The sequence below is a fragment of the Corylus avellana genome, chromosome 3 (genome assembly GCF_965113065.1).
Source record: "Corylus avellana chromosome 3, dhCorAvel1.hap1.2, whole genome shotgun sequence".
NCBI classification, from domain to species: Eukaryota; Viridiplantae; Streptophyta; class Magnoliopsida; order Fagales; family Betulaceae; genus Corylus; species Corylus avellana.
In genome coordinates this window covers 14,975,346-15,047,434 of record NC_142492.1, presented here as the reverse complement: position 1 = coordinate 15,047,434, position 72,089 = coordinate 14,975,346, and positions in this window count along the sequence as shown.

Sequence of the window (72,089 nt, the reverse complement as noted above, 5' to 3'; positions counted from 1 at the left end):
CTTAGGAAGACCCTTTATGTTAACTGCTGATACTAAAATATGTGTGAAAAAAGGAATTATGAGTATGAAGGTGAATGGTGAGAAGATAGAATTCAAAATATTTGTTGCATTGAAATTACCCCAAGATGATTTAGAATGCTTTAATGTTTGTATGATCCAAGGTGTTGTTGAGAAAGTTTTTCAGGTCCAACATAGTGATCCATTGGAGGCCACCCTCACTCATAGTTTCATAAAGCAGGACATTAAGCCAGATTTTGAAGATGTTACTGATGACATCATTGAAGCTGTGCACCTCCTTGAGGCCTTTCCACCACGTTCAAGTAAGTACATTCCTCCCTTTGAGACTCTTGTCCCTTCTATTGTTCAGGCGCCAAAATTGGAATTGAAGCAGTTGCTAGAGCATCTGACATATGCCTACTTAGGAGAGAACAAGACACTATCTATAATAGTTGGTGCAAATCTAAGTTTTGGGGAAGAAGAGAAGCTATTGAGAGTTCTTAGAGAGCATAAAACTGCTTTGGGATGGACTATTGCTGACATCAAGGGAATAAGTCCAGCCAAGTGCATGAATCAAATCTTCCTTGAGGACGAAGCAAAGCCAACTAGGGATGCACAAAGAAGACTCAACCCACACATGAAGGAGGTAGTCAATGCGGAGGTATTAAAACTATTGGATGTTGGCATTATCTATCCCATCTCAGACAGTAAGTGGGTAAGTCCAGTTCAAGTAGTTCCAAAGAAGCGTGGTATCACAGTGGTGAAGAATGAAGATGATGAGTTGATACCTACAAGAATAACCACTGGTTGGAGGGTATGCATTGACTACAGAAGGCTGAACAAGGTGACAAGGTGACAAGAAAAGATCACTTCCCTCTACCCTTCATTGATTAGATGCTAGAGAGGTTAGCTGGCCATAGATACTATTGCTTCTTGGATGGGTACAGTGGCTACGACCATATTGCAATAGCACCAGAGGACCATAGAAGACCACCTTCACATGTCCTTTTGGCACATTTGCTTACATAAAGATGCCATTTAGATTATGCAATGCACTAGCCACCTTTCAAAGATACATGATGAGCATTTTTTTAGACATGGTGGAGAAATTCATTGAGGTATTTATGGATGATTTTAGTGTTTTTGGATCTAATTTTGATGAATGCCTTGATCATCTGAAGAGTGTCCTCAAGAGATGTGAAGGATGCAATTTAGTGGTCAATTGGGAAAAATGCCACTTCATGGTTTAACAAGGAATTGTGTTGGGTCATTCAATTTTCAGCAAAGGCATTGAGGTAGATAAGGCCAAGATTGACATCATCTCCAAACTCCCTCCTCCTATGATAGCTCAGGGTGTAAGAAGTTTTCTTGGACATGCTGGATTCTATAGAAGGTTCATCAAGGATTTCTCCAAGATCTCTAGACCCCTCTGTGCATTGCTAGCCAAAGATGCCAAGTTTGAATGGTCTGAAGAATGCATGAATGCTTTCAACACATTGAAAAAGCTGCTCATATCTACACCAATAATGATGGCACCTGATTGGAACCTTCCATTTGAGCTCATGTGTGATGCTAGTGACTTTGCCTTGGGAGCTGTCTTAGGCCAAAGAATCAATAAGGTATCTTATGCTATTTATTATGCTTCTAGAACATTGAATGATGCTCAGCTAAATTATTCTATTACTGAGAAAGAGTTATTAGCTGTCATATTTGCTTTGGAGAAGTTTAGATCATACCTGATTGGTTTTAAGGTTATAGTATTCACTGACCATGCTGCTTTGAGATATTTGTTTGCAAAGAAAGATGCAAAGCCTAGATTAATCAGATGGGTACTATTACTACAAGAGTTTGACCTTGAGATTAAAGATAAGCAGGGTAGTGAGAATGTGGTGGCAGATCACCTATCCAGGCTACTTCATGAAGAAGAAGGAGATGAGCTTCCTTTGAATGAAAATTTCCCAAATGAGCAGTTATTTATGGTAGATACCAAACTTCCATGGTATGCAGATATTGTTAATTGTATAACTGCCAAGGTTTTTCCTCCAGATATGTCTAGTCAAGAAAGGAAGAGGTTGATGTCTATATCTAGACATTGCCATTGGGATGACCCCTATCTGTTCAAATTTTGCCCTGATCAAATCATCAAAAGTTGTGTCCCAGAGGAGAAGTACATGAGCATATTGCAGCATTGCAATTAGTTTGCTTGTGGAGGACACTTTGGGGCCAAGAGAATAGCTCTTAAGGTATTACAATCTGGGGTTTTTTGGCCTAATGTGTTTAAAGATGCCTTTTTGTTTTGTAGCTCTTGTGATAGATGCCAGAGGACAGGTAACATCTCATCGAGAAATCAGATGCCATTGCAAAACATTCAAGTGGTAGAGCTCTTTGATGTATGAGGAATTGACTTCATGGGTCCATTTCTTAACTCATATGGTTATTTATATATTCTTGTGGGTGTGGATTATATGTCTAAGTGGGTCGAGGCTGTCCCCTCAAAGACTAATGATCATAAAGTAGTTGTGAAGTTTTTGCAGGAAAACATCTTTGCTAGGTTTGGGACGCCCAAGGCGATAATCAGTGATGGAGGTAGCCATTTGAACAATCATGCCTTTGCTTCTTTGATAAAGAAGTATGGGATCACACATAAGGTTGGCACTCCATACCATCCTCAAACTAGTGGTCAAGTGGAGATAAGCAACAAAGACATCAAAAGCATCCTAGAAAGGACAGTGAATCCCAGCAGGAAGGATTGGCCTATGCGCTTGAATGATGCACTATGGGCTTATAGGACTGCATACAAAACACTTATTGGTATGTCCCCATATCGGTTGGTCTTTGGGAAAGCATGTCATCTACCAGTGGAGTTGGAGCACAGAGCGTATTGGGCCATCAATAAGTTCAACTTTGACATGAAATAAGCCGGTGACAAGAGGAAGCTGCAACTAAATGAACTTGAGGAATTGAGGCATGATGCATATGAGAACGCCAAGCTCGGAAAGAACCAAAGCATATCATGATAAGCAACTGATCAGGAAGGAGTTTCATGTGGGACAAAAGGTGTTGATCTACAATTCAAGATTAAGACTCTTCCTTGGTAAGCTTAAGTCTAGATGGTTTGGTCCTTGTATTCTCACCAAAGTGTTTCCTCATGGAGCTTTGAAGGTTCATAGTCCAGAAAAAAATCAGACATTCAAGGTGAATTGACACAGAGTAAAGCCATATCTTGAATTGATATTGGTACCAAGAGATGAAGATTTGGCATTCCAGTCTATCCAAGATGCAGAACAATAGTACTGAAGCAGAACCACAGTCTAGCTGAAGACGTTAAACTTAGCGCTCATGGGAGGCACCCCACATCATATCCTTTTTATTTTAATGTTTGTTTTTCATTTTATTTTTGTAGTTTTACTTAAGTGTTGTTTTCCATTATGATGTTAGTAGTTTGTTTTTTAGGAAAAATTGTGCTTGCATTCAAGTTTGGGGGTGTGCTAGGAGCCATACCAATTCAGACAGTTCTTCCTTTCCTAGGTCAGATCTTTCCATGTTATACGCTCATTGGGGACAATGTGTAATTTAAGTTTGGGGGTATGGGGGACATGTACACACATTGCACACATTTTATCCTTATATATATATATGTTCATGTTGTCTTAAAATCTGAATTGTTATTTGATTCCATTGGTGAGCTTAAAATTTTAAACACGTGATCTGATGATAGAGTTTTTCTGTTTGGTTACTTGCTTTAGGCAGTTGAGAATTTACATGTTTGATCTAATCTTACACAAGCACATTAGCACATAATTTGTGGGGTATGACATGAAAGTTTGATTTGTATATTTCTATGTCTTGGGTGAAACTGGATGATTTATTAAATGGATACTTTGGCATAGATTTGATAAAAGAAAAAAAAGATCATTGATAAGCTTTTCACTAAGTAATTGGACCTCTTGCCTCAAAGCATTGAGTGTTCACGTCAAAAGGTGAAGAATTTTGATTTGGTTAATGTCATGATTAGTTGGTTTCGTAGCCTTTTTGACTCGAGTTAGTAAGTCCTTAGGGGTGTTTTACACCAAATGCCCTAAAACCACTTGGTTTGGGAGTCATTGACTTAACACTCGTTACATGGGTCAATTAGAAAGCTTAAGGGAACAAAACATGCACAGCCTGACTATAAAAAAAAAAAAAATAAATAAAAAAAAGAAAAGAAAAAGAAAAAGAAAAGTTATGCCGTAGTTATTCATTCTAATGTGAATTTCAGTAAACTTTGAAATATTAAGACATTGCACGTTGAAAATAATTGGAAGCTTCATATTTGTGTGCTAGTTCACTTTACACTGTTTGGAACTTGTAATGCCTTAGCCTATTCTTTGTAAGTGATTAGACTTTAAAATTCCAATTCATTGTGAAGATGAAGTTTATCTTTTTAAGTTTGCTAATGAATGAAAATTATGGTTTTGAGTGACACTTCAATTTTGGATAACATAAATTCTTGTGCATAATGCTTGTGGGTAACATTCATGGAAAACCCTCATGAGACTTCACTCGTTCTCTAGGGAATTCCTAGGGGTTAAAAAGGCTTTTGCATATGCTAAAAGTTGTGCACGGAATTAAAATTCAGGATGCCAAAGAAGTAGAAAAGAGCAGAATAGAAAAATAGATCAATCACACATGACATCAAGATTTAGGTGGTTTGGCTTAACAAGCCTATATCCACTGACAGAGACGATCCGAAGAAAATTTTCTAACAAAAGATCGAGTACAAAGATAACGGGGAGAAAATCACTCAAAACCCAAAGCCCCAATACACCTAAATCTCACTCACACAAAAGAGAGAAAAAATTGACAAAGAAAACTCTCTTATTCTCTAAGTGCCATAAGGCACAACAAAGTGAGAAAACCCTGATGAGATGTGGCTTCTAAATTTTTCTCCCCAATTTGCTATGTGGCCGCCTGCTCCTTATATAAGGTGTATAGCCGGCCAAACAACTTCTCCTTGATGGAGAAGTAAAAGGACAAAACAAAACCTATTGGAACAAGAGAAGTAAGTCGGCTACTTCTCCTACTAGAATAAGTAGTCCAACGGATGGGCCCCTCTCTGCATGACTTGAGTAATTCAAGGCACCAAACAACAATATGTAAGTTCGAGGGTGTGATAAGTGCCAAAATATTCATATTTTAGCCCTTAACTTATATTTGTTAATTCCTTAGTTTTGTTAGTTTGTGCTATTTTATTTCCTTTTCGTATTTTCTTTTGTTTTATAGGTTTTTGGAAGAAAATGAAGCACTTCTGGAAGTATCGGGCTTAAAGAGCAAATTTGGGAAAAGCTAAAAGTTCTGATAGTGCGATCGATCGCAAGGGACTTGCACTCGAGCGCACTACCAGAGGATGTCAAGAAATGAGCGCAGCCTTGTGCTCGTGCGCACAAGAAGCGGCATCGATCGGATGTGCGATCGAGTACCCAACACAGAAGATCGATCGGAGACCTGCAATCAAGCACACACGGCCGCGATCGAGCGCACCCGTGCGTGAAGAGCATGGCAACAGCGCCCTATTCAGGAAAGTGCTCTTTTTCACCCCAACTAGGATTTTCAAAACCCTAGGCGAACTAGAATGCAAAAGTTACAATTTTTAGTTTTTCTAGAGTGTTCCTAAGGCCTCTAAATAGACCCTTAAGCTTATAGAATAGACAGACAATTTCAAAGAGAAGAATTGGAGGCTCTTCAAGCTCAAGTTTCGGGTTTATTTTTTTCCTTCTATTTTATTTTATGAAGATGTTTAACATCAAACTCATGTGTAACTAAACTCTTTAGTAGGGCTAGATTGAAGCCCTAATTATGTTTATTTAATATTTCAATATTGGCGCCTTTGTGATAATCATATTGCGATGCTTAACTTGATTAATTCCTGTTTTATTGAATTCCTCATGTGTGTGCCTGATCAACATATGCATGTGGTATGGATTAGTTAATTAAGTCAATTTGGATGATTGAGTCTTGGGCTTAATAGCGTAACAAAAGAATTCCTCACAGGTTCTTGGGTTAATCAAAATGAAAAACAAGGAGTATATACCCATGCCCTAGGTTTTGTGTGTTTGTCGATTTTCATAGATTTATGCTTTCTTAAAGAACTTAGTATACACCCATGCTAAATCCTTTAAGAAAGAAAAGAGTTAGAGTATACACCCATGCCTAATTCGTTGCTTAGGAAAATCTATAGCTTAAGCAGTATACACCCATGCCCTTAGGTTGGCAAACAGTAGGTATTCATAATATGATTAAAGCATTGACATATATTGTTATATTATTTGAGCATGATTAGTGGTGGATATCAAAGCCCTACCTTTATCTTTATTAACTCAAAAATCACTCTTTGTTTTGTTTTAATTACGAAATTTATTTTAAGCATAATTTACGGCAATTCTCTTGGAAATGATCTCGTACTTGCGCCCTATATTACTATATTGATCTTGTGCATGTACATTTATTTGCCTATTAATTTATGTGGATATTTGCACAACACTAGCATTTAAGTATGTTGAGAAAGAATGACATCTACTTATTATTGTTATTTTTTTATAAAGCAAGAAAAATATATCCACCTTACTAGCCTCCAAACCCTAGAAGGGTAGTGGGGAGAATAAGACAAAAAACCCTAATAAATAGGAGCAAGACAAAACCCTAGCCCACTTTTCACACTAGTTGTACCCTACTACCCAAGCCTCACATCTCTTTCTCTCTACCTCTCTCTCCAACGCCACATACTACACAAAGCTCTCTGTTGAGTGCCAAATATTGTATATTTGGGCCCCTTAATTTATGTTTGCTAAGCCTTTAGCTTTATTATTTTTTGATTTTTTTGTTAGTTTTGGTGTCTTAGCGTTTTGCAGGTCGTTAAGAGAAAAATGTGGCTTTAAGGTGAAAATTGCAAAGAAGCGAGAAAAAATGGAATTTTGGAAATGCGATCGAAAGCATGGCACCCACGATCGAGCACATCTACGCTCGAGAACATCACGGGCATGCTCGAGCGCACTTCCGCATACACCCAAGCAGCCAACGCACGAGCGTTGTGCCGCGAGAAGACTTGATATTTGCATGAGTGCGATTGAGCGCACATAGAGTGCAATCGAGCGTACTCGTTTGACCTGGTAGCACTGAAACCCTAGTTTTTTTTTATTATAAATATCAAATTTTTGCTTTGTAAACATGCGGAGGCACGCTTGGGGTGCCTATCTTTGTCCTTTTCGTGTTTTCTATTCATTTTGTCACTTTGAACTCGAATTCTTTTGTAAGTATTTGATTTTAATGAAGTTAATTAGTTTCTTTGTGATTCCTTTTGTCATGAGAGGCTAATTCTTCAACTAAGGTTGAAGATGAAGCCTCACCATTGATTTGTTTTATATTTCTCATATGGTTCGTACAATTCTGACCTTTAATGTAGTGTATGTTCATTTCAATTCAATTATGTGAGAAAATTGTGATTAATTGTTGTTTATAAATTGTGAAAACATTGATATTCGTTGTGTTTCATCCAACGGATACATCGAATCTTTTGATTGAAATTGGATATCCATTGTCCTTCGTTATTCAAATGGATACATTGGATGTTTTGGTCTCAATTGGATATTCATTGTGATTTGTAATAAGGATGGATTCATCGAATGTTTCAATAGGTTAATTTTATAAAACCATAGAATATGCATAGGGTTTAATTGCTTGTTAGATGTATGAACAAAACTTGAGAATGTGTGCTTTGATTTGGTGAGGTAAATTCTGAAACTTTAGTCTTTTATCATTTGATTACGTTTCAGTTTTTAGTTTAGTTTATATTTTTTGCACGACACAATTCAAAATTTGGAACTAGGTTAAAATAGAATTAGTTTAGATAAAAATTGACTGTTGCAACGCAATTCCCTGTGGATCGACCTCGCATTTGCACACGCTATATTGCACATGACTCGCGCGCTTGCGAGTATTTTAAATTTGCACATCACTCTCAAAACCTTGTGTCATCTCCCCCAACGTTCATTTTCACTTCAGCCCTTGTTGATTTCTTTTTATATTTTCAATTAAATATGCAAGTATAATTGTTGTTCATACTTGTGCTATGTCATGTAGATGAAAAACTTAGACCATACCTAATATTGAGAATACTATATGGGATATGTCTCTACGTTAGTACAACAAATTGCAACTTGTGCTTTCTTTTATATACCGTTGAGAAATCAATATTTCATATAAATATATATACCAATATATTTTATTGTCTTTGACTTGTCAACCACCATGTTTGTGACCTTTCTCATGTCACGTTTTAAAGAACCCATGTTTATAAATATATACTCCTTTTTATTGCCTCGGAATTTATCAACCAATGTTCACTTGTCTTTTAAGAAGCCAAGAATATTTACTTAAGAATCAAAGTGTTTTTCAAAGAATTATGTTTGTAATCCACACTTATAATCCTCCTATACGAGCAAAGGTCTAGGAATCAATGGTTTCATTCAGAATCATTTCATAGGTAGAAGTGGAAGTCTAGAGGTTATAGGATTAGCTTTTATTAATCCAAGGCTAACATAGTTAAGTTGTATTAATTCAAGTGTGTAACAGTGCTGGTCAGTCTCTCTAGCAACCTTATCGAGGTAAGGAGAAATCCTTAACCCCTTCCAAATCTTATTTCATTGCATGATTTTATTGTAAAAGCTCTTTATTACTTTATGGAAAATGTTATGTTATTACGATGCTTATTTAATAATTATGCTCACATGAAATGATTTTATAAGAGAATTTTGAATTCCCAAGTTTTTTATGTCACTCAAATTAAGATGGGTATAATGTTTGATATTCATGAGATTTTTAAGTGAAAGATGTCCCATTTTAATGGGAGTCTATTTTTGGAAAGTTTCCAAGACTTCTATTTGAAGGTAAGACCTTTCATTTATGGAAATTTCTAAAGCAAGAAATTTATAGTGAAGTAAAACCCTCCCACACGTAGTCCTAAGGGATTCATGAGAAGTAAAGGAATGAGAATAAAATGTTTATGACAAGGACACGTGTGTGAAGGAGGTAGTTTTGGCCCGAGAGATACTTACAGAGATATGAGCTCGGTACTGTTGCTCGAGATGGAAGCGCAACCACTAAAGGACAATGAGAAGGCGGCAATCCATTGATATGTCACGCTTAGTGCACCTTGGTTAATTAACGGATGGGTAGGGCTGCGGCCACAGTCGCTACCATGGTCATAAGGACTGCACAGCCCTAGTTCACGGGGTTAATGATGTACATGGGGCCCTATTATGATAAGTTATTTTATAAGCAATTGTACATTTGTTTTAGGTGTTCGAATAATGACAAATGTTGTTTATATGTTTTAAGCTTATTCAAACTGAACAATGTATTTCAAGAGAATTTTTAAGAGAAAGAAAAAGAATTTCTTTTGATATTGGGTTAAAGAAAATGAATTTTAACTCAACCGTTTTATGGTTAAGGATCTTTTACTGAGCAGTTTTTTTTGCTCACCCATACTCGTTTTGTTTTAGGTTTTGAGCAAGCAATCTAGGAGGCCAGGATGGGGACATAGGAAAGGACTAGGGTCATCCCATGACATTTCATTTCAATAAGTGCAATAGCACATAGTTGGCATTTTCTTCGAACTTTATTTAAGTCATTGAATTATTTATGTTGCTAAGACCAAACATTTCGGCCTTCAATAAATTTTTATCATGCATTTATTTCCATATTTAGTTAAATGTGATAAGTGCCAAATATTTCATACTTGGATCCCTTTATTTACATTAGTTAATCCTTTAGCAGTGCCGTTATTTAATGTTTTGTGTTTTTAGTGTTTTGTAGGTTGCTGAAGAAAAACTGCAGTTTTAAAGTAAAAAAAATACAAAGTTTGGATGAAATTATACTTTGAGAAGACCTAGATGATGTGGTTAAGTTTAACACAATCAATAAGAGGATTAAATCGAAATTTCTCTAATCAGAGTCAAAATTGGATTAGATTCAAAATCAGATTTTGTATAAGTCTCTGTATTTTGACCATAACGTTTTGGTCAAATACCGGATTGAGATGATTCTAGTGGCATTGAAAAGCTAGTGCAAAATACTACAATTCATTGTGAAATAGGATTTTCCTAAATCAGACGTTTACTATGCCAAAATCCTTCCGCAATAAAAGGACACAAATTTGGACTAATCCTATTCCGATTTCAGACTTCTATTTTGACTGGGAGATAGACTTCCGAATTACCTAGGTCTACTAGGGCTTCTAGGACTTTCCTAGGCCTATAAATAGACCTCTTTGCATTCAAGAAAATATATACAATTTCATAGAGCAAAATTCTACAGCTTTTCTCTTTAGTTTAGTTTTTCTTTAGGTTTTAGGGTTTAGGCTTAGGTTTAGATTTTATTTTTAAGTGGAGCTAAATTCCCAACTAAGTTTGGGGATGAAGCCTCATGATAAGTGCCAAATATTGCATATTTGGACTCCTTTATTTACATTAGTTAATCATTTAGCTGTGTCGTTATTTAATATTTTGTGTTAGTTTTGTGTTTTTAATGTTTTTTAGGTCATTGAAGAAAAACTACAACTTTAAAGAGAAAAATGCAATGGAAGAAAGTATACTTTGAGAAGACCTAGATGATGTGGTTAAGTTTAACCAAATCCAAGAAAAAGGTTAAATCCGAGTAAAGATCACATTGGATTAAAGTTAAGATTGGATAAAATTTTGGATTGGATTCATATTCAGATTTTGCACACGTCTTAGTATTTTGACCATAACTTTCCGCTCAAAATCAACTTTTTGCTCAAATATCAAATTGAAGTGATTCAAGTGGCATTGGAAAGCTAACTCAAAATACTACAATTCGTTGTGAAATAGGATTTTCCTAATTCGAACGGTTACTATGCCAAAATCGCCCCGTAATAAAAAGACACAAATCTGGATGAATCCAATTCCGATTTCAGACTTCTATTTTGATTGGGAGACAGACCTCCAAATTATCTAGGTTGCTTGTAGGACTTCCCTAAGCCTATAAATAGACTTCTTTGCGTTCAAGAAAATATAGAATTCTAGAAACTAGTTTTGAGATACAATTTTGGAGACAGAATGTAATCTACAACTTTTCTTTTTGTTTAGTTTTTCTTTAGGTTTAGGTTTTAGTTTCATAGTCATGTTGAGATAAATTCTCTACAAAGGTTGGGGATGAAGCCTCACCGATAAAGAACAACATCGCTTTATTGTAAGATTTTATTATTCCGATTTTATTGGTTTATTAATTAAATTATTTTACTTCTTTTCAATATGTGGCATAATTCTTGAATATCTTGTTGTGATTCAAGGATACACTTGATGATTTAGGATAATTTCACATAATTGATTGCTTGGTTTTTAACTCATAAAAATTGGATATCCCTTGTGATTTGTTATACGGATACATCTGGTGTTTCAATTAAATTTGGATTCCTCTTGTGATTTGGTCAATGAATTGATACATGGGATGGTTTCAATTAATTCTTTGAAGTATAGTAAAACATACATAAGATTTAAATTGTGAGAACTTTGGATTAATATTGATGAATATAAAATATGTTGTTATGATTTGGTGAGTGTAGATTCCGCATCCTTAGTGCCTTTATCTATTGATTTACTGAGTTTATTTAGTTTATGTTTAGTCTTTTAATTTTCAAAATCAAAATCAAAACCCTTTTGGAACTAGATTAAGATTTAATTAGTTTAGCTATAAATTGTTCTTTCAAAACCACAATTCACTGTGGGTTCGACCTCGCACCTGCAAAACATTATATTGCAAACGATTCATGCACTTGCGAGTATATTAAAATTTGCACAACAAGTTTTTTGCGCCGTTGGCAGGGATCGAACCCGGGTCACCTGCGTGACAGGCAAGAATACTTACCACAATACTACAACGGAATAATAAAAACTTATATAAAAGTAACGTTGTTCTTCATCGATGAAGCTTCATCTCCAACTTTAGTTGAGAATTTAGCTCCACATGACTATGAAACTAAAACCTAAAGCTAAAGAAGAACTAAACTAAAAGAAAAGCTGTGGATGACAAATAAAAATAAACAAATAAGAACAAAAATAAATAGACAAAGTGTTTTTCCATACCCCCAAACTTAAATTACATATTGCCCTCAATGTATAGTATAGAAATACATTACCGGAAGTAAGGAAATCTGATAAGGCAAGGGCGTTCCCTAAACTTAAACACCAAAACACCTGTCAACAAAAACTAATAGCAATATTTTTTTCACAGAAACAAAACATCAAAAGATTAATTGCCGTTAGAAACAAAAACAAATAAAATGAAATGCAATATAATGAAAAAGGAAAGAAAGAATTTGTGGAGTGAAGTGCAGAAAATAAACTGGAGGAGAAAACTTTACAGTGCTTCCCCCTATCATGCAGATGTCCAACTAATCTCTTCTACCCCTTCTTCTTCAAAACTTCAAACCCCTTTGGTAGGATACTTCGCCATCTTATGTAGAATTGCTTGCTTCGAAGGATCTTCTTAGGAAAGTGGTTCCTAGATTTGTGTGCTTGTGTGCACAAGTCCTTGAGTATCTTGACATAAGATGGCTCTTTGAGACATTCAGGCGATGAAGCTTTGGGCTCTTGATATGTCTCAAGAGGGACAGTGATGCAGGCATGAGCTTCAATACTCACTTCCATGTCACTGGGCAGATCATGATTTGTTTGGGGCTCACTAATCTCATGGTGTTCAACTTCCTCAGGGTGCTCAACTTCTTCTTCTTTTTCTTCCTCCTCAATGTCGTCAACAATTTTCTCACTCTCAAGTGTGGTGGTGACTTGAGCATGCTCAACTTGCTCTGCATGCTCCTCTTTGTTATCCACAATTTCCTTCTCATCACCTCACCGATGAAGAACGATATCACTTTTATGTAAGTCTTTATTTATCTAATTTTATTGAGTTTTATATTTCAATAGTTTTACTTTATTCCAATTGGATTGAATGATTCTTGGATATCTTTTGTGATTCAAGGATACACTTGATGACTTGCGATAATTCAGTACAATTGATTGCTTGATTTTACTAGCTTAAAAATTGGATATCCCTTGTGATTTGTTCTACAAATACATTAGGTGTTTCAATTAAAATTGGATATCTTTTGTAATTTACAGATACATCTGATGATTTAATTGATTTTGAATTCCTTTTGTGAGTTGTGTAATGAATGGATACACGGGATGATTTTGATTAATTGTTTGAAGCGTAGTAAAACATATCTAAGATTTTAATTGTGAGAACTTCGGATAAATATTGATGAACATGGAATATGTTGTTATGATTCGGTGAGTGTGGATTCCCAAACCTTAGTCTTTATCTTTTGTTTTATTTTATTTAGTTTAGGTTTATCCTTTAATTTTCAAAACTCAAAAATTCAAACTTTTCGGAATTAGGTTAGGATTTAATTAGTTTAGATAAAAATTTATTTTTCAAAAACACAATTCTTTGTGGGATCGACTTCGGACTTGAAAACCATTATACTACAAACGATTTGTGTACTTGCGAGTTAAATAAATTGACACAACAAAATGCTTTGATAACTTTATAATACTTTGCGCATCTGAGAGAATTTGTTGATAGGCCTAATCCTAATGGGTTGGGGCGTTACAGTTGGTATCAGAGCAAAGGTTATAAGGTTCTGTAGACTCTTAGGAGCCAGATCTAAAGCATAAATGTATAGGGGAAATGGGAATTACATTCTGGCCTAGTAGAGTTAGTCTTTTTATATCCAATGTGTGGTACAGGGAAATATTCCCTAACTTGGGTATGATTTTTTGTAATGTCGATTGTAGAAATGGCACCCCTGACTTGCAGCCGTACTAACAACACTGAGAATGGTCACATAGAGGGCAACGATGCTGGAATCGGAGAAAATACCATTGCCAACCAACACCCGGAGGCCTCGACTGCGTTGGCAGCACAACTAGTGAACTTACTAGCAATGGGAACCAATGCCGGGCGCGAGGGAGGAACAACTAAGGAAGGGCAACAAGGTTGTACATTCGAAAACTTTTATCGGCAACACCCTCCAATTGCAGAAAACTGGGTCTTGCAAATGGAGAAGCTGATGGAGGTGATGAACTGCACTGAAGAATAGAGGGTCAAGTATGCTATCTTCTACCTCACTGCGGGAGCCAAACGATGGTGGATGGTCCAGAAGGAGCACCTACAGCAACAACTAGGTGTAGGGGTAGCCATCCCTTGGTAGGACTTCAAGGATGCTTTATTGGAGCAATTCTTCCGTCAAACAATCAGATAGGCCAAGGCCTAGAGATTTATAGATTTGGTTCAAGGATCAATGACGGTGGAGAATTATGTTGCCGAGTTCATTGAACTTTCTTGGTTTGCACCTTATTTAGTGCCCATAGAAGAGCTCAAAGCAACAAAGTTCGAGCGAGGTTTACATCTACTCATCATGAACCAAGTCGTGGGAATCGAAATTGGCAACCCGACAGAATTGATTAACAAGGCTACGATAATTGAGCGGACATAGAAAATCAAGGAGATTTAACCAACTAGTGGGAAGAAACACTGCACCTCAACCACCTCATCAACAGGGAGGGAACGAACAGCGCCCCACATGCCAAAATTACGGGAAGATGCATTTTGGAAATTGCCGTGTCGGACAGCTGGTTTGTTTTAGGTGTAAAAAACTCGAAAATATTGTTAAGGACTGCAGAGCTCCCACCAACCATCCAACTGGCCAAAATCACCAAGAGGGATAGTGGAACACGGCCCCAAAACTGGTGTACACATTGACCCAGCAGATACAAAGGCATTGAACAAAATTGTGATAGGTACTCTTTTGATTGCTTCTTGTAATGCTATTGTACTTTTTGATTCTAGGGTGATGCATTCGTTTGTGTCGTGCTCCTTTACTAGGAATTGTGGCTTGGTGTTTGATTGTTTGGATGTGGACCTAGCAGTAGCAACTCCAGTAGGTAAAACTGTAATATGTACCTCTGCAGTTAGGAATTGCCCTGTTTTTGTGCAGGGTCATGTCATACCAGCAAATCTTGTCATTTTTGAGATGAGTGGGTTTGATGTGATTCTTGGTATGGATTGGTTATCTATATACCATGGTGGTGTTCCAACCACTAGGGGTAACGAAATTCAAAGTCTTTGGCAACCGAAGTGCTAACCCACCTATGGTGATATCTGCAATGCGGGCGACTCGATTATTGAAGCACAGATGTTCAGGGTTTCTAGCTTGCGTGACTGCAGAGACCTTAGAAACAAAAATTGATGAGATACCTTTCATGAGGTACATTGTTGATGTATTTTTGGACGAATTACCAGGATTGCCTCCTAATAAAGAGATCAAATTCACCATCGACCTACTACCGGGCACATGTCCCATATCTAAGGCCCCCTACCGAGTGGCACCGCATTAACTTCGAGAGCTAAAGGAGCAGCTGCAAGAACTCCTAGATAGAGGGTTTATCTGTCCAAGTGTATCCCCTCTGGGAGCGCTAGTTCTATTCGTGAAGAAGAAAGATGGGTCGATGAGATTATGCATTTGATTACAGGGAGCTTAATAGGGCAACTATCTAGAATAAGTACCCACTACCGAGAATTGATGACCTTTTTGATCAACTCCAAGGGTCCCATGTATTTTCTAAGATTGATCTTTGATCTGGCTACCACCAACTCAAAACTAAGAAGGTGGACATTCAAAAGACGGCATTTAGAACACGGTATGGGCAATATGAATTCATGGTAATGCCTTTTGGACTAACCAATGCCCTTGCTGCATTTACGGACATGATGAATTATGTTTTTTGAGAATTGGTTAATCGGTATGTGGTAGTATTTATTGACGACATATTGACTTACTCAAAGAGTCGGGAGGAACACGAGGAGCATTTAGTAACAATGTTAAGCATCTTGAGGAAACATAAGCTTTTTGCCAAAATTCAAGAAGTGCGAGTTCTGCTTCAAAAAAGTGGCATTCTTGGGACACGTTATATCAAAGGAAGGAATTTCAGTGGACTTTGGGAAGGTGGAAGCAGTGGTAAATTGGTCAAGACCGATGAACGTACACGAGGTTAGAAGATTCTTGGGTCTTGCAGGGTATTATAGAAGATTCGTTGAAGGGTTTTCCTAGCTAGCTGCACCCTTAACTAAATTGACTAAGAAGAATGACGAATTTCGTTGGTTTGAAGATTGTGAGCAAAGTTTTCAAAAATTAAAGCACTGTTTGGTCACAACGCCCATCCTCACACTTCCATCAGGTACAGGTGGTTTTGTGATTTACAGCGACGCCTCCCACAAGGGTTTAGGTTGTGTGTTGATGCAATAGGGAAAGGTGATAGCCTAGGCCTCGAGAGAATTGAAAACGCATGAACGCAATTACCAGACCCACGACCTTGAACTTGTTGCTGTGGTCTTCGCTTTGAAAATATGGTGACATTATCTTTATGGTGAGCATTGTGGAATTTACACAGACCATAAGAGTTTGAAGTATTTCATTCCTCAAAAGGAGCTTAATTTGCGCTAGAAATGGTGGTTCGATCTTCTCAGTGATTATGATTGCACAATCAACGATCACCCTGGGAAAGCAAATGTGGTGGCTGATGCCCTTAGTAGAAAGATGATGGCGGGAGGATTCATGGCGATGTTCACCACTCAGAAGGAGTTACTCCTTGATATGGACCGAGCGGGCATTGGGATGGTGATAGAAGAGGTCCAATCATATCTTGGTACTTTAACCTTAGAGCCAACCTTTTTTTGAACAAATTAGAACGACTCAATTAGCAAACCCTGAATTAGTTGTGATTTGGGAAGAAGTGGACAAAGGTGGAAGACTAGATTTTAGTGTTTCAGAGGATGGAATGTTGAAGTACTAAGGCCAATTATGTGTACCTAATGAGAGTAACTTAAGGAAAGTAATATTGACCGAAGCCCACCAATCGTTGTATATAGTGCACCTGGGCACCACCAAGATGTACAGAGACTTACGAGAGTGCTACTGGTGGAATGGTATGAAGAAAGAGGTAGCACAATTTGTGGAACGTGATGTGGTATTTTTGTGACCAAAAATATCAATTATTAAAATAACCACTCGCAATAGGACGAATCTTTGTAGGATACGGCTATAGAGAGGGTGTCGAACCTCAAGGACTGCAGGGGTTTTATTATCAAAATTTAAAAAATTAAAATTAACTTAATTAAGAAGAGATTTGTTTTGATTTTCTTTAAAACTAAAGTGCATGAAAATAAAAGAGATTTAAAATAAGAGAGAGAGTGTAGGGTATTGACTTCACCTCTATCCGCACAACAATGGCTAATTATAATTATTCCCAGAAATTCATTCTATACATGTTATAAATAAACAAGAAACTACCTTATTAAAGAATAAGCATAATCTATCTTCGGTTGGCACGGATCGTCCACCTAACCACTAAGATGCGGTACGACCCGTCTTCCCTAGGTATAAATTATCAAATTCTTTAAAAGGATACATACAATCAATGAATAAGTGTAACCCATCTTCGGTTGGCACGGATTGTCTACCTAAATTACACTAAACTAGGGTGTAGTACAATCCGTCTTCCCTAGGCATGGCCTATCAAATCCTATTGATCATATGTCAATTAAACCCATTGTATAACCATCATCCTCATAATCACAGAAAACAAGAATGATTTGATTTCAATAAAAGTAAAATACTTTCTAAGACAAGAGAAGAATTTCACAAGTATTGATATTGAAATTTAAGAACAATTGCATTTAATATGAAGAACATAAATCAATTGTAGCAATCCTCATAGTTATACAATCAACATGCATAAATTAAAAATCTAGAAATTAAATACAATCAAACCATTGTGCTTGGATAGGGTTACATCAACACCCCACGAAGGGGTTTAGCCGCTCATGATCTCCTAAGCTCCAAAGACAATTTACTGAATTTTGCTCTAAGAGGCGGTGTGTTTTTTATCAATGCTTAGAGGCCTATTTATAAGGCTTAGGAGAGTCCTAGAAGCCCTAGGAATCCTATAAATTTCGGAGATTTAAGTCCAAGTCCAATTATGATAAAGAAAACCTAAGTCCAAATCGGAATAGGATTCGCCCAGAATTACGTTCCTATCTTGCGGGGCAATTTTGGCAATGCGCCGCTCCGAATTAGGAAAATGCTATTTCACAATGATTTGTAAAAATTTGATTTAGCTTTCCAGTGCCGCTTGAATCACCTCAATCGGATATTTGAGCTGAAAGTTATGGCCAAAATACCGAGACATATGCAGAATCCAAAATTGAATCCAATCCGATTTTGACTCCAATTTGAGAAATTCCGAATTAATCATTTTCTTTATTTGATTTAAACTTAACCATGATTGGTTAAGTTTAACCATATCTTCTAGGTCTTCTCAAAATGTGCTTTTAAGCCCAAAATCAATGGAATTAATTGCATCTTGATTTATAACCTGAAAACACAAAAACAAAACAAAATCAAACAAATAACAATGCTAAGGAATTAACATATGTAAATTAAGGGGCTTGAATGTGCAACATTCGACGCTTATCACACCCCCAAACTTACATATTGCTAGTCCCTTAGCAATACAAAACAGAAAATAAACTGAAAAACAAAAAGATAAGTCCATCTTTCGTGGGATGTACGATTGCATTTAGCATATGCAACAAGCCTTTTAAACCCCTAGGCATTCCCTAGGAGACGAGTGAAGTCTCGTGAGGGTTTTCCAGGAATGATACCCACAAACATTGTCATCATTATGTCATTCAAAAGGATAAAGCATCACAAAAATAATGGTTCTTATTCATTAACAAGCTTAAAATTATAAACTTCATCTTCAAAATTCCAAGGAATTTACAAGTCAAATCACTTACAAATGGCAGATTGAGATACATAAATTTCAATTAGTGCAAAGTGAACTAACACATAATCATGAGGCTTCAAAATAATTCCAGTATGAATGAATCAACATCTCAGAATTTATTGGACTTCATATCAAATGAAACAACCAAGGCATACATTTTTTTTTTTTTTTGTCTTTTTTCTTGTTGTAGGCTTTGCAATGCTTAGCTCCCTTAAGCTTTCTAGTTGACCCATGTATCGAGTGTTAGGCCAATGTCTCCCAAACCAAATGGCTTTAGGGCACTAGGTGTAAAGACACCCCTAAGGACTTACTAACTCGAGTCAAAAAGGCTACGAAGCTAAGCTAGCCATTTTATTAATCAACCCAAAAAAATTTCACTTTTTGACGCGAACACTCACTGCTTAATGAGGCAAGAGGTCCGGTTACTCAGTGAAAAATTCAAACTTGAATTTTTATTTTTATTTTTTATTTTTTTCTTTTATTTTATACATATATATCATGCCAAAGTTATTCATCCAATATGTCACCCAACAGAATTCAAGACATTGAAAACAAACATAATTGGTCTCAAAATTCATACCTCACAGACATGTGCTAGTGTGCTCAAGATAGATTTAAATTGAAACAAGAAGCATCTCATGTTGCCAAAAGTAAGTAACAAGACTTAAAATCCCTAAGTCATATGATCATGTGTTCATAACTTTAAGCCTATCAATGAAATTTAAACCAAAATCAAAGCTCAACCATATGCTTAAGAATGACATAACAACAAAAATGGACCGTGTTTTGTTTTTCCATATCCCCAAACTTGAATCATACATTGTCCCCAATGTATGTATAGAACTAAAGAATAAGATCAAGAGTACAGAAATACCTGAATGAGCAGATGTGGGCATATCATACCCCCAAACTTGTATGCAAAAACACATGTCCTGAAAAACAAAGTGATACTCCAACCAAATACCAATCAAGTGCACACATTGTTGTAAAAAGATAAACAAAGAATGAAGCAACAATGGATAAAATAAACCTGGATGGAGATCATATGCCCTGGTGGAATGAGGAGTCGAGCGCACAGGGCCTGCACTCGATCTTATGAAACTGACTCATCTAGTCAAAATATATGGAATCCGCCAAGTCAACGGAATCCACATCCTTGATTCGCACAGTATTCTCGGACCCTTAAGTTTAAATTTGAAGCACCAATCTTTTCTTCTCTTGGACCAAAGAGAATAAATTTTACCCACAAATGGGTAATTCCAAACGTCAGCATATCAAGGTAGATCCTTCTGAGTATTTCCAAACAATTTCTCATCCAAAAAGGAATCATGAATTGGAATAAAATGGGGAGAATACTTGGGAAGTTTTTCTACCTCGATGGTCTCTTTTTCCTCGTCTAACTGCCCTAACAGACTACCCACCTGGCCTCTTGGTAAGTCATAAGAAATAATGACCGGGATAGTGTCATCTGTCCCTAAAAATGAAGATTTCAGATTACCTTGAATAGGGGCTCGAGGCTCATATGGCATCTCAGGAATAGGAGGTGATGGTGAAGAAGCCTCAGTGCTTGCTTCCTTGCTTTTTTCCCGATGTAGATCCTGTGGGACCTCAATTTGCTCCTCTTTTGGCTCCTCCTTCCTTTCTTCCACGTGGTTTCCGACCACCTCTCCACTCCTCAATGTGGTGATAGCTTGCTCATGACACAAAGTACTCTCTTCCTCCATGTAGTTTTCATCAGGAATGGCCACCGGGTGACTTTGAAGCTCTTCTTCTTCCATCCTATTGAGGTGGTTGATGATTTGTTCAACATGAGCTTCCATCTTGGCGTCTATCTCGGCGAAGAATTGAGGAGTATAAAGTTCCTGTTGAGATTTCACCGTCTGCTTTATCTCACCCGTTAGCTCACTTATCATTTTTAGTATTCGAGCCTCAAAATTAGAATCTGAGGGAGGTGGTGCGGCCTGGTATTGTTGTTGTGAAGGCCAGTAGATGGGAGATGGCTCTTCTTGATATTCTTGAAAGTCAGAACCCATCGGAGGAGGTGGTTCGGTTTGGTATATCTGTTGTGGAGTTGCTTGATATGGAGGAGAATAGGATTGACCATTGAATTGAGGATATGCCTGATGGTACAGTTCATGATGTTGTGGAGCATAATTCCCAGGAGCTTGAGTTTGCCACGAAAGATTAGACTGGTTGCTCCACGCCGGGCTATAGGAATCAGAATAATGGCCATTCCCCGGTCTAGAGAACGGTCTGTTCATATGCTCATAAGAATAATTAGAAAATTGTCCCGCTGTAGGACAATCTCTAATATGATGATAAGGACTATAGCAATATGAACATGGTCCATGGGGTGTTGGAATGCCTCCCCACATGAACTAAACTAATATAATTAACATACAATAACAACAGAAAAATAAAAATAAAAACTCACAAACGGCCTTTAGGTGCCCTGGAAATTTGGAAGCCGACTACTGCTAATGCGCTCGATCGCATGGCAGAGTACGCTTGAGCCTACTGCCGCAGATAGGTGTGAGCACAGGAGTGGAGGGATCGAGCGCAAAAGGTGGAGTTCGTACGTGCGCTCGATCGCACGCGACTTGCGCTCGATCGCAGTCACAGTGAAGGCAGCTACGGACCTGTTTGCAAATTCTAAAATAAAACAAAAACAAAACACAAACAGAATTAAAATTAGCAGAAAAATGAATTATTAAGCTAAAATCAATCCTTAAATTGTGACAATAAAACCGTTAAGCAGTCCCCGGCAACGGCGCCAAAAATTGATGTGGTATTTTTGTGACCAAAAATATCAATTATAAAAATAACCACTCGCAATAGGACGAATCTTTGTAGGATACGGCTATAGAGAGGGTGTCGAACCTCAAGGACTGCAGGGGTTTTATTATCAAAATTTAAAAAATTAAAATTAACTTAATTAAGAAGAGATTTGTTTTGATTTTCTTTAAAACTAAAGTGCATGAAAATAAAAGAGATTTAAAATAAGAGAGAGAGTGTAGGGTATTGACTTCACCTCTATCCGCACAACAATGGCTAATTATAATTATTCCCAGAAATTCATTCTATACATGTTATAAATAAACAAGAAACTACCTTATTAAAGAATAAGCATAATCTATCTTCGGTTGGCACGGATCGTCCACCTAACCACTAAGATGCGGTACGACCCGTCTTCCCTAGGTATAAATTATCAAATTCTTTAAAAGGATACATACAATCAATGAATAAGTGTAACCCATCTTCGGTTGGCACGGATTGTCTACCTAAATTACACTAAACTAGGGTGTAGTACAATCCGTCTTCCCTAGGCATGGCCTATCAAATCCTATTGATCATATGTCAATTAAACCCATTGTATAACCATCATCCTCATAATCACAGAAAACAAGAATGATTTGATTTCAATAAAAGTAAAATACTTTCTAAGACAAGAGAAGAATTTCACAAGTATTGATATTGAAATTTAAGAACAATTGCATTTAATATGAAAAACATAAATCAATTGTAGCAATCCTCATAGTTATACAATCAACATGCATAAATTAAAAATCTAGAAATTAAATACAATCAAACCATTGTGCTTGGATAGGGTTACATCAACACCCCACGAAGGGGTTTAGCCGCTCATGATCTCCTAAGCTCCAAAGACAATTTACTGAATTTTGCTCTAAGAGGCGGTGTGTTTTTTATCAATGCTTAGAGGCCTATTTATAAGGCTTAGGAGAGTCCTAGAAGCCCTAGGAATCCTATAAATTTCGGAGATTTAAGTCCAAGTCCAATTATGATAAAGAAAACCTAAGTCCAAATCGGAATAGGATTCGCCCAGAATTGCGTTCCTATCTTGCGGGGCAATTTTGGCAATGCGGTGCTCCGAATTAGGAAAATGCTATTTCACAACGATTTGTAAAAATTTGATTTAGCTTTCCAGTGCCGCTTGAATCACCTCAATCGGATATTTGAGCTGAAAGTTATGGCCAAAATACCGAGACGTATGCAGAATCCAAAATTGAATCCAATCCGATTTTGACTCCAATTTGAGAAATTCCGAATTAATCATTTTCTTTATTTGATTTAAACTTAACCATGATTGGTTAAGTTTAACCATATCTTCTAGGTCTTCTCAAAATGTGCTTTTAAGCCCAAAATCAATGGAATTAATTGCATCTTGATTTATAACCTGAAAACACAAAAACAAAACAAAATCAAACAAATAACAATGCGAAGGAATTAACATATGTAAATTAAGGGGCTTGAATGTGCAACATTCGACGCTTATCAGAACGCTGCCTTAGCTAGTATTTGATCCCATTGTTCGTCTCCCAGCCCTATCCCTCACGGGACAAGACTCAGGGATTTCAACCTCTCATAGATGAAAGACCTCAGCGGAGGACTTTCTAAGCTATAGGAATAAAGAGTATTGCATACACAACCACACATTCATACACTAGAGTAAAAAAAATACCTCATAATATAAAAATAATCATCAAATGTACCGGTCATCAGACCGTCATCAAATAAAGTTACAACCCATAATATAATTGTCTTAACCAAAGATCAACAGATCAAATCCTAAGTTTAAGCTAAGCTAAGGAGATAACAATCTCGATCATGTCTGCTCGGGTGGTTCCACCATTAGTCCACATAGTGTCTAACCAAACTGGGTCCAAATCCTTAAAAATTACTTGGATAAAATCCTGTGCGATCACCCATGTCTGCTACAAAGGCGTCTTTCTCTATGCTAGCTAAACCGCGCGATTACAGTAATGGAGGGGAGAAACATAAAATAAAGGGGTAAGTCTAAAGACTCAGTGAATGTTAATGTAGATAATGCCTATGCCAGTTTTTGTAATGAAGTCTGGCTTTTATAAAGTACGCAACAGTTTTATCATGACAGTTTATCATAAATGTGATATAGATATATGATATATCCATATATCATATGAGTTAAAATTCACCTGGGTCGATTAAATCCTCCGAGTACTCCTTCAACAAGTTTGGGTCCTCCAAATCTATGGAAAACCTTCTATTAGTCGTAGGTTTGACTAAATTAACCCTAGATCATGAAAACAGGAACTATCAGACGGCCGACCAAAATTGAGTTCCCTGTAACGCTTCTAATCTTAAGTCCATGCCCGACGCCGTACGTCCGCCTAGAACATTTCAGGTAGAACCTTATTTTGTCCATTCGTCCTCCTTTCCTCCCAAATCGATTTCTAAGGCTACCAAAAGGCTTTTTATGATTACCTATCTTAAAACATTGTCTTCATGCAATAGAAAACATAATGGATTGCTAAACCCAACTCTAAAAAAACATCAAAGGTATGTCTAAATCTCAAACCAACGTCTAAGCTACTCTAGAAAGCATTAAAAGAGCATAACGACTTAGAAAGAAAAGGTTAGGTGCAGAGGGTTACCTTCAAGAAGCAACCTTCAAGGAAACACCTCTCATTCTCCGTAAAACACACAATCTCACAAGAACGCACTCACAAAAGGGTTTTTGAGAGCCTGGGGGCGAGTTTGAACGAGAAAAGGGCAAGGGTTGGGCTAGTTTTTATAGAGGAAAAAAATGGAGACGTTCACCAACTCTTCTGAAAAGTAGCGGACGTCCGGTACTATTGGGGTGTTTCTCCAATACTGTTTATACAGCAGTCCAAAGGCTGTAGCATACGTCCAGGTATTATCCAGAGGTTTTCCAACAAGTAGCGTACGTCCGGTGGTCCCTTATCGTACGTTCTTGTACTATTGGCAGAGTATGTGTACTTCTGACAGCGTACATACTCTGGTCCTCATGCATACGTCCTCTACTAAAAATAGGAGCGTACATCCGGTAACCCTAGCGAATGTCCAGTCAGAAAATCCAAAATACCTAAAGTACCCTTCCAACTGTTCCGAGTGACCCAAAACCCAAATTAACCCTCTAACTAAGCTACCTAAGCTCAGTTAATTATTTGGGTCACTACACCTACTAGCGAATTAAAGCCGAGCACCAGAGACCAGCAGGGATGCTTAAGCCACTAACTATTCTGGAATGGATGTGGGAACACATAACCATGGATTTCTTCACGAGTTTACCGAAGACAATGACCGAACTAGATGCTGTTTGGGTGGTAGTAGATCGTCTTACAACGTCGGCACATTTTCTTCCCATTAAAACTAATTATGACATGAGTCATTTGGTCAAGGAGTACATGGACGAAATTGTACGGTTACATGGGGTACCAGTGTCAATCATCTCAGATCGTGACCCACGCTTTACCTCCAGATTTTGGCAGAAGCTACAAGATGCGATGCGAACAAAGCTAAACTTTAGTACAACCTTCCACCCTGAAACAGATGGACAGTCGAAAAGGACAATCTAGACATTAGAAGATATGTTGAGAGCGTGTGTCTTGGACTTTAAAGGCAGCTGGATTCAATATATTCCTTTGATAGAATTTGTTTACAGCAATAGTTACCAAGCAAGCATCGGGATGGCACCGTATAAGGCTTTTTATGGAAGAAAGTGCTGATCACCACGCTATTGGGATGAAGTCGGAGAGTGACAACTGGCGCGACCGGAATTAATCCAAGATACCACGGAAAAGATCACCCTAATTCGACAAAGGCTCAGAATAGACAGAAGAGCTACGTAGATGATAGACACAAGCAATTGGAGTTCACAATGGGAGATAAGGTATTTTTAAAGGTTGCACCGATGAAAGGAGACACCCATTTTGGGAAGAGGCCAAGGTAAATTAAACCCCTGATACATTGGCCCTTATGAGATCTTGGAGTGAGTCAGTTCATTAGCATATCGCCTATCGTTACCACCACACCTAGCCGGAATCCACAATGTCTTCCATGTAAGCATTGTGAAAATATGTCACAGACACGTCCCATGTGTTGGAAGTTGAATCTATTTCACTATTGGAGAATTTATCATACGAAGAAGTACCAGGGAGAATCGTGGATAGGAAGGAGAATGAATTACGTCGGAGACGAATCCCAATGGTCAACGTAATGTGGAGCAATCATCAGACACCAACTGAAGCTTCGTGGGAATTAGAGGAAGACATGCGAGCGAAGCACCCACATCTTTATATAGGCTAAGAACCTCCTAAATTAACAAGAAAAGGAAAAGCAAATCTAGTTGGAAAAGGAAAAAAAATTCTAATAGAAAAAGGAAACAAATCCTAATGGGAAAGAAAAAACCCAATCTTTATTAAAAAAAGAAAATATAGTCCTAATGGAAAAGGAAAAACTTAGTCCTTATTAAAAAGAAAAATTAAAACACATATGCATAATTAAAATAATAATTTTGTCAATTTTCTCCTGCATTAGAACCCAAGATTAATTGAATAGAAATATATACATATTAATTGATAGTGAACTCCACTTAAGGATTGGAGAGAAACCATAAGACAAGTTTCTTATACAATTCTCAATAATCCTACCTTCCCTAGACCCCTTGTCTTATATACTAGTCTTAGTAAAGAAAAATAACTAAACATAACTAAAAATAACTACCCATTATAATAACTTGCACCAAAAAAAAAAAATAAGAAGAAAAAAAAAAAAAGAAAGAAAAAGGATAAAGAAAAAAAAAGAGGATAAAGACAATAACTACCACCCATGCCCTTCAACCATGCATTAACTTCACGTACGGCCATAGAATCTGCTACCTCTCCTATCCTGGATTAGATCCTATCATGGCTTTAATCACCCATTCAACAGACTATCTAGTGAATGAAGGTCTTGCTTCATGCCAGTATTCCTGCTCACTATCTAGTGCCATCATCCAGTTGATCCACATCCACCGAAATAGAACAAGATCATTTTCAATTCAAATGGATTGGATAATATCTAGTTAGTGATAGTGGATGTGACAAAAATACATTTTCACTATAACTAACTGAATATTTTTCAATTCAAATGAAATAGAAAAGATCCTAATTCCACTAGAATTGGGCAAGGCATGCTGCAACATTAAATGCAATTCAAATCCATTGAATTGGGCGCTACTTAGAACTCAAAATATCTATAGAAAAACCAGCAACTGAAAGAAAGGAACTTCACATATCTAAGATCAATTGTTAGTCGAAAAATGTTTTGTTTTATCTCATTGTCAAATTTAGTATACTTTTATCAGAAAAATGACAATCATTAGCCTCCCAAGTTCTTTGGAGAAGTCAGAATACAAAAAATAATATAACATCACAATCAATGGTTGTCCTTTCATTTATAATGTTTTTTTATAACTTTCTAAAGGAGGGAAAAGGCTTGTAATCAACTGTGTCTTGAAGGGTAATTTAGTATTTTTAGAGGTTTCCATTAATTTTAAATTACAAATTTTTTAAAAAAATTGAAAGATAATTTGGTATTTTTAGTGGTTTTTGTTAGGGTTTAACAACAAAATTTGACGGAGGTGGGTCAATTGTATTAAATTGCAAGTTTTGGGGTGAAATTGAGAGTTTTTAAAATTTTGGGGTCTTCTCAAAACGCATATTAGTTCAAGAGTCCTAAATAAAGTTATCCTTAAACATTTTCCTTTCCAACAATTTACTTTTTTCTAGACGCATTCCAATCATTTCTCAGCCTTCATGTATAGGAAGCAATTTGGATAACCATTTACATTAATTATATGTCCTAATTGCTAGTAATTTAGACAGATAACGTGAAAGACCTTATATAGAAGTTATATAGCCAAATAAATTTTGAACTGCTTGGCTACCTATCCAAACAGGTAGATCTCATATGAAATCTTTTTTTTTTTTTTTTTTTTTTTGACACATCCAGCACAAGGGGAGAGAAATTAGAGATGAAGATACGAACTAGTGACCTCCGTTTTATGAGGCCTGATTCTCAACCAATTAAGCTATACATTGGAGATGGATTCCATATGAGATCTCTCACATTATTTGTCCAAATTACTAGCAATTTGAACACGTGACAAGTCTACCAAGATCTCTTCTTTAATTGAAGCGACAATTAATTGCTATAAATCTCAATTTCCAATAGATACTACGGATAGAAGGAAGAATTTTTTGTCCCAAGATTAGTTTTGGGCCTTATTAGTTTAAGATTGATCTATCTCATTCTAATAACATAGAGATGGGCTTAATGCATATAATTTTGGGCCTTGTTGAGGATAGTTTTGGATCATCTTTAAGAGTCACATGGCCGACAGGAAATCAAATTCATTTCATAACATGCCCGTGTCTGCTTTCCTAGCTCTTAGGGCCAGCCTGCACTCCTACTCTCCTACTACTAAGACACAAGACCTATTAGGTCTAATTCAATGCAATCACGTGCCCATTAATCCTATTTATTGCCTGCCTATTGTGTAGCGAGATGCCCAAAAAGTCTCGGTTTGATGTTAGTGTTTTTATTTTTCGATTGTCTCTTTGCCTTATTTGGCAAAGGTACTTGCCTTTTTTATTGTACTAAAAATTTAATTGATGTGAAAAAAAAGTTAACAAACATAAAAGTGAAAAAGTTTTATCTTGTAGTTAATTTTTTTATTTAAATGATATTAAAAATGATTGATATTTTATAAAAACTAAGAATATTTAAACGTTCAATTTTTAAAAGAATAGTACAGGGCCATTAATGGCCTTTGCCAAACAGCCCCTTATTTTTTGGTTGGAGCAATGATATATATACGAATAATTTTAAAAGATCTACTTGTGTTTTACTAAGAATGATGTGACTATTAAAATCACTTTTTGATCCAAATTCAAGAATGATCAATCACAAGTCCAATGATGATTTTAATAGTCGCATCATTCTTAGTAGGATACAAGTAGAACACAAGTAGGTCTTTTAGCATTACTTTATATGTACAACACAAACCTCCAACAAATATCTCACAATACTAGGGTCTTGTAACTCTTAAATTTGCCCTTATTAAAAAAAAAAAAAAAAAAAAAAAACAAAACAAAACAAAACAAAGGTTACTAGATTTTACTACATCAACTTTCTGAAAAATTTATGAAATGCTCAGGTGGTATGTAACATCACTCGGTTGGTTTTGATGTGACATAAAGATATTAATAGTTTGAAAGATATACATATATATCCTTCAAACTACACAAAATTGTCAATGTTCCCACCTTCTCCCAAACTACGAACTATATTAGTGTCCCTTTTAAACTACCAAAAAATATCAATTTTCTCCCCCAAGAACACAATATCTTATATAATTTTTTTTTAAAAAAAAAATCTAAAAAAAAAAAATACAAAGAAAAAACAAAAAACCAAGGGGGTGGCAGATTGTTTTTTTTTTTTTGTTTTAATTTTTAATTTTTAATTTTTTGTTTTTGTTTTTGTTTTTGTTTTTTTTTTTTTTTTTAAGTTTTAGTTTTTTTTTTCTTGAATTTATAAATATATTTTTGTCTTATTAAAAATTTTAAGATCATTTTTGTCTTTTTGTTAGCCTTATAAGAGACATTGACATTTTTTAGTAGTTTGAAATGAACATCGACACAAATTAGTAGTTTGAATAGTTTGAATGGGTCATTTACAATGGAATGGTAGTTTGAGACAGATACTTTTACTTTTTCCAAACAGTTTTAGCTAGTTTGTGAGTAGTTAGTATTGAATTGTTTGACAATTTTCTTTATTTTCATTTTTAACTGAGAAATAAAATAAATTATCACAAAAAAAAAAAAAAGTACCGACGTCTCCCACATGCACTCCCAGTTGTCAACTTACCCTCATTTCAGGGTCTAAGAGGAGCACTTATTGGAACAAAAAAACGTCTTTAACACAGAAATTGATTTCACAATCAAAGCCCACTATGCTATTAACGTGGTTATCTCTCATTATCATAATGGGCAGGCTGATTATTGATCATCCTAAAGTCTATTATTTAGTCTTAAAATATGATGCTCCCTTTTTTCAATATTATATGATAGTGCAGTTGATCGTACGGTCAATTTGGGCGATAGATAATTGGGAAAAAGAAATATGTATGATTTGAAGATTTGCTGGCGGCCGGGTGTTGGCATGGAAGGTCTCCAATGATTATTAAGTTAGCATTGCGAAACGGAATTTTTTTTTTTTGTTTTTATTTTTAAAAATGAGAATACCAACTTGGAAGATTTTGTGTCTATCGAAATAAGTGTTTTTTCTTTATTTCTGCGGGAGGTGTTTCACAAGTGGAATATGTCTCTGTCTGGGGATGAAATTATGATTTTTTGCTCAGTGGGTTAGAACCTACGTAAATAAATAAAACATACATATATATACATACAATATAAGCATGAAAAAGTCATAATTGAAGGGGGTCATAATACAGAAAATATGATAAATCTATAAGTCAAAAAGCTTTTTTATTATTATTATTATTTTTTTAATTATTATTTTTAACTGCGTGAGTCTATTGCGAATCTGAAATGGGTCATTCAGATAATTTTTCGGCTAAATTTGCTTCGTTTGTTAGTGTCACGTCAACATTTTTGCCCCTTCATATTAAAATAATAATTCTTTAATTCAATATATATATATATATATATATATATATATATATTTCAAAAACAAACTTTAGAAAAGTAAAAAAGAAACTCCATTGAGGGGCACCCCGGGGGGGCTTCGGGTGGCCTACGAGCCACCCTAGACCCATGGAGGGTGGCAAGTGGTGGAGCTGGCCCCCTAAGGGTCCACATTTATTTTTCTTTTTTTCTTTTTAATTTCTAAGATTTTATTTTATTTTTAATAAAATAAAAAAAAAAATTTATTTAAAAATGATGTGGAAAAAATGCTGATATGACACTAACTGGCGATGCAAATTTGGCCTAAAAACTCACTCAATACCCATTTCAAATTCGTGATGAACTTATACAATAAATACTTAATATATATAAATATATACTGAGATAGTTTTTTAAAAAAGGGCTTTTACTCAAGGATTTGTCATGGATTAACATATTTTTATAAATTATAAGGATTTTTAAAAAAATTTAGATTGCTAGCAAAATAAACTAAACGTGATCTATAGGGTCAAAGAAAAAGGTACCTTTGATCGTTGACTCTTTTTCCTAACAATTTACTGAAACTCCAAATAACAACAATGTTAAGACACGAACCGAATAATGGTGTAATCATAAATTATTAAACCATTTAACTTATGATGTCATAAACAAATATTATAAAATTAATGACAGCAAAATAACCACTTAAAAAACTGATTGTTGGTTAGAAGCCATTCAAAGAAGTCAAACCATTTAACTTTTTATTTCACATATTCAATCAAAGTCTCAAACTAAATTAAGTTTCTACTTAGAAGCGAACTGGAATATGGAGGGAAACTAAATGAAAGAGGTATTTTAGCTTCTTTTTTTTTTTTTTTTTTTTTTTTTTTTATATTGAAAGAGGGGGCTAAAAAAAAAAAAAAAGTAATTGAAAGGGGACACAAATATTTTGTTTGGAGGACAAAAATATCATTTTGGAATGAGAAATTTATAAAGTTAGTGTACCTTAAAGAAATTTGTAAACAATATTTTGGGTAGGGACATTCGTCCCCCCACCCCAAGCTGTGGGTCCGTCAGTCCCTACCTGCGTTTGCCCCATCGTTGCACCAAATTATAGCCATGACGAGAGGTAGCGCTAAATTATGGCTTACTGGCATGCCTTAGCTGTGACATGATTATATGCCGAACTTCTCACGCGTTGGTAGTTAGGAGAAGATTAGGAATATATAGCTATGTAACGCTAAAAAAATAAATCTCATAAAAGATATTAAAATAGTTATTAACTATATAAAATACTCACTTAAAATACTTAAATATGTAGTACGGGAATGCCCAAGAGAGATAGGATGAAACAAGATGAAAAAATAGAGTTTTTCTTTTTAATAAAATGAGAGAAATGTTATAAAGGATGATCTTTCCCAATCTTAATCCTATGGGAATGCTAACAAACACAAGGTAGATAGTGGTCTATTTTCCTAAAGCGTGTGCACAATAGTTGGCACATTTAGAAACTTTCGAACCATGCCAGCTTTAAAATGAAAAGAGGACTAATCTAATGTCTAAAACAAAGAAGAAAAATGCCAAGAAGAGAAAATAAGGGGCAGCAAGGGTAACCAAAAGGGCATCTCCTTCCCGGAGAAATAAAAGAAAAATTAAGTTTTGTGAATAGTGACACACATCGATGAACAATGACAAGTGTTAATGAATAGTAACACATGTCCAAACACTATTAATGCATAAAAAAAAATCTATTAATAGCTACATTTTTAGCTTTTTTTCTCACCAAAATTCATTCTTTCTCTTTCTGATTTCTTGGTAACGTGTGGCCAAGTATGTGGAGGGAAGAAATGTGGAGTAGTAAAGCCTTGTAGAAGTGGATTGTCGGTCTAGAAGTTTGAAGTTTTCGGTTTAAACGGAGTTTTTGAGATATACTTTTGAACTCTAGCTTTTATTTAAAGTTTAAGTTATTAGTTATTTAGATTAGTCGTTGTAATGCCCATAAGAAGTATATGTAGCTTATCAACATGTTAATTGCGCAGTTATAATGCACGAATAATAATATGCGCAGTAGTTAAATATCATTAAAATGTTGTAGTAATGTCCGTATAATTTTATATGTAGCCCAATACTACAATTTCTAAATGTCGTTATAATGCTCGGATAACATTATAAAATAAACTAAGTATATTTATATAATAGATTTGCTACTCTTTGATAGCCAGATAAGTGATTATAGTAAAATAGTACTTAAGTTTTAGTCAAAGAAAGTTTTAAAATTATTTTCGTAAAATCACGTAAAAAGAGATTTTGCATGCGATATGTTTACAAGCATAAACATGTCGTTATGCTACCTAAGTTTTGTTAAGAAAAAAAAAAAAAAAAAAAAAATTTGGATCAAATGAAAATTATCTTAAGACATAAAATTGAAAGTTTTTATGTTGTTTTGAGAATCCTAGGATTTGACTAAGGTCGCTATTATCATAAAGATTTGCACCTAACCATTAGATTTGGTATAAAATGTAAAGGAAGTACAGAGTTGATGAGTGCCATATACTGCATATTTGAGCCCCTTAATTTATATATGTTAATCATCGTATCGTTCAATTCTCAAAGAAGGAAATCAATGTGTTTGATGAGGATGGAAAATGGATTATAGGAGGAGTGAGGACTTCTGATAATTGCAATGGGATTGGCCCTACGACCTCTTTTAGTTGCAAGCATGCCAAGCTGGACATTGCTAAACTATGGCATCAACGTCTGGGTCATTTGAACTTCAAGGACCTTTACAAGGCCTCTAAGGATGAGCTAATGAGTGACTTGCCCAAGTTAGATAAACTTGAAAGAATGGGGTGTGGGCCCTATCAGTTGGGAAAACAAATCAAATCTCAATACAGAGCAACCAAACCCATTCACACCTCATTCTCTTTGGAATTGCTTCATATGGATCTTGTGGGTGCCACAAGAAGTGAGAGTATGGGAGAAAAGAAATACATCATGGTGGTGGTGGATGACTACTTATGATTCACTTGGGTGATGCTGCTGAAAGATGAGTCAGAAGCTTGTGATCAAGCTAAAATTTTGTTAAAAAGGATTCAGAATGAGAGAGGATTTGCTATCCAACGCATAAGGAGTGATCATGGAAGAGAATTTGATAACTCGAGTTTTGAGAAACTTTGTGAAGAGGAAGGCATAAAACAGGAATTCTCTTCTCCCATCACACCTCAGCAAAATGGAGTTGTTGAGTGGAAGAATAGAGTCATCCAAGATATGGCTAGGGCTATGCTTAATGGGAAGAGTCTCGCTACATATTTCTGGGGCGAAGCCGTTAACACTACCAGTCACATCATCAATAGATTTTATCGAAGACCTAGTACTGAGATGACTTATTATGAGATATGGAAAGGTAAGAAACCCACAGTGAAGTATTTCCATGTCTTTGGAAGTAAGTGTTTCATCTTCCGTGACAGGAAAAATCTGGGTAAGTTTGACACTAAGAGTGATGAAGGAATTTTTTTTAAGTATTGCCCTTCTAGTAGAGCATATCGTGTTTACAACAAACGAACAGATGCTGTCATGGAATCTATAAATGTTGTTGTTCATGATGAATCCTATGATGTCAGTAATCGTCCACTTGAAAGTGAAAAGAAGCTTGTGGAAGTAAAATAACCAGTTGTGGAGGAATCATAAGAAACAGTTGATCTTGATTCTCCAGAATCAACTGATGATCACTCTAGCCTAAAGCTCTGTCCAAGGACACTCCTTCATGTTTAATCTTGAATCATCCTAAGGAAATTATTCCGGGAAGAATTGGAGAAGGAAAAAGGCTTTGGAATAGGTTTTTAAATCGAGTTTCTTACATGTGCTATTGTTGTGACAAATACCCACCTAAATTAATATGCAAATATTTGTTACCTTTTACTCCCAAGTGCACAAGATCAAATGATAGTATAGTTAGGCAAATACGAGATAATTCCCACGAGGATTGTTGATTTTGCTTAAAATTGATTTTCCAAATTAAAATAACAAATTGTCACGAATTGAAATATTGAAAAGATAAAAATAATGAAAGGGTTAGGTTTTTGACATCCATCACTAATCAGACTAATTAAGATAACAATATGGCAATGTTCCAATCATAGATGTATATTTAATGCATGTCAACCTAAGTGCATGGTATCTATTCCTTAAGCTATAGATCTCCCTAAGCAACAAATTAGGCATGGTATCTACTCTAATTCTTTTCTTTCCCAAAGGATTTAGCATGGTATCTACTAAGTTGTTCTTTAGGAAAGCATGGATCTATAGAAATCGACAAACACATGAAGCCGAGGGCATGGTATCTACTCCTAGTTCCCCATGTTGATTACCCCAAGAACCTGTGATGAGATTCTTTTGTCACTTTATCAAGCCTAGGACTCGGTCATCCAAATTGACTTAATTAACAGATCCAAACACATGCATATGATGATTAGGCACATTCACATGAGGAATTCAGTAAACCAGAAAATTAATTAATTTAAATAAACCAAAATATGATTGTAACACTGGTGTCATATTGTGAAATCCTAAAAAGACATAATTAGGGCTTCAATCTTGCCCCCTAATGAAATATTTAGCTACACATAATAAAAATAAAAGTAAAAGAAAAGAAAAGAAGAAACCGGAAACGACTCCTGGAAGTAGCTCCAAATTCTCATCTTTGGAATTGTGTTTTAATTGTATGGTCTAGAAGTCTATGCATAGGCTTAGGAAAAACCCAGAAGCCTTAGAAAACCTAATAAAATCGGAGGTCTAACTTCTAGGCCTATTAGGACTTTGAAAACCTAATTCTAAGTGAAATAGGAGTTCTGGCCGTACTGGGGGCTCGAGTGCGCTCGATCCCAAAGTGTTGCGCTTGAGCATAAGCCTGCGCTTGATCCTATCTCTATTGTGCTCAAGTGCTGATGCACTCGAGCTTGCTTCTTGTGCACGCACTCACTGCTGGCGTTCGATCCTTAGCTCTAGCGTTCAATCGCTGATGCACTGAAGCCTCGGTGTGTTGCGCTCGAGAGCTGATGCACTCGAGCCTGAGTTGGCCTACGATCGATCCTACAGATCCAGCTTTGTCCAAATTGCCTTTTAAGCTTGTAACTTTCCACATTTGCTTTATTTTCTTCAAAAATCTAGAAAAACACAAAAAACACAAAATGGAAACAAAGCATCCCAAAATAACACGACTAAGAGATTAACATACGTAAATTAAGGTGCTAAAATATGTATATTTTAGCACTTTTCACACCCCCAAACTTGCATATTGCTAGTCCCTTAGCAATACAAAAGTAAAAATAAATAAAAACTAAAACAAAAACTACTCTACCTCAATTGTCATAGGAAACACGATTATATTTAGCATATGCAACAAGCCTTTTAAACCCTAGCCATCCTTAGTAGGACGAGTGAAGTCTCGTGAGGGTTTAACAAAAATGTTACCCACAAACATTATGCAAAATTCATGTTATCAAAAAGATTAAGGTATCACTCAAAATCATGATTTTTCATTCATTAGAAAGCTTTAAAAGATAAACTCCATCTTCACAATGAATTAGAATTTCAAAATCTAACCACTTACAAAAAACAGACAGAGGCATCACAAGCTCAATTAAGTGTAATGTGAACCAACACATAATTATGAAGCTTTCAATTATTTTCAATGTGCAATGTCTCAATATCTCAAATTTTACTAGGATTCCTATTAGAATAAATAACTCAGGCATAATTTTATTTTCTTTCTTTTTGGTCAGGTTATGCAATGCTTAGTTTCCTTAAGCTTTGTAATTGAACCATGTAATGAATGTTAAACCAATGACTCCAAAACCATATGGTTTTAGGGCATTAGGTGTAAAGATACCCTTAATGACTTACTAACTCAAGTAAAAAAGGCTACGAAACTAAACTAGGCATGACATTAACCAAATAAAAACTTTCACCTTTTGACGTGTGCGCTCAATGCTTAATGAAGCAACATGTCCAGTTACTCAGCGAAAAGCTTAAAAAATGATCAAATTATATATATATATATATATATATATTTGAAAAAATTATAGTTTACTCCCCCAAAGTTGACAGCGTTCTTCAATTCGAACATCAAAGTTTCAATTTTTGCAATCCACCCTCACAAAGTTTCAATTTTTTTCAATTCGACCAATGTTATCCCAAAATTCTCATACTGCCCCTGATTTATATATATATATGAAAAAAAAAATAACAAATTTAGGGGTGCAAAAATGGCTAGATGGCCAAAGAGTCACCCCGAATTTTTTTTTTTTTTTTTTTTTTTTTTTTTAATGTTTTATAAAAAAAAAAGGAAAAAATTAGGGTCAATATGGGAAGTTTTGGATACAATTGGTCAAATTGCAAAAATTTGAAACTTTGGGCGGATGAATTGCAAATATTGAAACTTTAGTGTTCGAATTGAAAAATGCTGTCAACTTTGAAGGGGTAAACTGGAATTTTCCCTATATATATGTCAAAGTATCCATCCAACAAGTCTCCCAGGTTCACCCAAAACATTGTAAACATACACATCAGGCTCACATGTCAATACCTCATAAATGATGTGCTAGTGTGCTTGTATCGAATCAAATCAAACAGGTGAATTCTTAATTGCCTAAAGTATGTAACCAAACTTAGAAATTCTATCATTAGATCAAGTGTTCAAAATTTTAAGCTCACAAATGAAAATCAAATCACAATTTTTTTAGATCAACCAAAATCTCAAGACAAACATGAACATACATTTTTTTTTAAAAAAAAAAAAAAAAAAAAAAAAAAAATAGGGACAAAGTGTGTGTAAAGTGTCTCCCATACCTCCAAACTTAAATTATACATTACCCTCAGTGTGTATATAATATGGAAAGATCTTACTCGGGAGATGAGAAAAGTGGCTGGAATAGGCAAGGCTCATAGCACACCCCCAAACTTGAATGCAAGCACACTTGTCCCCGAAAACAAACTACTAAAATAAAAAGGAAAACAAAAAGGAAAAAATAAATAAACAAAAAAAATTAAAATGAAAAACAACAGAAAAATGAAAAGGATATGATATGGGGTTGCCTCCCCATAAACGCTAAGTTTAACGTCTTCAGCCAGACTGCTGTCCTTCTCACTGCTGTCCCCCATTGTTGTACATACCTTCCCTCTTAAGGATAAACACCGACTTGAGCTCCTCTTGACCTCTTGGGTTTAGTAAGGTTTGAGTTGGGAACTCTCCTCTCTTCCCCTCACTCAGGTCCTTAGCCAATTGCCCTACCTACGCCTCCAATCTCTGAATAGCTTGACTTGTAGTGGCCTCCAATCTCTAAATGGCTTGAGTGGTAAGAGTGTTAGTCTGCTATTATGCAGTCAGGAACTACAACATGGTACCCCCAATGTCATTCTTCTTCGGCTCAGGATTTGATTAGGCTGCTTGTGGTGGAACCTGGTAGTTATTTCCTTGCTGGAAATTTCTTTGCTTTCCTGAGGATTCAGAACATTTTGATTGTTACTCTAAGAAAAATTGGAGCGGTTGCGCCACCCTGCATTGTAAGTCTTGGAGTATGGATTGTTCTTTGGAGGGTAATTATTCTGCCCTACATAATTCACTTGCTGTTGTTTTGCATTAGAAGACATAGGACAAGTTTCAGTGGTATGGTTGGAATGGGAACATATATCACATACCTCAACTTGTGTCACTTGTTGAACCGGAGCAATGCTATGATTCGTCATGGCTTTCACGATCATGTCCAGCTTCCTCTCCATTGTCTCCATTTGGGTCTAAACTTCACCAGTGGTGTTTACTTCATGCACACCCTTCCCCTTGAGTCCTTGTTTCCCTCTAGATGAGAATTGTTGGGAATTCCCACTTAAGGTCTCAAAGAGTTCTACAGCCTCCTTGATATTCTTCTCCATAAGCATACCTCCATAACCTAAATCAACAAGACTTTTGTTAGAATCATTTAAACCCTAATAGAAGGCTTGTACTTGATCGTCTTGAGATAGGTTGTGGTGTGGGCATTTGAGAAGTAGCTCATTGAAGTGCTCCCATGCTGTGAAGAACAGGTTTCCATCTCTTTGTTGGAAAGTCTGAATATCCTTCCTCAGTTGCCTTGTCCGTTGGGCTGGGAAGAACTTCTTCAAGAACTTTGCGGCTAACTCTTCCCAATTATGGATAGACCCTGCAGCCAAAGAATTCAACCAGAGTTTAGCATTATCTTTTAAGGAAAAAGGAAAAAGAATTAATCCAATTCCTTTTGCGGTTAAGCCTTGGATTTTCTGAGTCTTACAGAGATCAAAGAAGTCCCTAATGTGCAAGTATGGATCCTCCGAAAGTGTGCCTTTGTAGTGTGGAACCATGTTGAGCAGATGTGGAGATAGGTTGTAGTTACTCTGCACAATAGGTAGCAAATCTATGAATGATGGCTGGTCAAAGTTATGAGGAATGAATGAACTTTTCATAGGCCTTCTCACGGGTGGGTTTTCAACATCATCTTCCCTTCCCGCCATTTCAATTTCTTCTTATGCTTTGGAGATCTCTCTTTCTCTTCGTTGGCTGGTCCGTATGGAATGATGGCTTAAGCTCTGAGATCAACGATTTTGCATAAAAAGAAAAAGAGAGTTAAAAAGAGATCAACGTTCTTCATCACCGATGAAGAACGACATCACTTTTATGTAAGTATTTATTTATCTGATTTTATTGAGTTTTATATTTCAATTTTTTTACTTCTTTTCAATTGGATTGAATGATTCTTGGATATCTTTTGTGATTCAAGGATACACTTGATGATTTGAGATAATTCAGTACAATTGATTGCTTGATTTTATTTGCCTAAAAATTGGATATCCCTTGTGATTTGTTCTACAGATATATTAGGTGTTTCAATTAAAATTGGATATTTTTTGTGATTTACGGATACATCTAATGATTTAATTGATATTAGATTCCTTTTGTGATTTGTGCAATGAATGGATACATTGGATGCTTTTGATTAATTGTTTGAAGCATAGTAAAAAATACCTAAGATTTTAATGGTGAGAATTTCAAATAAATATTGATGAACATGGAGTATGTTGTAATGATTCGGTGAGTGTGGATTCCCAAACCTTAATCTTTATCTTTTGTTTTATTTTATTTAGTTTATGTTTATCCTATAATTTTCAAAACTCGAAAATTCAAACCTTTTGGAATTAGGTTAGGATTTAATTAGTTTAGATATAATTTTTTTTTTCAAAAACACAATTTTCTATGGGATTGACCTCGCACTTGTAACCATTATACTACAAACGATTCGTCCACTTGTGAGTTAAATAAATTGACACAACAGTTTTTGGCTCTATTGCTAGGGAATTGTTTAATTTTTGAAACCAATTTATATCTAAATTAGTTTTATTCTTCTACTAGTTATAATTAGGATTTTATTTTTTCTGCAATTTATTTTGTTTTTTTCTTGTTACTAATAAAAAAAAGAAAAGAGGATTTTTCTTTTGTTTGTTTGTTTGTTTGTTTTTTTTGGCTTGTTTTACAGTTTTGCCGCAGCACCTTCCGCATGCCCCTGCTAGTGCGATCGATCGCAGCCCTGCTATGATCGAGCGCACTTGGGGCCAAGGTAGCAAGTCAAGCGCACCTACTCCCGACAATCGCCTTCGAAGGATGGAGTGTACTCGCGGACATGAACCTAAGGATCAGCGCTACTGCGCTCGATTGCACCTAACCTGCGCTCGAGCGCACCTCCAGAGGCAGCACCAATAGAATGCAGCAGTTCCGTAGATTTAAGCCAAAAATTTATTTTTGGTCATTTTTGTAAGTTTTTCAATTTTAGTTTTTATTTATTTTTTTTTATTTGTGGTAGTCGTAAAAAAAAAAAAAAAAAAAAGGTTAATGTTTATATGGGATAATTGCATGCTAAAGAGTGAGGGTGTAGTATGGATTTTTCGTTTAATGATTTTTATGGTTTTTCTGTATAACTTGCTTCCACTAGTTGTAGGACACCAGCTCCTACCAACTACCCTAAAAAATTTTTCCCACATAAACCATGTTCATATTGTTTGAATCATTATCATGAGGAAAACAATTGTCCAGATCAACGACTTACATAACAAATTAGACCAAATTATAGCAGCTAGATCTAATTTTTCATATGAACAAATGAACACCAGTTTCTCCAACTTGGGGTTTGATTCAAATTCCAATTATTATAACGCAGACTGGAGCAACCAATCTGATTTCTTGTGGTTAGCTCAGGCTATAGGAAATTATACTCCCCAATTTCAGGAATTGCACAATCCAAACTATCCGCAATTCGATTACCATGCACAACCTCCCACTTATCAGTCTGCCACTCAAGTTCCATAGTCGGCACCACAAACATCACTAGAAGACATGATAAAAGCATTCATGCAATCAACTGACAAGAACATCCTAGAGCTGAAGAATACCGTGATGGAGCAGAGGAATTCCACCATGGCAAATAGCAGAGACATACAAGAACTTAAGAATGAGTTTAGGGACTCAAAGAAATTCACTCATCAAGCTATGTCAAGATTGGAAGAATAGTTCAGTCACCTAGTTGTTGAATTCAACAGAATAGAGAAAGAAAAGCTTCAAAGTCAGCTGATGGTTGAAAGGCATTACATGATTGATGAAGATTATTCCGAAAATTCTTATCATGAGCATGCCCAAGTCACCACCACACTTGAGAGTGATGTTAAACTGTGTTATGTTGTTGTCAAGTTTGAGTTAAACTGTGACTGTGGTTTGCATTTCATTGGATTGCTTAAAGGGTTGAACACATTATTATGTCATTAGGAGTCTGAGTCCTTTGACTTATTTTTGGGTAAAAGAGATTTCACTTGTTTTGAGAAAAGACTTTTATAAGCACATTAGCATGTTTTCTATAGGGCATGATGCTTGAACTTAAGCATGTTTCTTTAGAGATTTGGTGGATGATCTATTGATGAATAACATTGGCTTGCAAGATATAAAAATAAAATTAAAAAAAATAAAAAAGAGAAGGAAAAATAAAATAAAAAAGATCATGTTGAGTTTTCCGCTGAGTAACCGGACCTCTTGTCTCATTAAGCATTGAGTGTTCGCGTCAAAAGGTGTGAAGTTCAGTGTTGATTTAAGATATGGCTAGTCTGGCTTCGTAGCCTTTTTGACATAAGTTAATAAGCCCTAAGGGATGTTTTACATCTAGTACCCTAAAGCCACCTGGCTTGAGAGTCATTGGCTTAACACTTGTTACATGTGTCAATTAAAAAGCTTAAGTGAGTTAGACATTGCATAGCCTATATATATATATATTGCCTTGGTTGTTTGATCTGTTAGGGATTCTTACAAATTTTGTGGAACTTGTTTTGAGTTTAAATTGAAAGCTTCATGATTGTATGCTAATTACACTTTGCACTTTTCAGAACATATGAGGTCTCAATTGTCCATTTATGAGTGAGTTGATTCTGGATTTCCTTTTGATTGAAATGATATTGTTTATCTTTTTAAGCTTGCTCATGAATAAGAACCATTGTTTGTGTGAAACTTCTTTCTTGTTAACAACATAGTGCTACAATGTTTGTGGGTATCATTCATGTTAAGCCCTCACAAGACTTCACTCGTCCACTAGGGATGCCTAGGGGTTTAAAAGGCTTATTACATATGCTAAATGTAATCGTATCTCCTACGAAAGAGGATTTATGTTTCTTGCTTTCATTTTATTTTTCGTTTTGTTTTGCTAAGGGACTAGCAAAGTGGAAGTTTGGGGGTGTATGATAAGTTTCAAATATTGCATATGTGGACCCCTTTATTTAAATTAGTTAATCTTTTAGATGTGTCGTTATTTAATGTTTTGTATTATTTTTGTATTTTTAGTGTTTTGTAGGTTGTTGAAGAAAAACTACAGCTTTAAAGGGAAAAATGCAAAGTTTGGAATAAATCACACTTTGAGAAGACCTAGATGATGTGGTTAAGTTTAACCCAATCAAGCAGATGATTAAATCGAAATTTCTCTAATTGGAGTCAAAATCGGATTGGATTCAAAATCAGATTCTGTACATGTCTCAGTATTTTGACTATAACTTTTTTTTTTTTTTTCCAAATATCGGATTGAGATGATTTTAGTGGCATTGGAAAGCTAACTCAAAATAATACAATTTGTTGTAAAATATAATTTTCCTAAATCGGACGGTTACTAGGCAAAAATCGCCCTGCAATAAAAGAACACAAATTTGGACGAATCCTGTTCCGATTTCAGACTTCTATTTTGACTGGGAGACAGACCTCCTACTAGGGCTTCTAGGACTTCCCTAAGCTTATAAATGGACCTCTTTGCATTCAAGAAAATATATACAAGTCTAGAGAGTAAAATTCTACAGCTTTTCTCTTTAGTTTAGTTTTTCTTTAGGTTTAGGCTTAGGTTTATATTTTATTTTTATGTGGAGCTAAATTCCCAACGAAGGCTGGGGATGAAGCTACACCGATGAAGAACGACATCACTTTTATGTAAGTCTTTATTTATTTGATTTTATTGAGTTTTATATTTCAATTGTTTTACTTCTTTTCAATTGGATTGAATGATTATTGGATATCTTTTGTGATTCCACGATATACTTGATGATTTGAGATAATTTAGTACAATTGATTGCTAAATTTTATTTGCCTAAAAATTGGATATCCCTTGTGATTTGTTCTATGGATACATTAGGTGTTTCAATTAAAATTGGATATCTTTTGTGATTTACAAATACATCTGATGATTTAATTGATATTGGATTGCTTTTGTGATTTGTGCGATGAATGGATACATGAGATGATTTTGATTAATTATTTGAAGCATAGTAAAACATATCTAAGATTTTAATTGTGAGAAGTTCGGATAAATATTGATGAACATGGAGTATGTTGTTATGATTCGGTGAGTGTGGATTCCCAAACCTTAGTCTTTATCTTTTGTTTTATTTTATTTAGTTTATGTTTATCCTTTAATTTTCAAAACTCGAAAATTCAAACCTTTTGAAATTAGGTTAGGATTTAATGAGTTTAGATATAAATTTGTTTTTCAAAAACACAATTCTCTGTGGGATCGACATCGCACTTGCAAACCCCTACACTACAAACGATTCGTGCACTTGCGAGTTAAATAAATTGACACAACAAAATGCTCTGATAACTTTATAGTACTTTGCACATCTGAGAGAATTTGGTAATAGACCTAACCCTAATGGGCTGGGGCGTTACAGTTGGTATCAGAGCAAAGGTTATAAGGTTCTATAGACTCTTACGAGCCAGATCTAAAGGATAAACGTAGAGAGGAAATGGGAATTTCAATCCGGCCTAGTAGAGTTAGTCCTTTTATATCCAATGTGTGGTACCAGGAAATATTCCCCAACTTGATTCTGATGTTTATAATGTCAATTGTAGAAATGGCACCCCCGACTCACAGCCGTACTATCAACACTGAGAATGGTCACATAGAGGGCAACGATGTTGGAAGCAGAGAAAATGCCACTGCCAACCAACACCCGGAAGCCTTGACTGCGTTGGTAGCATAACTAGTGAACTTACTAGAAATGGGAACCAATGTCGGGTGTGAGGGAGGAACAACTAAGGAAATGCAACAAGGGTTTACATTCGAAAATTTTAATTCGCAACACCCTCCGGTTGTAGAAAATTGGGTCTTGCAAATGGAGAAGCCGATGGAGGTGATGAACTGCACCAAAGAACAGAGGGTCAAGTATGCTACCTTCTACCTCACTGCGGGAGCCAAATGATGGTGGACGGTCTAGAATTAGCACCTATAGCAATGACTAGGTGTAGGGGTAGCCATCCCTTGGAAGGACTTCAAGGATGCTTTATTGGAGTGAATCTTCCCTCAAACAATCAGATAGGCCAAGGCCCAGAGATTTATAGATTTGGTGCAAGGATCAATGATGGTGGAGCAATATGCTGCCGAGTTCATTGAACTTTCTCGGTTCGCACCTTATCTGGTGTCCATAGAAGAGCTCAAAGCAACAAAGTTTGAGCGAGATTTACACTTGCGCATCATGAACAAAGTTGTGGGATTCGAGATTGGCAATCTGACAGAAATGATTAACATGGCTGCAATAATCGAGCGGACACAGAAAATCAAGGAGATTTAACCAACAAGTGGGAAGAAACACCGCACCTCAACCACCTCATCAAGAGGGAGGAAAAAGACAGCGCACCACATGCTAGAATTATAAGAAGATGCATTTTGGAAATTTTATTGTCGGACAGGCAGTTTGTTTTAGGTGCGGAATACTCGAACATATTGTTAAGGACTGCAAAGCTCCCACCAACCATGCAACTGGTCAAAATCACCAAGAGGGACAATGGAACATGGCCCGAAAACTGGTGTTTAAGCATTGACCTAGCAGATACGGTGGCATCGAACGAAGTTGTGACAGGTACTCTTTTGATTGCATCTTGTAATGCTACTGTACTCTTTGATTTTGGGGTGACACATTCGTTTGTGTCGTGCTCATTTACTAGGAATTGTGGCTTGGTGTTTGATTGTTTGGATGTGGACATAGCAGTAGCAACTCCAGTAGGTAAAACTGTAATATGTACTTCTGCAGTTAGGAATTGCCCTATTTCTGTGCAGGGTCATATCATGCCAGCAAATCTTGTTATTTTTAGATGAGCGAGTTTGATGTGATTCTCGATATGGATTGGTAATCTATGTACCACGGTGGTGTTCCGACCACTAGGGGTAACGAAATTCAAAGTCTTTGGCAACCGGAGTGCCAACCCACCTATGTTGATATCTACGATGCAGGCGACTTGATTATTGAAGCAGGGATGTTCAAGGTTTCTAGCTTGCGTGATGGCAGAGATCTCAGAAACAAAAATTGATGAGATACCTATCGTGAGGGACTTTGCTGATGTATTTCAGGAGGAGTTACTAGGATTGCCACCTAATAGAGAGATCAAATTCATCATCGACCTACTACCGGGCACAAGTCCCATATCAAAGGCCCCCTACTGAATGGCACCACATGAACTCCAAGAGCTAAAGGAGCAGCTGCAAGAACTCCTAGATAGAGGGTTTATCCGTCCAAGTGTATCCCATTGGAAAGAGCTAGTTCTATTTGTGAAGAAGAAAGATGGGTCAATGAGATTATGCATTGATTACAGGGAGCTTAATAGGGCAACTATCAAGAATAAGTACCCACTACCGAGAATTGATGACCTTTTTGATCACCTCCAAGGGTCCCATGTATTTTCTAAGATTGATCTTCGATCTGGCTACCACCAACTCAAAACTAAGAAGGAGGACATTCAAAAGACGGCATTTAGAACACGGTACGGGCACTACGAATTCATGGTAATGCCTTTCAGACTAACTAACGCCCCCGCTGCATTTATGGACATGGTGAATCATGTTTTTCGAGAATTGGTTGATTGGTATGTGGTAGTATATATTGACGACATATTGATTTACTCGAAGTGTCGGGAGGAACACGAGGAGCATTTAGTAACAGTGTTAAGCATCTTGAGGAAACATAAGCTTTTTGCAAAATTCAAGAAGTGCGAGTTCTGCTTCGAAAAAGTGGCATTCTTGGGACACATTATATCAAAGGAAGGAATTTCTGTGGACTTTGGGAAGGTGGAAGCAGTGGTAAATTGGTCAAGATCGATGAATGTACATGAAGTTAGAAGTATCTTAGGTCTCGCAGAGTATTATAGAAGATTCGCTGAAGGCTTTTCCAATCTAGCAACACCCTTAACTAAATTGACTAAGAAGAATGAAGAATTTCATTGGTCTGAAGATTGTGAGCAAAGTTTTCAAGAGTTAAAGCACTGTTTGGTCACAACGCCCATCCTCACACTTCCATCAAGTACATGTGGTTTTGTGATTTACAGCGACGCCTCCCACAAAGGGTTTAGGTTGTGTTTTGATGCAATAGGAAAAGGTGATCGCTTATGCCTTGAGACAGTTGAAAACGCATGAACGCAATTACCCGACCCATGATCTCGAACTTACGGCTGTGGTCTTCGCTTTGAAAATATGGCGACATTATCTTTAGGGTGAACATTGTGAAATCTACATGGACCATAAGAGTTTGAAGTATTTCTTTACTCAGAAAGAGCTTAATTTGCACTAGAGACGGTGGTTAGAGCTTCTGAGTGATTATGATTGCTCAATCAACTATCACCTTGGGAAAGCAAATGTGGTGGCTGACGCCCTTTGTAGAAAGACGATGGTGGGAGGATTCATGGCGATGTTCACCACTCAAGAACACATATGCATAATTAAAATAATAGTTTTGTCAAGTTTCTCCTGCATTAGAACCCAAGATTAATTGAATAGAAATAGATAGATATTGATTGATAGTGAACTCCAATTAAGGATTGGAGAGAAACCATAAGACAAGTTTCTTATACAATTCTCAATAATCCTACCTTCCCCCTTCTCTTATATACTAGTCTTAGTAAAGAAAAATAACAAAACATAACTAAAAATAACTACCCATTATAATAACATGCACAAAATGAAAAAAAAGAAAAGAAAGAAAGAAAGAGAGGATAAAGACAACAACTACCACCCATGCCCTTCAACTATTCATTAACTTCACGTAGGTCCATAGAATCTGCTACCTCTCCTATCCTGGATTAGATCCTATCATGGCTTGAATCACCCATTCAATAGACTATCTAGTGAATGAAGATCTTGCTTCATACCAGTATTCCTTCTCATTATCTAGTGCCATCATCTAGTAGATCCACATCCACTGAAATGTAACAGGATTATTTTCAGTTCAAATGAATTGGATAATATCTAGTTAGTGATTGTGGATGGGACAAAAATACAATTTCATTATAATTAACTGGATATTCTCTAATTCAAATGAAATGGGGAGGAAAGGGAGAAGTTTTCCTCCCTAAATGAAAACCCTAATATGGAACGAAAGGGAGTTTGGCTGCAGCTAATGGGTTACCAGCGCACGGGTGCGCTCGATTGCAGCCTATGTGCGCTCGATCGCAGAACTGCGATCGATCCTATGTGTGTAGCACTTGATCGCAGGTGCTGCATCACTACTTGTCTTCTCTGGTAGTGCACTTGATCGCAGGTTCCCTACACTCAATCGCACTATCAGGGACTCCAATTTTTCCCAATTTCTCTCTTTGAGCTCAAATCTTCCAGATTTACTTCCTTATCTTCCAAAAGCCTACAAGGGCATAGAAAACACATAAAAGAACTAAAATAGCACAAATTAACAACACTTAAAGAGATTAACATACATAAGTTTAACAGCCAAAATATGAATATTTTGGCACTTAACACACCTCCAAACTTACATATTGCTAGTCCCTTAGCAATACAAAACAAAAAACAAAATGAAAAACAGAAAACAAAAAGATAAATCCATCTTTCGTGGGATGTACGATTGTATTTAGTATATGCAACACGCCTTTTAAACTCCTAGGAATTTCCTAGAGGACGAGTGAAGTCTCGTGAGGATTTTTCAGAAATCTTGCCCACAAACATCATGCATAGTTCATGTTATTCAAAAATTAAGTTATCACTCAAAACCATGATATTCACTCATTAGCAAGCTTAAAAAGATAAACTTCATCTTTACAATGAATTAGAATTTTAATATTTAATCACTTACAAAAGACATGATAAGGCATTACAAGTTCGAAACAGTGTAAAGTGAACTAACACATAAATATGAAGCTTTCAAGTATTTCCAATGTGCAATGTCTCAGTATCTCAAAGTTCATTGAAATCCCTATTAGAATGAACAACAATGACATTTTTTTTTTTCTTCGTCAGGTTGTGCAAATTTTGGTTCCCTTAAGCTTTCTAATTGACCCATGTAACAAGTGTTAAATCAATGACTCCCAAACCAGATGGTTTTAAAGCATTAGGTGTAGAGACACCACTAGGACTTACTAACTCGAGTCAAAAAGGCTACGAAACCAAACTAACCATGACATTAACCAAATCAAAATTCTTCACCTTTTGACGTGAACACTCAATGCTTTGAGGCAAGGGGTCCAGTTACTTAGTGAAAAGCTTATCAATGATTTTCTTCTACTTCTTCGTCTTTTTTTTTTTTTTTTTGTATTTTTTTTTATCACACACACACACGGATATATATATATATATATATGCCAAAGTATCCATCTAATAAGTCATCCAGTTTCATCCAAGACATACATAGAAACACACACGTCAAACTTCATGTCATACCCCACAAATTATGTGCTAATGTGTTTGTGTGATCAGATCAAATATGTGAATTCTCAACTGTCCTAAGCAAGTAACCAAACTGAAAAACTCAATTATCAGATCATGTGTTCAAAATTTTAAACTCATTAATGAAATCAAATCACAATTCCTAAGATCAACCAAAATTTTAAGGCAAACATGAACATGCATATATATATTTTTTTTTTGCTTTTCACAAACAACAAAAATAAAATAAAACTGTGAAATATATATATATATATATATATATTTTCATACACAATAAAAATAAAAATAAAATAAAACTGGGACAAAGTGTGTGTGAAGTGTCTCCCATACTCCAAAACTTAAATTACACATTGTCCCCAATGTGTCTATAACATGGAAAGAATTTACCCGGGAGATGGACAAACTGTTTGGAATAGTATGGCTCATAGCACACCCCTAAACTTGAATTGAAGCACACTTGTCCCTACAAAATACTAAAGTAACAAAGGAAAACAAAAACAAAATAAAAAATAAAAACAAAACAAAATAAAATAAAAATAAAAATAAAACAAACAAACAAAATAAAAAGGATATGCTATGGGGTGCCCCTCATGAGCGCTAAGTTTAACGTCTTCAGCCAGACTGTGGCACTTTAAACTTGAAGCACTAGTCTTTTCTTCTCTTGCACCAAAGGGAATGAATCTTTTCTATCGCAAGGTGATTCCAAATGTCTATAGATCGGGGAGGACCACTTTGAGTTTTCTCAAACAGTTTCTCATCCGGTGGGGAATCATGAATTGGAATAAAGTAGAAAGAAAACTCAGGGAGCTTTTCTATCTTGATGTCCTCAATTTGCTCATGTGGTAGCTCTAACAAACTTCTCTCTTGGCCTCTTGGTGTTTTAGGAATAAGAGCTAATGGTGAAAAAATCTTAGTGCTTTCTTCTCTTTCCTTATGTGGCTCCTGTGGAACTTCGGTTTGCTCTTCCTTCCCCTCTTCCACTTGATTTTCAACCACCTCTTCACTCCTCAATGTGACAACTTGCTCATGATAGTAGATGCACTCTTCCTCCATGTAGTGCTCATTAGGATTGGCCACCAACTGACTTTGACACTCTTCTTCCTTGAGGATGTTTGATATTTGCTTGAAATGAGCCTCCATCCTTTCAAATGATTGCATGCGGGAGTACTCCCTCCTTTCAAATGATCGATTTCTTTCCTCCATTTGACTAAGATAAGCAGAGATTATTTCTTTTAAGCTGGCATGCGCTTCTTCTAAGGCAGGACTCACTTCTTCTAAGGCAGACCTTTTTGGAGGAGGTGGTTCTTCTTGGTATTGTTGAGGCCAATCGATGGGAGATGGCTCCTCATGAGCTTCAATCTTGAAAATGGATTGCCGCAGACTGGGGCTAAGATAGGAATAGGAATTGTAATACCCCGAAATTTATACCTAGAATAAAGGTGATCTTAATATCAAGGATAAGGAGGATTTGCAATTTTATTAAGATTTATACGAAGTTAGGTAAATAGACTTAATGTGAAAGATGATGAAAAATTGCTAGTTAGAATTTTTGAGGGTTATTGAAAGAACATTTTTTTGGACACTGAAAATTCTATGAGTGACCTTAAATAAAACCGTTTTAAAACCTTGTATAATGATGAGAAAGGAAGATTTTAAAAGTGGTTTCATGATTTTTGGACGCTTGTAGAAGGAGTTATGATTTTTAGAAATGCAAGTGTCAAAACAGGAATTTCAGTCAAACAGAGGCACCGAATTTCGAGGGACTTTTAAGGTGTCAAACAGTTATGGATTGTTATGATTTTTGGATATGTTGTGTACTTTTGAATGAAGAAAATTTCAAGAAAAAATTTGTATCATTTGGAGTTAAATTGAAATAGTTATGATTTTTCAAATTTTAATAGGTCAAGCTGTCGAGTAGTTGAAGTACCTGCGACTTGGGAAATTAATTGGATGGGTTAATGATGTTCGTAAACCACGATTTTTGGGTATGTGGTAGTCAATACGTTTAGGTTCATTGAGGATTAATTATAAAATTTTATGACTACATCTTCATAGATTCATGTCAAGACACCTGAGTGCTAAGATGTAAGCATGCATCGTAAGTGATTTGATTGACACCTAAGGTTACACATGTTACCCAGCATGCTTCCATTGCCTTCTCATTGAACACCTGGGCAGCTAAGGTGTCAAGCTTACTTGACAGCAGGTGGGTAGAGTGCATGTGGGACAAATGTCCCACATGTGGCCAGCTTTTACATTTTATAAAGGGGAGCAATTTTTTCCGCCATTGGCTCACAGCTCAAGTGAGCATGCGATGAGGGAGAGAACCGGAAGAAGAGAAGAAAGAAAGAGGAAGAAAAGAAAGAGAGAAGGGAAAAGAGAAGAAAAGAGAGAAAAGAGAGAAGAAGAATAAAAGAAAGAAGAGAAAGAAAGAAGAGAAAGAAAGAGGAGGATGAAAAAAAAATGAGAACTCTCCAAGGTAATATTTTCATATCTTTTATGGTATTTTTAGTATGAAGCTAAACCATAATTTTGTTGTTGGAATTAAATTGGGGCTTTTAGTGTATGAACACTTGAATTGCTATTTGGAGAAGTTAATTATATTTAGAGTGTTAATTGATCATAAATTATTATGGGATCCATAGAAGTTGATGCTTATTGGGTTTAGATGCTAATACGTCTTGTGGTAATTAGAGTGATTGTTGTAAATGTTTCTAAGCTTTTGATATTGGGAGTAAGCTGCTAAATTAAATGGCTTAGGAAGAGAGCAATATTATGGCTAGATAGACTTCTTAAGCTGTTAATTGTAGTCGAATGATTTTAAAGTAATAAAAATATTATAACCTTGGTGTTTTAGTGTAAAGCAATTGGTTAAATTAAGGCTTTAGTGGAGTTGATTATTAGAATTCTATGTGAGGCATATAAATCAAGCATGGTAGGGTTAATGTCACTATAATGTTTTTGGCTAAGGATAGACGATGGTAGGATAAAGATTAGAGTTAAGATCCTTAGTAACTAAAGTGATGCATGATTGAGACTTGAAAACGAATTGATGACTAAGGTACTTTTTACCTCCGTTGTAGGAATTGTGAGTTGGATGCGGATTCAAAATAAGGGGATGCAAAAGTGATACATGATTCAGACTTGAAAACGAATTGATGACTAAGGTACTTTTTAGCTCCGTTGTAGGAATTGTGAGTTGGATGCGGATTCAAAATAAGGGCAGGCAATGCCAGGTAAGGGGACACAACACCAAAAAACCCAACAAATTTTATTATAAATCTTTGGAAAAAAAAAATGCTGGAGATTTTATAAAGAATTCACTTACATGATTTCCAATTGCACTTCCTTTCATATTTTAATGCCAAGTTTTATTCAATCATATATCATTATTTAAGAATTGTACGTGTTACAGTTACCATATTTCTTGATTTATACATGACTGCAATTATGAATGAAAAGAGCTCTCAAAGTTCATGGCATATCATACAGTTACAGATGAGCTTATAAATCATATGAAATGTTATATGTGCATTCATGATTATAAATGTTTAACCTGAGACATGATTATAGTGACGATTGGTACCGCAAAGGTTCCACTGTGAGGACAGGATGAGCATATAGGTCCTTCGGGACAAGCCAACGTGCGCTGCTCACGTTAAATTTGTGGTGTCGGGTCAAAGGGTAAAACAATTATTTTGAAAGGAAAGTAAAAGGAAGTGCTTACTCATTTTGCAACTATCATGCTTATTTAGTTAATTATGTTATTCTGCATAAATTGTTATTGTGTATAACAGAGATTTTGACATAGAAATATGCGCAACATGTTTGATAACATCTTGGTGTTATGTGTTGTACCAAATACTATATAAATTAATAGATAATATTTAGTACGTTTTAACTTCCAAGTGCACAAGATCAAACAATAGTATAGTGCAACAAGTACGAGGTCGATCCCACGGAGATTGTTGATTTTATTTAGAATTAATTAAAAATATCAACTTGTCACTGAATTGGTATTGTGAATAAGGAAATAAAAAGATAAATGAAAAAGGTAAAGGCAGGGCATTGATATCCACCACTAATCATGTTCAAATAATATAGCAATATGCCAATGATCCAATCATATTGTGAATCTTAATGTTTGTCAACCTAAGGGTATGGGTGTCTACTCCTTAAGCTATTGATTTTCCTAAGTAATGAATTAGGCATGGGTGTCTACTCTAATTCTTTTCTTTCTTAAAGGACTTAGCATGGGTGTCTACTAAGTTGTTCTTTAAGAAAGCATAAATTTATGGAAATCAACAAACACATGAGGCCTAGGGCATGGGTGTCTACTCCCAGTTCTCCATGTTGATTAACCCAAGAACCCAGTGTGGAATTCTTTTGTTACTTATGTTAAACCCAGGACTCGGTCATCCAAATTGATTTAACTAACTAGTCCGTACCACATACATATAATGACCAATCACATACTTATGAAGAATTCAGGAAAACAGGAATTAATCAAGTTAAATATAACAACATGATCATCACAAAGGCGCCAATATTAAAATATTAAATAAGCATAATTAGGGCTTCAATCTAGCCCTCCTAAATTGTTAGTTTCACATAATAATATAAAACTAAAAAGAAAAGGGAAAGAAAGAACCGAAAGGTAGCCTCCAATTCCTCTCCCCAAAGTTGTGCCTCTTCCTTGGATGATTATTCTTGAGGTTTAGAGGTCTATTTATAGGCTCTAGAAGTCCTTGACAAACTAGTAAACCTAAGAATTTCGTAGGGTTTTAATCCTATTACATTTGAGAGTTGGAAAACCCTAATATGGAAATAGTAGCATTCTGGTCAAAGCTCTGATGTGTCTCCTGCGCACGGGTGCGATCAATCGCAACCCGTGTGCGCTCGATCGCACATCTGCGATCGAGCTTCTTCTGTTGTGCGCTCGAGCACTCGTGGCCGCTTCATGCTTTGTCTTCTCTGATACGACACTCGATCGCAGGTTCCCTGCGATCGATCGCAGTGTCAGGGGCTCCAACTTTTCCCAATTTATCTCTTTGAGCCCAAATCTTCCAGTTTTACTTGATTTTCTTCCAAAAGCCTACAAAAGTATGGAAAACACAAAAAAGAATTAAAATGGCCTAATTAAATAAAACTAAAGGATTAAAACATGTAAGTTAAGAGCTGAAAATATGAATATTTTAGCACTTAACATTGTGGCTACTTACTGAGTTGTTGAACTCACCCTTTTTCCCTATACATCTTTTTTAGATTGCTCTATATATCATAGTACTGAGGATATGGGTACCAGTGGGCCTTTTAGTTGTTAAAGATCCTATCACTGCTTTATGGACTAGCAGGAGCAGTAGTAGTAGAAGTGTCTGGGGGTCCATTCTATAGACTAGATGGCTTTGGATAAGCATAGACGATATAACTTTATTGCTTATGAGATTATTGAATACTAGTACATTATGTGTTTGTGATTTATAATGAGAGGTTATAGTACTCTAGTGATGTTATGTTTCTGTGGTGATCTTATAATAGAATTATTTTTATTTATTTTTAATAAGAATACGTTGCAATTGCTCTCAATCACTCTACCTATAGAACTTGGGGCGTTTCAGGAATGATCATAGAATTGTGGAGATGACTCTTCTTCATGATAGTAGATACTCTCTTCCTCTATATAATGTCCATGAGGAGTGGTAACTGATTGACTTTGGCGCTCTTCCTTTTTGAGAAAATGTGTTCTTTGTGTACAATGGGCCTCCGTCCTTTCAACTGATTTCAAATGAGAGTTCTTCATCTCCTCAATTGCTGAACTAATCAAAGCTAATGTATCCACAGAAAACTCAAGGGGAGGTGGTTCAGCCTGATATTGCTGTTATGGAGCTGATTGAGAGGAGTATGCATGATCATAGAATTGCTGATATGAGCGATGTTGCAGTCCATGAGCTTGTGGAGCATGAATTCTGGGAGCTTGAGATTGCCATGAGATATTGGACTATTGGCTCCATAATGGGTAACAGAAATCAAAATAGCGGTCGTTCCCCAGTCTAGAGAATGATGTGCTCATGTACCCGTAAGATTGGTTAGAAGTTTGTCTCATTGTAGGACATTCTTTAACATGGTGATAAGGGTCGTGGTAACATGAACATGATCTACGGGGTGTCGGAATGCCGCCCCACATGTGTGAATGCAAAAATAAAATAACAAAAAGAAGTTAAAATTAAAAGGAAAATAAAAACAAAATTAAAAATAAAAACTTACTAATATGCAAACTCGAATGACCCTATATGAAAAAAAAAAAAAAACAGATCTATAATTAGTGCAGTAACTGTGCTGCTTTCTGTTTGTGCGATCAATCGCATTGGTGCGCTCAATTGCCCTGGTTGGGCGCTCGAGCGCACCTCCAGAGGCCGAACAGGAACTACGGAAAAAACTAGAAAAACAGAAAAATTTAAAAAAAATAAAAGAAAACAAATTCCAAACAAAATCAAACAATCCCCGGCAACGGCGCCAAAAACTTCTTATGCCAAATACTACATAAATTAATAGATAATATTTAGTACGTTTTACTCGCTAGTGTACAAGATCAAATGATAGTATAGTGCAACAAGTACGAGATCGATCCCATGAGGATTGTTGATTTTATTTAAAATTAATTAAAATATCAAAATTGTCACGAGATTGATATTAATACTAAGGAAAAGAAATAAAAATAAACATAAAGGTAAAGGTAGGACTTTGATATTCACCACTAATTATGCTCAAATAATATAACAATATGCCAATGATCCAATCATATTATGAATACCTAATATTTGCCAACCTATGGGCATGGGCGTATACTCTTTAAGCTATTGATTTTCCTAAGCAAATAGTTAGGCATGAGTGTATACTCTAACTCTTTTCTTTCTCAAAAGATTTAGCATGGGTGTATATTAAGTTGTTCTTTAAGAAAGTATAAATTTATGGAAATCGACAAACACACGGAACTTAGGGCATGGGTGTATACTCCCAGTTTTTCATGTTGATTAACCCAAGAATCTGGTGTGGATTTCTTTTGTTATTCTTATTAAACCCAGGACTCCGTCATCCAAATTGATTTAATTAACTAATCCATACCACATGCATATAGTAGCCAATCACATACATATGAAGAATTCAAGAAAACAGGAATTAATCAAGTTAAGTAACACAATATGATTATCACAAAGGCACTAATATTGAAATATTAAAGAAACATAATTAGGGCTTCAATCTAACCCTCCTTAAGAGTTGGTTATACATAATTAAAATAAAAGAAAAAGAAAGAACCGAAAACTGCTCTAGAAGTAGCCTCCAAATTCCTCTCTCCAAAGTTGTCTTTATTCCAGCTTGATTATTCTTAAGGTTTAGAGGTCTATTTATAGGCTTTTAAAAGTCCTTGACACACTAATAAACCTAAAAAATTCGTAGGGTTTAGTCTTATTATAAGTGGGACTTGGAAAATCCTAATATGGAAGGAAAGGGAGTCTGGCCACAGCTAATGGGTCACCAGCGCACGAGTGCGCTCGATCACAGCCCGTGTGCACTCAATCGCAAGACTGCGATCGATCCTATGTGTGCGGTGCTTGATCGCTGGTGCTGCATCGCTGCTTCTCTTCTTTTGTAGTGCGCTCGATCGCAGGTTCCCTGCGCTCGATCGCACTATTAGGGACTCCAATTTTTTTCAATTTTTCTCTTTGAGCCCAAATCTTTCAGATTTACTTCCTTATCTTCCAAAAGCCTACAGAGGCATGGAAAACACATAAAATAACTAAAATAGTACAAATTAACAACACTTGAATTAACACACATAAGTTTAAGTGCTAAAAGATAAATATTTTGGCACTTAGCAGATCCTAATTCCACTAGAATTTGACAAGGCATGCTGCAACATTAAATGCAATACAAATCTATTGAATGGGGCCGCTACTTAGAACTGAAAATTTCTATAGAGAAACCAGTAATTGAAAGAAAGGAACTTCACATATCAAAGATCAATTGTCAGTCGAAAAATGTTTTGTTTTATCTCATTGTCAAATTTACTTTATTAGAAAAATGACAATCATTAGCCTCCCAAGTTCTTTGGAGAAGTCAGAGTACAAAAAATAATATAACATCACAATCAATGGTTGTCCTTTCAATTATAAGTTTTATTTTTTATTTTTTATTTTTTAAATGTTTTTAAAGGAGGGAAAAGGCTCGTAATCAATTGTGTCTTGAATGGTAATTTAGTATTTTTAGAGGTTTCCATTAATTCTAAATCACAAATTTCAAAAGAATGAAAGATAATTTGGTGTTTTTAATGGTTTATGTTAGGGTTTAACGGAAAAATTTGACGGAGGAGGTCAATTGTATTAAATTGAAAGTTCAGGGATGAAATTGAGAATTTTTTAAAATTTTGGGGTCTTCTCAAAACACATATTAGTTCAGGAGTCCTAAATGAAGTTATCCTTAAACATTTTCCTTTCCAACAATTTAATTTTTTCTAGAAGCATTCCAATCATTTCTCAGCCTTCCTGTATAGAAAGCAATTTGGATAACCATCTACATTAATGATACGTCCTAATTGCTAGTAATTTAGACAAATAATGTGAAAGACTTTATATAGAATTGACATAGCCAAATAAATTTTGAGCTGCTTGGCCACCTATCCAGACAGGTAGCTCCCATATGAAATCTTTTTTTTTTTTTTTGACACGTTCAGCACAAGGGGAGAGAAAGGAGAGATGGAGATACGAACTAATGACCTCCGATTTATGAGGCCTGATTCTCAACCATTTAAGCTACCCATTGGAGACGGATTCCATATGAGATCTCTCACATTATTTGTCCAAATTACTAGCAATTTGAACATGTGACAAGTCTACCAAGATCTCTTCTTTAATTGAAGGGGCACTTAATTGCTGTAAATCTCAATTTCCAATAGATAATACGGATAGAAGGAGGAATTTTTTTGTCCCAAGATTAGTTTGGGCCTTATTAGTTTAAGATTGATCTATCTCATTCTAATACCATATAGATGGGCTTAATGCATATAATTTTGGCCCTTGTTGAGGTCAGTTTTGGATCATCTTTAAGAGTCACATGGCCGACAGGAAATCAAATTCATTTCATAAAAGGCCTGTGTCTGCATTCCTAGGTCTTAGGACCAGCCTGCACTCCTACTCTCCTATTACCAAGACACAAGACCTATTAGGTCTAATTCAATGCAATCACGTGCCTATTAATCCTTTTATTGCCTGCCTATTGTCTAGCGAGATGCCCAAAAAGTCTCGGTTTGATGTTAGTGTTTTTATTTTGGGTAAAGATATTGACCGTGCCTGGCGTGCATCACTGTTAGATTGTCTCTTGGCCATATTTGGCAAAGTTACTTGCCTTTTTTATTGTAATAAAAATTCAACAATGTTTTTGATATGGAAAAGTGAAAAAGTTTTATTTTGTAATTAATTTTTTTTATTTAAATAATATTAAAATTATTAATGTTTTATAAAAAGTAAAAATATCTAAAAGTTCAATTTTTAAAAGAATAGTACATGGCCATTAATGGCCTTTACCAAACAGGCCCCTTGTTTTTTAGGTTGGAGCAATGACATATATATATATGAGTAATTATAAAAGGCTTATTTGTATCTTTCTAAGAATGATATGACTATTAAAATTACATTTTTATCTAAATTCAATAATGATCAATTACAAGTTCAATGGTGATTTTAATAGCTGCATCATTCTTAGTAGGATACAAGTAAAACACAAGTAGGCCTTCTAGCATTACTCTATATATACAACACAAACCTCCAACAAATATCTCACAATACTAGGGTCTTGTAACTCTTAAATTTCGCCCTTATTAAAAAAAACAAAACAAAACAAAGGTTACTAGATTTTACTACATCAGCTTTCTGAAAAATTTATGAAATGCTTAAGTGGTGTTACTAGATTTTACTACATCAACTTTCTGAAAAATTTATGAAATGCTCAAGTGGTATTTATGAAATGCTCAAATGAATTGAATAATATTTAGTTAGTGATAGTGAATGGGACAAAAATACATTTTCACTATAACTAACTGAATATTCTCTAATTCAAATAAAATGGAGAAAATCCTAATTCCACTAGAATTTGACAAGGCATGCTGCAACATTAAATGCAATACAAATCTATTGAATGGGGGCCGCTACTTAGAACTAAAAATATCCATAGAGAAACCAGTAACTGAAAGAAAGGAACTTCACATATCTAAGATCAATTGTTAGTCGAAAAATGTTTTGTTTTATCTCATTGTCAAATTTACTATACTTTTATCAGACTAATGACAATCATTAGCCTCCCCAAGTTCTTTGGAGAAGTCAGAGTACAAAAAAATAATATAACATCACAATCAATGGTTGACCTTTCATTTATAAGTGTTTTTTTTTTAAAAAAATGTTTTTAGAGGGAAAAGGCTCGTAATCAGCTGTGTCTTGAGGGTAATTTAGTATTTCTAGAGGTTTCCATTAATATTAAATTACAAATTTTAAAAAAATTGAAAGATAATTTGGTCTTACTTGTGGTTTCTGTTATGGTTTAACGGAAAATTTGACGGAGGGAGGTCAATTGTATTAAATTGAAAGTGTGGTAAAATTGAGAATTTTTAAAATTTTGGAGTCTTTTCAAAACGCATATTAGTCCAGGAGTCATAAATGAAGTTATCCTTAAACATTTTCCTTTCCAACAATTTACTTTTTTCTAGAAGCTTTCCAATCATTTCTCAACCTTCCTCTATAGGAAGCAATTTGGATAACCATCTACATTAATTATATGTCCTAATTGCTAGTAATTTAGACAAATAACGTGAAAGACCTTATATAGAACTTACATAGCCAAATAAATTTTGAACTGCTTGGCCACCTATCCAGACAAGTAGATCTCATTTGAAATCTTTTTTTTTTTTTTTTTTGACACGTCCAATACAAAGGAGAGAGAAAGGAGAGATAAAAATTCGAACTAGTGACCTCCACTTCATCAGGACTGATTCCCAACAAATTAAGCTACCAATTGAAGACGGATCCCATATGAGATCTCTCACATTATTTGTTCAAATTACTACCAATTTGAACATGCGACAAGTCTACCAAGATCTCTTCTTTAATTGAAGGGACAATTAATTGCTGTAAATCTCAATTTCCAATAAATACTACGGATAAAAGGAAGAATTTGTTGTCCCTGGATTAGTTTCGGGCCTTATTAGTTTAAGATTGATCTATCTCATTCTAATACCATAGAGATGGGCTTAATGCATATAATTTAGGCCCTTGTTAAAGGCTAGTTTTGGATCATCTTTAAGAGTCACATGCCAAAAGAAAATCAAATTCATTTCATAAAAGGCCAGTGTCTGCTTTCCTAGCTCTTAGGGCCAGCCTGCACTCCGACTCTCCTATTACCAAGACACAAGACCTATTTCTAATTCAATGCAATCACGTGCCCATTAATCCTATTGGCCTTATTTGGCAAAGGCACTTGCCTTTTTTATTGTACTAAAAATTTAATTGACGCCTACAAAAATTAAGAACGTTTGACATGGAATACTTAAAAAATTTTATTTTGTAGTTAATTTTTTTATTTAAATAATATTAAAAATTATAGATGCTTTATAACAAGTAAGAATATTGAAAGTTTAATTTTTAAAAGAATAGTACCGGCCATTAATGGCCTTTGCCAAACAGGTCCCTTGTTTTTTTGGTTGGAGCAATGATATATATACAACACAAACCTACAACAAATATCTCACAATACTAGTGTCTTGTAACTCATAAATTTGCCCTTATCAAATAAAAAAAAAAAACAAAAACAAAACAAAACAAAAGTTACTAGATTTTACTACATCAGCTTTCTGAAAAATTTATGGAATGCTCACGTGGTGTGGTATGTAACATTACTCGGTTGATTTTGATGTGACATAAAGATAAAAATAGTTTGAAAGATATACACATATATCCTTCAAACTACACCAAATTGTCAATGTTCCCACCTTCTTCCAAACTACCAACTATATTGGTGTCCCTTCTAAACTACTAAAAAATATCAATTTTCTCCCCCAATAACAAAATACCTTATATAAATTTTTTTTTTTTTTTTAAAAAAAAAAGTACAAAGAAAAAACAAAAAAAAACCAAGGGGGTGGCAGATTGGTTATTTTGTTTTAATTTTTTTTTTTAAGTTTTAGTTTTTTTTTCTTGAATTTATAAATATATTTTTGTCTTATTAAAAAATTTTAAGATCATTTTTGTCTTTTTGCTAGCCTTATAATTTTTAGTAGTTTAAAATTAACATCGACACAAATTAGTAATTTGGATGGGTCATTTACAATAGAGTGGTAGTTTGAGGCGGATACTTTTACTTTTTCCAAACAGTTTTAGCTAATTTGTGAGTATTTTGTATTGAATTGTTTGATAATTTTCTTTATTTTCATTTTTAACTGAGAAAAACAATAAATTATCAAAAAAAGAAAAAAAAGAAAAGAAAAGTATTCACAATCATCGTCTCCATTATATTTCAAACAAAGGTGGCTGATGGCTTTGAAAAAACTGGCCTCTTGACACCTTCTCAACCAAATGAGCTCCACAGACAGACACAGCCGCCTGTCTGGTGTCCGCGCGTTCAGGGTCTAAGAGGAGCACTTATTGCAACAAAAAAATTCTTTATAACACAGAAATTGATTTCACAATCAAAGCCCACTATGCTATTAACGTGGTTATCTCACATTATCATAATGGGCAGGCTGATTATTGATCACCTAAAGTCTATGATTAGTCTTAAAATATGATGCTCCCTTTTTTCAATATTATATGATAGTGCAGTTGATCGTACGGTCAATTTGGGCGATAGATAATTGGGAAAAAGAAATATGTTTGATTTGAAGATTTGCTGGCGGCCGGGTGTTGGCATGGAAGGTCTCCAATGATTATTAAGTTAGCATTGCGAAAGGGAATTTTTTTTTTTATAAAAAAAAATGAGAATACCAACTTGGAAGGCCTTGTGACAATCGAAATAAGTGATTTTTCTTACTTCCGCAGGAGGTGTTTCACAAGTGGAACATGTCTCCGTTCGGGGATGGAATTATGATTTTTTGCGCAGTGAGTCAAAACCTACGTAAATAAATAAAACATACATATATACATACATACAATAGGAGCATGAAAAAGTCATAATTGAAGGGGGTCATAATATAGAAATTATGATAAATCTAAGATAAATCTCTAAGTCAAAGCGCTTTTTAAATAACACTCACTATTTTTTTTTTTTTTTTAACTGCGTAAGTTTATTGCAAATCTGAAATGTGTCATTCAGTTAATTTTTCGGCTAAGTTTGTTTCGTTTGTTAGTGTCATGTCAGCATTTTTGCCCCATCACATTAAAATAATAATTCTTTAATTCTGTATTATTATTTTTTTTCAAAAACAAACTTTAGAAAAATAAAAAAGGAACTCCTGGGCACCCTTGGGGGGCATCGGGTGGCCTACGAGCCACCCCAGACCCATGGAGGGTGGCTAGCGGTGGGGCTGCCCCCTAAGGGTACACATTTATTTTTCTTTTTTCTTTTTAATTTCTAAGATTTTGTTTTATTTTTAATAAAATTAAAAAATATATATTATTTAAAAATGATGTGGAAAAAATGCTGATATGACACTAACTGGCGGTGCGAATTTGGCTGAAAACCCACTCAATACCCACTTCAAATTCGCGATAAACTTATACAATTAATACTTAATATATATATATATATAAATATATATTGAGGTTGTTCTTTAAAAAAAGGCTTTTACTCAAGGATTTTTCATGGATTAACATATTTTTATAAATTATAAGGATTTTAAAAAAAATTTAGATTGCCAGCAAAATAAACCAAACGCGATCTATAGGGTCAAAGAAAAAGGTACCTTTGAGCATGGACTGTTTTTCCTAACAATCCACTGAAGCTCCCAATAACAACAATGCTAAGACATGAACCAAATAATGGTATAATCATAAATGATTAAACCATTTAACTTGTGATGTCATAAACAAATATTATAAACTTAATGACGGCAAAATAACCATTTAAAAAACTGATTGTTAGTTAGAAGCCACTCAAAGAAGCCAAACCATTTAACTTTTTTTTTTCTTTTTTTTTTCACATTTTCAATCAAAGTCCCAAACTAAATTAAGTTTCTAGTTAGAAGCGAACTAGAATATAGAAGGAAACTAAATGAAAGAGGTATTTTAGCTTTTTTTATGTTGAAAGAGGGGGCAAAAAAAAAAAGGAATTGAAAGGGGAGACAAATATTAATTTTTTTTTTTTTTTAGGGGAACTAAAAATAATAATTAAAATGAGACACAAATATTATTTTTGGATGACAAAAATATCATTTTGGAAGGAGAAATTTATAAAATTAGTATTCTTTAAAGAAATTTGTAAACAATATTTTGGGTTGGGACATTCGTCCCCCCACCCCAAGCTGCTTTTTTTTCACACCAAAATTCATTCTTTCTCTTTCCGATTTGTTGGTAACGTGTGGCTGAATATGTGGAGACAAGAAATTTGGAGTAGTAAAGCCTTGTAGAAGTGGATTGTATGTCTAGAAGTTTGAAGTTTTCGGTTTAAACGGAGTTTCTGAGATATACTTTAAAACTCTAGCTTTTATTTAAAGTTTTAGTTATTAGTTATTTAGATTAGTCGTTGTGATGCCCATAAGAAGTATATGTAGTTTATCAACATGTTTTTTTTTTTTTTTTTTTTAATCTCTAGTTTATCAACATGTTAATTGCACAGTTATAATGCCCGAATAATATCATTAAAATGTTGTAGTAATGCCCGTATAATTTTATATGTAGCCCTATACTACAATTTCTTTTTTTTTTTGAAATTGGATTCCATAATCATATAATAATAACTTCTTGCTCAGCAAGAACTGTTTCAATAATACAAACTGGAAAATCTGTAAACCAGATCTGTAATTCATTTTGATGCAAACCCATTTTTGCGAGTTGGTGTGCAGCCTCATTGGCTTCACGACGCACATGTTGGACTTTCCACATACTTCCACACTTCATCAATTCTTTTGCATCTTCAATTATCTGTCCTTGAGGTCCCATACTGATTTCTTCTTTCGTCAGTGCTTTCACTACTTCTATGGCATCCCCCTCTAAAATGATCTTCTGCCATCCCATATCTTTGCCCAATTCAATTGCTTTTCTTGCCGCTAGTGTCTCTGCCATAGCTGGATCAGAAATGTGGTAACGTGATCCACATGCCATTGCTACAACTGATCCCCCACAATCTCTGGCTATAATTCCCAAACCTATCTTTCCATTGGTTTTATCCACCGCCGCATCCCAGTTAAGCTTCATTGTGTCTTTCGGAGGTTTCTGCCATCTTTCTACACTGTGTTGCCTACCATTAGTCCTGGGAACATTGTTTCTCCTCTCTGCATCATCACATGCTTCCACTTGCTCTCTTGCCAACCGCACTAACGCTGATGGTGATAGAAATTCCCCTCCGAACACCACCTTATTCCTACGTAGCCATAATTGCCTAGCTACCGTCACCATGAGATGCAGTTCATCCTCATCCAACCTCTGCAAAAGATTGTTTAAAAGGTCCAAAAATCCTACTTCTCCAATATTACACTTCTGTAGCTTACCCTTACATTCAGCCCATACATCCTGGGCAGAGGGACAACTCCATAAAATGTGCCCTGTTGTTTCCGTTTCCCTTCCACAGATGATGCAAAGAGGATCTGGTACTATTTTTTTTCGATACAACTTGTCTCTAGTCGGCAGTATGTCACTACACGCTTTCCACAGAAAAAATTTGACGACCCTGGAACCTTTTAATCCCCAAATTTGTTTCCATAGAGCTTTTTTCTGGTGTATCAACGAACAGCTACCATCGTCTCTCCCAAATCTCTCTGAAGCCAAATGATATGCACTGCGTACAGTGAATAACCCATTCTTCGTATGCTCCCAAGCCAATCTATCTGTCCCCCTTCGAGGACTTACCCCCATACTACAAATCATAGCAGCTTCCTCTACATTGAAAACCTCCTTCACTAAATCAGTTTTCCACCAATTTGTGTTTTCATCCCACAACGCACTGACCTTAGCATCTCTACTAATAATACTCACTGAAGACCGAGCTGCATGTGCTGTTGGATATGGCAACCATGGATCATCCCATATTCGGATACTTGAGCCGTCCCCCACCCTCCATATAAGTCCTTCCTTCAACAGTTTTTTAGAGTTCCAAATGCTCCTCCAGGCATAAGAAGGCTTGCGCCCTATATTTGCATTCATAAATGTGCCATTCCGATAATATTTGTCTCTCATTACTTGGCCAACCAGAGATTCAGGGTGTTGAATTAGCCTCCAACCTTGCTTTGCGAGTAAGGCCATATTAAACCATTCCAAATCACGAAATCCCAACCCCCCTTCTGCTTTCGCCTTCCCCATCTTTTTCCAGCTCATCCATGCTATACCCCTCTGTCTCTCCTTGTTTCCCCACCAAAAATTTGACATCATACTTGTAATATCCTGACATAAAATTTTAGGTAGCTGAAACACACTCATTGTGTACGTGGGAATTGCTTGTATGACCGCCTTTAATAGTACCTCCTTGCCGGCTTGTGACAAAAACTTTTCCTTCCACCCATTAATCCGCTCCCATATTTTCCCTTTTAAACCTGTGAAGGAACTCACTCGTGATCTGCCAACAAGAGGGGGAAGCCCCAGATATTTCTCATAGCTATCATTGGACCTGACTCCTGCAATTGATAGAATATGATCCTTGGCTTCTTGCTTTGTATTCCGGCTAAAGAAAATAGAAGTTTTTTCTCTATTTATTTTTTGTCCTGATGCCTTCTCATAGACTTCTAAAACCTCTTGTATTTGAACCCATTCAAGCATATTGGCTTTACAAAACAGCAAGCTATCATCCGCAAAGAGCAGATGATTTATCCTCATACCACCTCTAGACACTGAAAGACCTGTAATTCGTCGCTCATACTCCGCCTTGTATAAAAGAGAGCTCAATCCTTCTGCACAAAGGATAAAAAAATATGGTGACAGAGGGTCGCCTTGCCTAATACCCCGAGTTGGTTTTATATGCCCATGAGGTTGTCCATTGATTAGAATCGAATAGGAAACCGTACGGATGCATGTCATAAGCAACTGAACCCATCTCTCCGCAAACCCCAATCTCAACATTATTGTCTCCAAAAAATCCCATTCCACCCTGTCATACGCCTTGCTCATGTCTATTTTCATAGCCATATATCCTTGTCTTCCTGACATTCTAGCATCCATTGTGTGAAGTGCCTCAAAAGCCACAAGGACATTGTCGGTGATGAGTCTTCCGGGAAGAAAAGCACTCTGCGTAGGAGAAATAATTTGTGCTAGAATATGCTTCATTCTACTAGCTAACATTTTAGCACTCAATTTATAAATTACATTACAGAGACTTATAGGGCGATATTCAGTTATCCTAGTTGGATCCTTTTTTTTTGGAATTAAAACAATATATGTAGCATTTAAGGAGCTATCAAAAATACCATTATTGAGGAATTCCAGCACTGCTCGGCACACATCCACGCGAACTGTCTCCCAGGAACGCTGATAAAAACAAGCTGCAAATCCATCCGGTCCCGGAGACTTTAGCGGATGCATTTGGGCCAATGCACTCTCCACCTCAATTTCTGTGAACTCCTTAAGCAAGGTCCGATTCATCTCCACTGTCACTCTAGGTTCCATACCATCCAGACATTGCTCCATTCCATCTACACCTCCCGTAGTAAAAAGATTTTTATAAAACTGGATAAAAGCTTCACTGATCTCCTTGGGCTTACTCCATTCACACCCCTCTTCATCTTCTATTTTTTTAATGGTGTTTATTTTCCGCCTATGAGCTGCCCAAGCATGAAAAAATGGAGTATTTCGATCTCCATTTTTGTACCAATTTTGTTTCCCACGTTGCTTCCACCTCACATCTTCCTGCTCCAACATATAATCAATATCTCCCTGTAATTTTTTAATTGCTGCTATGTTATTGGGCCCTTCATTTCTTTGGAGTACTTCCAGTTCTTTGGTTTTCTCTTTCAATTGTTTTCCTACTGCACCGAATTTTCTATTGCTCCAACGTGTGAGATCTGATTGACACTGAAGTAGCTTTTTCTTTGCTGTTTTTTGAGCATTTAAACTTCCCACATCAGCCACCCATGCCTCCTTGACCACCTCCTGATATTCCTCATCAAGCTGCCAGCTTGCTTCAAATTTAAACCCCTTCTTGTAGTACACTCTCTCCTCTTTTTCCTTTGAGTACGTCACTAGTAGAGGCTTATGATCTGATGCTAGTGTATCCAATACTTGAACCGAGATCTCTTGAAATAAACCAACCCATTCATTGTTGGCCACCACCCGATCCAATCTTTCCTTGGTAAACTGATTTCCACCTCTCCCATTGTTCCATGTGTATTTCGGCCCTTTAAACCCCATATCACTCAGATTACATACTTCAAGAGCTGAACGGAACTGTTCCATTTGTGTTTCCTTTCGGTTAGCAGCCCCTAGTTTTTCATGTTTAGCAATTATTTCATTGAAGTCACCACAGCACATCCACGCACCTGGCTGGAAAGATTTTAAATGTTTTAAAAGAGCCCAAGACTCCTTTCTTTTATTCCAATTTGGCTCCCCATAAAACCCAGAAAATTTCCATTTAGCACCTCCCTCTTTATTGGACATCACTGCATTTATATGCCATTTGGAATAATTTTGGATTTCCAAAGCATTCTTCTCCTTCCACATCAATACTAACCCGCCACTCCTTCCAATCGGGTCCACCACAAACAGCCCGTCAAAGCCTAACTTCACTCTTAAATTTTCCATCTTTGCACTCCTACATATGGTTTCTATGAGGAACACAACATCGGGTTTCTTATCCTTCACCATTCGACAAAGGTCACGAACTGTCCGAGGGTTCCCAAGCCCTCGACAGTTCCAGCTTAAAAGAATCATTGGGATTGGCGGGGCTGCATACCAGCCGCCGCCAATTCAATGAGAGAACATCCCGTCTCATTCTCTGCTTTCTTTGTTTTTTTTTCTCTCGTGCATTCTCCTATTTCACCTTCAGAAAATAATTTCTTTCTCTTCCTCACTGTCTTAATCACCTTTCCTCCCATCTGACCTGCTCCCTTTCCGATACGAGCCCTACGTTTCCACACTTTGAGATTGGATTCTCCCTTACCCTTCTCTGTTTTGCCCTCCTTTACTTCCTCTTTTGATAATTCAAACCCATCTCCAAAAAACAGCCCAGTCAGCCGAGTATCTACATCTATATTCTCCCCCAAAGGCTCATCAACTACCTCCATCTGGATATTCTCATCGCAGCACATGTTACTACCCATTGTCGGTTTGTCATTTTTTGAAACATGTTTTTCCCTTATCACATGGGCCCCTTCCTTTCCTCCACCTGGCTGCTCAATTCTTGACTCCTTTATTGCTGATATAACACATGCACCATACACATCTGAAGCCGTAAACCCAGCCGTGATCTTCTCCTTTCCTTTAATCGTGCTTGGAACTTCCATACTAGATTCACCGTCAGTTTCCACAATTCTCTCCTTTCCCATAACCGTTGGGGATGGTGAGTGCTCATCACGGCGCAGCAACAACCCACCATCACAGCTTGCCGTTTTAGAGGCACTACGTGGGGTATTATTTCCTTGTTCCCCGCTATAACCTCTGCTGAAGCTAGAATGACTTTGATCTCCACCTCCGTTAGGCACTTTGCCGGTATAACTACTTCGCCGGCCACCACCATCATTTCCCCTCGTCTCACTTCCCCCCATCATTCTCCTTTTTGGATCTTCCGCCCTTAGACTTACACCCCATTTGGGAGGCTCCTCTGCTGTACTCCATCGAGTTGATCTATGAACTGGGCATCCTTTTTCACCATGCACAATACATCCACAATTGAAGCAAAACATAGGTAATTTTTCATAGCGAAAATTGACCCATGTTGATTTGCCCGCCATATCTAAAGCTCTTCCTCTTTCCAATGCCTTTGTTACATCGATGGTGACCCTTATGCGTAGACACCGACCCCATCCCGCATCGTTACCTGCAACATCTACTTCCTCCAGTTTTCCGATCGTCTCCCCTATCCTTGCACCAATACCTTTGGTCATAAACAACAATGGCATGTCGTGAACCTGAATCCAGAAAGGCGAGTGCGAAAACATCATCTGTAAAGGAGGAATTCTTCCATCAAACTCGTTGAGGATTAAGATTTGACGGTCGAAAGACCATGGACGACCCTCCAACACCCGCCACTTATCATTATCTTCCTCAAACTCAAAAATCCATAAATTCTCTTGGATTTCCTTAAATATTACTCCACCTCTCGTACGCCATATTCGTGACAACACTGCCGTGAATGCCTCCTTATTGGCCCTTTTCCCTGACCAGAGCTTGCCAATCAAACACTTCTTTCCTTTCTCCCTTGTACTTACTATTTCTCCTTCTGTTATTTTTAGACCATGCTTTTCCCCTTCAGATAGGGAAATCTTCCCACAAAGACCTTCTATTTCATCAGCCATTCTTTACTCTTCCTTGTTATCACCACACTTCGTCTCACCTACCTACCAATCTCCACCTCCGGTACTCCGGTTGGAGACTTCTCCTCACACCTAGCAGTTTCTCAAAGAGAACACTCAGAGAGAAAAACTAGAGAGAGACAAGTAGAAAGCTCTATACTACAATTTCTAAATGTCGTTATAATGCTTGGATAACATTATAAAATAAACTAAGTATATTTATATAATAGATCTGTACTCTTTGATAGCCAGATAAGTGGTTATAGTAAAATAGTACTTAAGTTTTAGTCAAAGAAAAGTTTTAAAATTATTTTCGTAAAATCACGCAAAGAGAGATTTTGCATGCAATATGTTTACAAGCATAAACATGTCGTTATGCTACCTAAGTTTTGTTAAGAAAAAAATAAAATAAAAAGAATTTGGATCAAATGAAAATTATCTTAAGACATAAAAATGAAAGTTTTTAAGTTGTTTTTAGAATCCTAGGATTTGACTAAGGTCGCCATTATCATAAAGATTTGAACCTAACCGGTATAAAATGTAAAGAAAGTACAGAGTTGATGAGTGTCAAATACTGCATATTTAAGCCCCTTAATTTACATATGTTAATCCTTTAGTTGTGTCATAATCTGAAGTTTTGTGTTAGTTTTTTATTTATTTATTTTTTTTATTGTAGGTTGCTAAAGGAAAACGGCAACTTTAAGGTGAAAAATGCAGAGTTTGGAAGAAAGCTGAAAAAATAGCCATATGAGGAAGTAGGATCGAGAGCACAATCCTGTGCTTGATCCCAGCAGGGTTGCGCTCGAGCGCACCCACTCCCACAAGTAAGTCATCAGCGAGCGAGCGCTGCACCATAGAAGGAAGAAAACATGCACGAGTGCGATCGAGCGCACTGGCCATGAGCTCGAGTGCACTCGTCTGACAGGCTGGCACCAGCGCCCTTTTTATGGTTTAAAGCCCTAGAAACCTCTATAAATAGGCTGCTAAGCCTCAAGAAAAGGAGGCTGGAGACCAAGTTCGAAATTCTACAACTTTTCTCCCTTTTAGTTTAGTTTTCCTTTAGGTTTAGGTTTTATTTTCCATAGTCATGTATAGCTAAATTCTTAACTAAGGTTGAGGATGAAGCCCCATCAATGAAGAGCAACCTTGTTTTCATGTAACTTAATATTATCCAATTTTATTGCGTTTTAATATTTCAATTGTTTTACTTCAAATCAATTTGTGGAATGATTCTTTGATATCTTTTGTGATTCAATGATACATTTGATGATTTGAGATAATTTCACGTAATTGATTGCTTGGGTTTTTATTTATTAAAAAAAAAATGAATATCTTTTGTGATTTACGGATACACTTGATGATTTGATTTAAATTGGATTTCTTTTGTGATTTGTGTAAAGAATGGATACATAGGATGGTTTTGATTAACTCTTTGAAGCGAAAGTAAAACATACCTAAGATTTTATTGTGAGAATTTTGGATAATATTGATGAATATGAGATGTGTTGCTATGATTTGGTGAGTGTGGATTCCGAAACCTTAGTACTTTATCTTTTGACTATTTTACTTTGTTCAATTTATGATTTATTTTAATTCAAAAAAATCAAATCTTTTTTGGAACTAGGTTAGGATTAAATTAGTTTTGATATAATTTATTCTTAAAAAACACAATTCCCTATGGGATCGACCTTGCACTTGCTACCCTTTATTGCAAACGATTCGTGCACTTGTAAGTATAATTAAAATTTTCACAACAAGAGTGTAGTGCCCCAGAATTTTCAAAGCTATTTAAATAGATTATTTTGATAATGATGTTATTTTAATATCCATTGTAGCTAAGGATTTTAATTCTTGGAAAATTTATGAGAGTGGTAATTAGAGAATGGTAATTGGTGAAATAGTATAGGGTTGGTGAAATAGTAAAATGAGGGTATAATTGTAAATTGAAGATAGAATAAGGGTATAATTGTAAATTGAAGGTAGAATAGTATTTGATTTTCTCCTATAAATAGAGCTCTTCTCCTTCACAATTTTCACCACTCATCTCCTCTCCCATCTCTTGCATATATTCTTCCTTCTTCCGCTTTTTACTCCGTCTTTCTTCTTTCTAAGAGTGTTTACTCAGAACAGAGAGAGAAAGGGCGAGACCAAGCGCTACAAGAAAGAAAGAACACAAGAGAAACCGAGAGTGAGATGAGAAATTTAAGACAGAGAGCTGAAGAGGAAGAAAGAGAGTTTAGGCGAGAGAGAGAGAGAGAGAGAGAAAGTCAGTGAAGGGATTGTTATGGGTATGGACCAACTGCAGCAGAACGGGTTTCAAGTAATTACCTTTGATGATCCATTCATGTAATCCACTGTAAGTATTCTTACTTACTGAGTATGATATTGATATCCAATAATACGGATTTTTGTGGTTTTATAACTTGTCTAGCATTTTGCTATATATATGATTCAACAATGATTTATATTGTCGGAAATCAATTGACTCACTACTTCACAGTTTTTTGTAGTGCTTGCAGGAATGGAAAATCAAGGTAATTATGCAGTTGTGATTAGAGATTCATATTGAGATGTACAGAGATTCCAAGTTGGTTAAGTTTTGTCTAGAGTTTAGACTGTCGGATAGATTTGTATAAATGCCTTGTACGACATAGCTTTGGGTATTTTTGTATAAAGAAAAGTATTTTAACAGTATTTTTTTTGTATTGATAATTACAGTTTTCCGCTATATGAGATTGTTACAATTTTGGTATCAGAGCAAAGGTTATAAGGTTCTGGCAGACTTTTCAAAAAAAAAAAAAAAAAAAAAAAAAATTTGGGGGGTTAATGAGAAGCTACATTCCGGCCAAGTAGAGTGTGC